This window comes from Panthera tigris, chromosome F2, assembly GCF_018350195.1.
Source record: "Panthera tigris isolate Pti1 chromosome F2, P.tigris_Pti1_mat1.1, whole genome shotgun sequence".
Taxonomy (NCBI): domain Eukaryota; kingdom Metazoa; phylum Chordata; class Mammalia; order Carnivora; family Felidae; genus Panthera; species Panthera tigris.
The window spans coordinates 69,000,346-69,072,434 of NC_056676.1; the positions used below are offsets into that span (position 1 = coordinate 69,000,346).

General features: G+C 41.5%; 2 long non-coding RNA genes across 3 annotated transcripts in view; both read right to left on the reverse strand.

Annotated features, from left to right (window-relative positions):
• LOC122235116 overlaps positions 1-5,796 on the reverse strand; it is an 8,455-nt gene extending 2,659 nt beyond the window's left edge. Inside the window, exon 1 of the long non-coding RNA XR_006213246.1 lies at positions 5,529-5,796. This is a non-coding gene — a long non-coding RNA (uncharacterized LOC122235116). The remainder of the gene's footprint in view (positions 1-5,528) is intronic.
• A 9,267-nt stretch (positions 5,797-15,063) lies between these two features.
• LOC122235115 lies at positions 15,064-35,969 on the reverse strand. 2 transcript variants are annotated; one of them, XR_006213245.1, is made up of 7 exons: positions 35,851-35,969; positions 35,554-35,768; positions 31,662-31,753; positions 29,370-29,500; positions 27,676-27,752; positions 25,964-26,073; positions 15,064-15,344 (listed from the first exon to the last, which is right to left on the reverse strand). It is a non-coding gene; the product is annotated as an uncharacterized LOC122235115 (long non-coding RNA). The 2 variants fall into 2 exon arrangements; XR_006213244.1 differs by having other exon boundaries at positions 27,465-27,752.
• Positions 35,970-72,089: the final 36,120 nt, after the last annotated feature.

Genomic DNA, 72,089 nt, shown 5'->3' on the forward strand with positions numbered 1-72,089 from the left:
GTCATTGGGATTCAAAGAATGTATGGCAGCACTTCTCCCTGACTGCAGAAAATCCATCCCGGGGGGGAAACAAGTTAGGAAAAGGTTTTGCATTCATGGGAGGAGAAGTATTTTGTATCTAGCTACAGCAGGGCAAAAAGAGTCAATGGTTAGCCTCATGGAAGCCAGAAGTCTGAGAAGGAACCAGGGGTCAAGAAACAAGATGTCTAAGAAACAAGTTGGTATTTTAGAGACCAAGACTTGGATGGTTTTCTTCAATACAACACCTGCTCCTTGAAAAGTTATCTAGCTGGACACTGCTTGTACTTTCTGCCTTCAATTCTTTTATGCTCTTCCTTTGTAAATGTTTTTCTTAACTTCATTGGGCCTCGTGTTTGCCCTGGGAACACAGAGAAATTTTGCACGAGCTTAGCCAGGCTTTTAAAGGGAGCATGGCATGACTCCAAGAAACAGACGTGCTGATATGTACTAGGGAATTTTGTAAATGTTTAGTAGGATGAGACTTCCAAGACACCAGGGACTGTGTCTTTATTGTTTCCTGAACCCTTGGCACTAAGCAAAGTGCTGGAACATAGTAGGTATCCAACAGTTGTTTGATGAATGAATTAACGACTCAAGAGTAAAGTGATACTCGAGAGGGTGTAGTGAGATCAGCTGCCTTTCCCTGTACAAGGCTACTTGGCGTAATTCTTGAAGGATTTTGCCTTGGTGGAATTCTTAGAGAAATCAAAGCACATTGTGAAGTGAAAACTGGATCTTCCACAAGTAATGCTACAAGCAAGTCTAATAAAACAACAATCATAGCTACCATCAGTGGAGGAGTTCTCATGAGCCAGGGCTAAGAGCTTTACACGTATTATCCCATTATGTCTACATCAAAGAATTAACTATGGTCTCTGTAACATTAAATCTCATTTTATAGATGAGGCAACTGGGATGTAAAAAAGTCAGAGAATCAGCCAAAAATTTACAGAGTTAGCAAGGGTGGGGCTGGAATTGGAATTCAGACAGTCTGACTCCATTCTCCTAATCATTATGCCATAATTGTATTTCAATTAAGTATCATCCATAAATGGAAATATGAGGCACCATGTCTCTTTTCGTTGAAGGCGTTGCTCTTTGTGTGGGTGACTGTGTGTACAGGTAACTGTGAACATGAATGCTATTTCTAGGAGACAGGACGTGTCTTTCTTTTAGTCCATCATAGTAAGGTCTGAGTATTTGATTGGGTTCGGCGGTTGGAATATATTTTTTCACAAATGTATCTATTTGTTTTAATCACATTAAATATTAGATACTTTATTATGTTTGTATACATAATTGTTTGGTACGCTGAGACCTTTTAGATTATCAAATTCTGTAACCAGAGCTAACATTCCTGGCTCCAAATTATTGATTTACTCTCACTACCACCAGATGCACGGACACACACACGTGAATGCACACATCCTTAAGTTCAAAGAGCTTTCTCAGGACGACATACCTTACACCTACAACCAGTCATCCAGAAATGTGTCAAACCTATTCAAATATCAACAAAATAGAGACACTAGACTGCCTTTATCTTTCACTGTTTTGTTGTTGTTGTTGATGTTATATGCAAAACCCTTTCAGTGCTACATGTTTATTTTAAAAAGGTGTGAAAACAACTTTAAGGTCAAGAAAGGAGTATAGGTAAGTAAATTACGGTACATCCATAAGATAGCACATTGCACACTTTAAAAATTTTAAGTACAAAGAGGTTGTTGATGAGTACAAAGAAGTCATGATCAAAAGTTAAGTGAAAAAAGGCGTAGTAATATTTGAATGAGAATGTCCATTCTGGGCGCCCCTGGGTAGCTCAGTCAGTTAAGTGCTCAACTCTTAATCTCAGCTCAGGTCTTGATCTCAGGGTCCTGAGTTCAAGCCCTATGTTGGGCTCTGTGCTTGGTGTGAAGCCGACTTAAAAAAAAGAAAAACAAAGAGTACTCATTCTGTATAGCAGTATGTAGAAGAAAGGACATATACCAAAGTACTAATATTATATTTATCTCGATGGTGGAATTAGAAGTCTCTTCTCTCTGTATGCATTTATACTTCACAAATTTTCTACTCTACGCTCACATACATGTTTATATACATATGCATGTATATATATATACATACAGTCACGTATATAATTTTTATGATTACAAAACAATGTGGACAAGGCTCTCTGTCTGCTTTAGATGGTGTGATCTGACAAGGCCATTCTGAAAAAGTGACATTTGCATTGAAATTACATGGAGGAAAATGTCCCAGTCATCAAAAGAACATTCCAGATAGAAAAAGAGCAAACCCAAAGGTCTTGTTCAGCAAAGACCAATATGTTGATGAGGTGACTGGACCACAGGGGCTGAGTGGGAAAGTGGCGTGAGAGGAGCATGCAGAGGCTGGAAGGCCGGACCATGCAGGCATCAGGAGAGCCTCATGGCTGACGGGACGTTTGAGAGCAGGCATGTTGCTGATATTAGTGTTTTAAAGACTTCTCCAAAATGAAGTGAATGGAATTTCCAGCAGTAATTCCACCCTTTCCAAGAGAAGTGTAACGATCATGCTTACGGAGGGTATGCTGTCTAATGTGGAGCCAAAGATAAACTCTAGCATGTTCTAGCACTAATCCTATGTTTAGCCATTGTCTCAGAAGCAAAAGTAAAACGTATGAAGGACACATACAATCAAGCTAAAGGGTAGTTACACATACACACACACACACACACACACACACACACAAGGAGTTGATAATAGCACAAACATTTATCCGTGACTTTTGGCTAGCAGGTTTCTCATTATGCATTTGGGTTACTCTGTAAAGGCAGAGCCATTGATCCAAGTTTGTGCTGGGTTCAGAAGCACAGTACTGAGATCAAAACCCCCCAAAAGAGGGAAACACATCTTTGGGTCTCACCTACCCTACAAGACTTCTAAAAGTAAATGTTGTAAGTGTAAACATTATGGTAATCAGATAAATTATTTAGACAAAGATAGAGTCCTGGGGGACAGACTGAACATGGGATTGTCTGTGTTGATCTTTGGGCAACATGGAAAGGAGAACTCTGCCTAAGTCCTGAGAGAAGGAGATGAGGAAGCAAAGACTACAAAGTCCAAGGGAGAGATTCGAGAAGACATGAAGAAGGGGGTCCAAGGGCAGGACCAAGGTCAGAGAGCAGGGAAGACAGATCTAGGCTGTCTGGGGAGTGGAGTGAGGAGAGATGCCCGGGGATGGGATTCACACCACACACATGGACAAAAAGGGGTCTGTGGTGGGGGCCCATGATGGAGCTGATTTGGAGAGGAGGACGATTAATAATATAGTAGAATTAAGTTCATAGTTCATTCATGGAGCAAAGGAGGGACTTAAGAGCTCGGTCAGGCTGTATCTTATGTCCACATGCCCTTAAGACCTTCATTCACTGTGTTTTAGGTAAACAGTGTGCAATAAATATTCTTTAATTTGAATTGGTGAAAAGGCCATAGACTGAGAGCCAGCACTTCTCCAAGGCTTTAAACTAGATCTCAAGAAGCCCAAAGGCACCTCAGAGGTCCCCCCCAGAGAGGGCAGTGTAAGTAATAAGACAGAGCCCTGAACTTCTCCCCGACCTAAGTCAGGCAGCCCTGCTCTTCTCAGAGTTACATGCAGAAATATCACAGAAGATATGGAAATGGGGTTCTAATTGGAAACAGCATTTGAAAGCCACTGTATTGATGAACATAAGGGAAGGGAAGCAAAAATAATATAAAAACAGGGAGGGGGACAAAACATAAGAGACTCTTAAATATGGAGAACAAACAGAGGGTTACTGGAAGGGTTGTGGGAGGGGAGATGGGCTAAATGGGTAAGGGGCGTTAAGGAATCTACTCCTAAAATCAGTGTTGCACTATATGCTAACTAACTTGGATGTAAATTGAAAAATTAAATTCAATAAAAATTTTTTAAAAAAAGAAAGAAAGAAAGCCGCTGTATTAAGGAAGGGAGGAATACCTCCTGTTATCCCCTTCCTTAGCCAAGACATTTGGGAGCTAGCAAAAAGCAAGACATGATTCCTAGGGAGGTGCTTCAGATGCAGCCTAAATATAGAAGATCGATGTCCTGGGGAAGAGCAGTGTCCTCCCAGTAATCACCTTGGTCACCAACCAGTCAGTGTGGGTCTCCTGGGGAGCTGGGGTGACCACAGGAAGTGATGTCTCCTATGGTGTAGCCAAAGGAATCCTCATGCCATTTTCTCCATTCTCTTCTGTTCCAACATTGGCTATCATAGACATATCCAAAATTCGTGAAGTGAAATTCCCATCTGGCAGCTGCTCACAACAAAGATCGACCAGAAGCTTCTGTGTCTCAGGAAGTTCTCTGGGCAAGCCCTATATTTGGTTGAGTTTCTTTACCTTGTGCTTTGTGATGTTTCTTATAAAGATTTAGGGAGCAATGGAGAGGAACCATCTGACTTGATTGTTTTTAGGTGCTTAAAGATGGGGAATGAGGGTGTCAAGCTTTTCATGTAGCAGAAAAGATCCCTTGACTCTAGAATTACTTTAATTAAAACATCATGATCAGTGATGCTCTCTCAATGCATAACATTCTCAAGAATGGTAGAAAAATGAAACAAATCCACAGTTAATATCCTGGCAAATTGTCGTCACTTTTGTGTACCTTTTTTCCAAACTCCAATATAATAACAGTTCTGGACTTTTAATTTTTATTTTATGTTTAAGTGACAAAGAAATTGTCAAGTGGTACTTCATCACAGTTTTCTCACGTCTTGTTAGAAATATAAATTGCTGGAGGGGGGAGTGCTATAATTTTAGACCAGAAAATACATGCCAGATGTCTTATATGAAGCTGACCTGCCCTAGGATATATGCCTTAGCCATTAGGAGGTGTCCTAAATATTACCGCAAAGCCCTTAGAATGATGTGTCTGAACCCTCACTTATACTTAACTGTTGTCATGTTGCTTTGTCTCTCTGTCTCATGCTCTTACACCCATTGATGTAAAGGAAGCACCAATTAGATAACACTCCATTATTAGACAACCAAGCACAAGCCAGCTGAGGCAGGAGACCCGCCTTCTCGCCCAGAAACAATGTAAAAGCCTGCCTGGCTGAGGGTCCCTGGGCCTCACTCCTGCTTTGCTTTTGATATTCTCCAGCATGCACTATAAACATGTCTCAGGCAGTCCTGTTCAGTTTGTTTATTCAAAGTATATTGTCCAGTGTAAAGAGAAGGGAAATCTAGCAGGACTCTGGAGATGACAGCAGGGAGAGAGAGAGAAAGAGGCAAAAAGGAAAGGAAAAAAAAAAAGGCAAAATGGGGAAAACAGGAAACAGACCAGTGAGAAAGAGTCAAAAATGCCGAGAGTCAGGAAGTAGGGTCTCTAAATGCTCTAATCTCCACTGTGCACCTGGTGTGTGGAGTGGTTTGTGCAAATCCAGGGGGTTTCTGTGCACCCAGGTACCACCTGTTAAATAAGGGCTCATCCTCATTTACAAGAGATATGGATACTGTTTACTTACTCTTCTCCTGCATGACTGACTCCTTTTCCTCCTTAGGGTTTCAGTCTTCAAGCCTCCTCCTAATCCTGACCTCCCCAGCTAAAACGAAGCACATGCCAGGCCCATTACTCTCTGTTTACATCCTGTGTAGATCTGATCTGTAATGGTTTTGTAACAGTTTGTTGTGTTGTGGCTGTTTTTCTGGCCTCTCTCCCCAGAGGCTGTAAACCCCAAGAAAATGGGAATACTCTTCTCTTATCACTACCCGATCGCTGGGTATTTAGCACATGCCTGCCTGTAAGAGATATCCAAAAAAAGTTATTAATTGAGTAAGTAGCTAAATCAATGAATGAGTCTACCAGACAGTGTAGATAGCATGTGAAAGGAATGGGAATTCAATAAAGTGTCCTGGTCACTGAAGAGATATCTATTTGGGGAGACTTTCAAAAGTATATAACCAAGCATGAAGCTGAAGTCATAGCAACTGGTAAATACTTAAGTAAAATAAAATCTGTGCAAAGTCAGGAATCCCAGGGATTATATTTCAAAGAACTTCTAGTATATTGATTCCATAGAAAGTTTTTTTTAATGTTTATTTACTTTTGAGAGAGAGAGAGAGAGAGAGAGAGAGAGACAGAGAGAGAGAGAGAGAGAGAAAGTGGGGGAGGGGCAGAGAGAGATAGAGAAACAGAATCCGAAGCAGGCTTCAGGCTCCAAGCTATCAGCACAGAGTCCAATGTGGGGCTAGAACTTACCAACCGCGAGATCATGACCTGAGCGGAAGTTGGACACCTAACCAACTGAGCCAACTAGGCGCCCCCAGAAATGTTTTTAATATTATATTATATTATTTTGAATTTTAAGAAATTGGGATCTTCTCATTGCTATGACATCATTCCTAACACACCCACTAACCTGATGCCATTTTGTAGGATAAATCCAGCAGAATGTTGCAATTCTGGGGGAGGCTACAAAAAGGCTTCTCTCTATCCCTTTACAAATATACAATTAACAAAGAGTTAATTATTCTCAGGGAGTAGCGCATTTCTTCCACCTTGCCAATTAGGAGACAGCCATTTGTAACAGAAAAAGAGGAAATGGTGTATGGGCGAGGAGGAAATTTGGAAAGGAAATGTGACTGGAGAAATCATTTTGAAAGATGAAATGAAGAACACAAAGGAAAAGAAAAATTAAAACTTGGAGGTGAAGTTATAGACTGGCAAACAGCATGCTTACTAGATCCTTCTGGTGGGTCAAAGGTCATGGGACTCAGCCTTCACCCAGAAGCAGTCACGTCTGGGGTCTTCTCCTTCCCCATCTGGAAAAAGGGAATAGTAAAATCTTAAAAGGGCAATTGTGAGATGCAGTAAGGTCATGCACATGAATGACCACCTCTAGCTCAGTTAATCTCAGTTTCCTCCAGTTTCTCCCCAACTTACCAGACTCACAGCCACAGAAAGTCAGGCAACAACTCCTCCTCTGCACAGAAATAAACACTGTTGACTCCAATGTTTGGGCTTGCACTAGAAATCCCAAACTCTTTTTATTCCATTCCTTGAAATCACAGGCCTTTTTTATGTGAGCGATTATGCTTTCCAACTTCATTAGACCCACTGTTGAAGATCGTTCCCTCTTGATTATTGTGATCCTTAAAAATCGTCAGGTTGTAATTTTCATTATTTAGTTATTCTTTACCTTACGTAATACAATAAAGTAGGCTGAACCTATATTGAGCCATGTAAGTATGTACGTGTATGTGTATGTATGTATGTATGTATGTGTGTATGTATACTTTTATATTCTAAGCCCTACCTGCCAACTTGTTTCCTTGCCAAGAACAGCTAATCCTGGCTACTTGGGGATTGGAGATGTGGAGTCCACATATTTCTGGAGTCCAAAGATTCTAATTACTTGAGATAGTGTAGTGCAGCATGCATCAGGGGTGCAGAGTATTTGGTCTGATTTCCCAGACTGACATACCAGAGCGTTTCCTGATGACACAATCAAGCACTCAAGGATTAGGTACGTAAGGCAAGACTCTTCTGAGCCTTGATGGATGGTGTACGTGTGACCATAGCATGTTGATATTGCCAAACGTTCAGTTCTTAGGCCGCATTAATAAAGATCTTCGGTTCAAAACAAGACAGGTGTTAATCCCCAAGGCATTTGGCAGGGGTCAGGCCACTCTCTTCAGATGCCACCTCTTAAAAGACAGTGGGGAAAGAGTGGTTTTACCACGGTGGTCAGGATCTTCACAACTAGCCCCTGAGGAATGATAAAGGAAGCTGGGGGTGCTTCTCGTGAGCGAAAGAGAACTGAATGAAGGAAATGTTGGCATGCACTTCAAATATTTGACAGACAGTTTGAAGGAAGAGGGACTAGCTTCATCCTGCCTGTTTAACAAAAGCAACACCAGCCCCAACGTGCAGGAGCTACGATAAGCTAAAGTAAGATTTGCATTTTTGTAAGGGGAAGGGATTTTCTAGCAGCTAGACCTGTCTGAGAATTAAGTGATAGTGAGTTTTCTGCCGCTGAAAGCATCCAAGGTGGAATGGGGCTCAACGAACAGGTGCCTGGGATATCAGATTTTGTCATGGATGTTCCTGCGGAGCACAAAAGGAGAGTCAGGGAAGCCTTTCCCTACTAATTCCTGTCTGGAGCAGAGGTCCCAGAGGTCCCAGAGAGAGGTCCCAGAGAGAGAGAGAGAGAGAGAGAAGAAAGGACAGAATCTTAGAGCCCCTAATACCTGTGGTTGAACCCCGAGTGTTGCCTGTGTAACACTCAAGCCACTGAGATCTTTTCATTTCTTGATCATGACAGGCTCATTCCAGCCACAGGGCCTTTGCATTGCCTTGACACTGGCTATGCCTGGTATGCTCTGGCCTGTTATCTCTCTGCCTGGTATGCTCTTCTTTTCATCAAATTATTCGGGTCTCAGCTCAAAGTCATCTCTTTACAGAGGTTGTCCTCTCTAGCTAAAGTATTCATTCACTCATTTCCTAATACTCTTTATCTCAAGATTTAATTTAATGTTTATCACTGTCTTTAATTTTCTTCTTCATTTGCTCACGTATTTTTATCTTCCCCACTTAACGTAAGCTCCACCATAACAGGACTTTGTCTTAGTCACCATAATTTTCAGTGCTTAGAGCTGAGTTGGCTGAAATAAGTTCCCCTGAATGTAACTTTCAAGCAAAATAATGACGCTAGCATTCAGCAAAAATGACGTTTAGTTAGATAATTCACTCCTTAGTTATATATGAAGTATTCCGTTTTTGATATGCTTTTGCTAAGTAACTCCAACTCTCTCTCTCTTACTCAAGAAAGCATCGTGACAAAATGCATGCCTCTATCAATGCATCCATACCCTGTCTCATTCTCCGATCTCAGTGGATTGGGCTGTGAGTCAGTACCTGACCCAAGACTGGCCAGTTAGAGAACTTCCCAGGAATTGTTGCAACTGGAATGCAGAAAGGATATGTAGACTATGTATGATCATAGAAAGTATGGCATATAAAGCTCAGAATTTGGTGCCCTTATCCCCACCCTGTTGGAATCTAATCTGGCGTAGAGGGGAATGAGTTGGCCCTCAGAGAAACAGAGACAAGAGATGTACAGCTCAAATCACAAGTCCATTGGACCCTGAGGCCATGTCCAGACTGTGGTTATGTGAGATTTCCCCAGTATTCTTCTCATAAATATCCTGTTTTGCCTAAATCAATTCAAGTAGCTTGTAACATGAGTCATAAAGAGAGTGCAGTTCAATATAGAAGTCAACTGAGTGAGTGATATACAAATAACCTGATGTGTGGACACACAGTAGGCACTCAGTAGTATCCACTGACTTCTTTAATAAATGAAAAATAGTGCTTATGGTATATAAATAACACATGACAATGCAGTTGAAAGTAGCTGTGTCTGCCCCTTGAAATTTTTTTCTCATAAGTTATGTTCTCTCCCAATGGCAAGTAAACCATATGGCCCCTGAAATGGAGATGGGGGCCCAGCTTGAAACAAGACCCAACGTAACACGGGCCTTGGACAAGACCGAATGCTCGTAGAATGTATTTGGAGGAGATATTTGGCAGCTGAAGAGGCAAATTGGCATTTTCCAAAATGCAAACAACAGTAGAGAGGCCTCAGGCTAAAGTTTCAGAGTTTCCTTAGGGTCTCAGCAGTGCTGGATCTGAGAGTATGTTGTATATCCAAGGAGTTCTTGAGGAAACCACAGGCAGACCCTGACGTGGGGGAGCATGTCCTGAATGAGTATGAGCCAGAGCATTTGAAACAGAATGTACAGCAACATCCCACCCAATCGCAAGGGATGCCACCCCACACACAGAGGTTAAGAAAGCTGCCCAGATTGAGACACTGCATCCAACCGGGCCCCTCCCGGTAGGAGTCAGTGGAGACAGAACTGCATTTTGGGGAGCAACTTCATGCAATCACTTGGTAAGAGAACAAACTGAGCCGAGAAGCCAGATTTCCCCTCATGGGTGACATCATTAGGAGGCACATAACTCAACCTTGCAACACTTATTCAAGAGAGAACAGCTACATATGGTGGAGACCTTCATAGGAAAGTGAAAGGACCCAAGGGTTTAGTAAAGCCAGCTGTTTCCACTTCTGAAAATAAAATAACAAAATATAAAATGATACAAAGTTCAAAGTTTAACAAATACATCTAAAGCCACTTGAAGGCTCTGTATAGTGTGGGGTCTTTGTGGTGGGAATGGTGTTCTTGGTGTAGCGTTGCCTATATCGAGCCAATGGTATTTTGAGATAGCATGATGTGGTTAGAAGTGAACTAGGCTTGGGCGTTTGAAGATCTGTATTTAAGCGCTGGTTCTGCCCCTCACCACTTGGGTGAACTTGTAGAAGTTCTGACATCTCTCTGAACACCATGGAAAAAATAGGTTAGGAATTATATGTACCCTACCACCCAACAATAGAGAGATTGCTGATACAAGAAAATGCTTCTAGTAACTGCAAAATTCCGAAATATGAGTGTCAGTATAGGATCCTGAGCTTATGGGGGACGACGTGAACCCTAGAAGAGAGGAAGGACAGTGATAGAGAGTAGAAGACTATTGAAGATTCAGGAAAACCAGAAGTGGTAGAAATATGTTAGCCGCCAAGGTGTAGTCCTTTGTTTTGGCATGGAGGGAAAGGAAGTGATTGTAGTTTGAGCTAAATAACTTAGACGTTTTCTGGGAGGAGGAAGGCAAAGATAGAAGCTAATGGAGACAGGGCGGGATGAGGACTTGAACATGGGAGAAAGGAAGGGAGAGGAAGAGGAAAGAAGGAAAGGAATGTTAGCTTCCTACTGTGTGTTCCCTCTGTGTCCAAAGTTTCATGCTTTCCCTTGACTTAGATGCTCTTCCGTAACTTTCTCTGGCTCAGTCCTGTTCATCCTGAAAGACTTACTTCAAGTGTCTGTCTCCACATCTTGGAAGGCTGTTGCTGGTTCCTCTAGACTTTCAGATGGCCTGGTATTATTTATGTTGAAATGGAACTAACTCTGCCTCTTCCTTTCCTCAACTGATGCTGAAGGAGAAGCAGGTATGGTCGGAGATGCCTGTGGGGTCACGAGGCATCTTACCATCCTTTTAAAGTAATGCCCCTTTCTCCCCATCCTGCCACTCAAATGCAAGCTCCTGGTTTACGTGTCTATTGGCCTTGACCCCTTTTGCCTGTTCCTTGATTAGCCCTTAATCCTTAAGCCCAGCACTGCAGTATCTGACTGGCATATTTCATAGGCAACTCACCTAATGTCCCTGTGGGAGCCCATCTTGCTGATATTGTCACTGACAGATTTACTTCCAGTGTGATTGTTGTAAGAATTTGTTTAACAGAATGAATGATCAACCCTGAGTAAAGGGATTATGAAAACCTTAATAGCATTGTACCAATGTGGTTGTTAATGAAATACAGTTGGCTGCTCCCGCCATTTGGCACCAGCCGACCCAACACTGTCAACATCACAATACGATATTTGTTCCCAATTATTTTACAGCAACAACTGAAATACAATATGGTATTAATCATATTTATTATAAGTATCAATTTGAGAAATTTCTGACATGCCAGAAGATGAATAGGTTTATTATGAAAAGCAATTCTGTTTGGTGCATGCTGACTGCTGCAGTGTAATAAATAGCCTCTGTAGGAAATTTTTTTTTAAAGAAGTAAAGTGAAAAACCATAGTGAAAGCAAAAGCAAAGCCTCGAGTCCCTTCACATGCTTGGTGTTTCTAAGGGCCAAGCACAACCTTGTGCCTTTAGGATTCCAGCAAGTTAAAAATAAGTCAGTAGAATATTCCAGACCCTCAGGAAAGAGAACAAGGATGGTTTCCTGACTAGACCCAAAGGAAAAGGTACTACAGAAGGGAAGCAAATGACCTCTTCTGAAAATGCATTACCCTCCAACATATGGCTCCTCTGACAACACTACCTTAAATTAAGCATGCACTTCTTCAGCGAACGCAATTATGCTATCACCTCTGTCCAGAAAACTCGCCCGACCTACATACAGGGCTCATTTATTTACTTCCTTCGGGTGCCTTTTCAACTATCTCTTCAGAAAGATCTTCCTGACAATCCCACTTTAGCAACACACCCCCAAATTATGTAGTCTTCTTTGTAATAACTCTTTAACTCTACCTGTGTTTGCTTCTTATAATCTTCCCCACTCTCACTAGGCTGTAAACCAGGTGAGACTGGCACATCCATTTTGTTCACTGCCCTGAACAGGCATGCCTGGAGTATGGCAGCCACAAATATTCGTGGAATAAATGAATGAGCAAACAAATGGATGAATGAATGGATGGACGGGAACAGATGAGTGCACCAGTTCAGTCCCCCATGTCTTTATGAACTAAATTTGGACAATTTCTTCTCTTTAAAATGTTTCTTCATTTCCTGCTTGTTCTTGGCCTCTTATATGCCAGCTCCTATTTCGTTCCTCCTTGGTAAGCCTTTTTCAACAGCTTCCAAACCTTTTGTTGTTTCTTTTTGAGCCCCTTCAACCCATTCTCACCATTGCCACCCAAGTGACTTTAAGAAAAAATTTGTTAGCCCCTTGCTCTCCTGATGTGGTTCAAATCTAATCTTCAGCATGGTGTAAAAACACTTCATAATCTGGCTCTTACCTGGGTTCTCAGTTTCATCTCCTGCACATCTCCTCCCTATGCACATTTTTCATCCAGTAGGTGTGCCTTCTAACTAAGTGTCCTCCCATGCCACTTTTTTAAGTTTATTTAGTCATTTAGAGAGGGGGTGGGCAGAGAGGGAGAAAGAGGGAGAATCCCAAGTAGCCTTTGTTCTGTCAGCACAGTGTCCCACGCGGGGCTCGATCTCATGAACCATGAGATCATGACCTGAGCCGAAATCAAGAGTTGGGTGCTTAACCAACTGAGCCATCCAGGTGCCCCCCACCCCCGCAAATGTACCAATTTTTGCCTCCATTTATGTCAGAAAAATTCTTCCTTCCTCTTTTGTGTTTCTTTCTTTCACACCTTTTTTGCTGTTCAGCTGCATTTAATTCCTTAATTCTGTCATGTGACTGGAGAGGAAAGAGAAAAAAACGTTGAGCTCATAGAAGGATGTTGAGGAATCCAGAGTTGTATAGAACTACTGTACCGGGATGGCATCTGTCAAGGCAGGCAAACAACAAGGAGATCTATTTCCAAAGAGACCCAGTGGCACTCACTGGAGAAGTAATAAAGACATATATTGTGGGACTTTCAAATAAATCATGATACAAATTCACCTACAATCTCTAGGATGGTGTCACAAGCAGGCATAAATATTTCCTGGAAGGTAAGGAGTTTTGTCCTTAGTCTAGTTTTAGAACACTAGTAAGTTGTCATTGAGTAAGAACTTTGGGGTGGAAGAAGATGTATTTGAATGTCTTTCAAGTCTGAGGCAGGAGGTGGAGGTCAGAATTTATATTCTTGAAAGAAAGAGCTATCAGAAATAGTGGAACTGATCTCACAAAAGGGGTAATAACATTCCTGTTTTCTTACAAGATTCAAATCAAGTTCACTTCTGGGAAGATTGTCATCCACAATGAAGCCGTTAAATTCTTCCCGACTCCCCGGTGACTCTTGCCTATTATTGAAGTATTTGTTACAATATACGACATTTCTCTGCTCATATGTGTGTTTCTCCAGCTAGAGCAAAAGATTTTGTGTTTCACTCATCCTGTATTCCTAGTGCCTACATGTCATCAAGCCTAGGGTGGGTGCTGCATAGATACAGACTAAGGTTTGAAGAAAAGAAAGTAAGCTTACCGAGCATAACACAAAAGCAACTTTTGTGGAAATAAGGTATTCATATACTTTATTGTTGGCAGAATGAATGGAAATGAATGTAAAACCATATAAATGAATAACATACGGAGAAGTGAGGAGGCCCTTGGGATGTTGACAAGATAGCTTCATGTGAATAATGACAGAAAAGTTAAATGCTAGCACAGCCATATTGACCCAGAAACCGGAAACTACCATTATAGCACCTCACACAATACCTGGCACAGAGCAGGCAATCAACTGGTCAGTCAGTCCACCAGTTTGCCAAAATTTAGGATAGAAAAGGCCACAAACATTGAAATCAATATGCCTTAAGTTCTCTAAGGAGAACTTTTCAGCCATTCACCTTTTCTTTGTTAGGGTAAGTTCTTATGGAGACCATCAATAGAAATATACAACCAAAAGATATTTTTATTTCACCTTAGTTATCTTACTCATGGCCCCAGCTGGTTCTCTCATAGATGGGAGTGGCTAGGGAAGGACAGTTTCTAGTAGCACAATTCATCCCTGATGCCTTTGCAATAGTTATTCCAATTCTCACTCCAATTTTCAAAAGGTTTGTAGAAAGTCTCAGGTCGACATTATTTCTTCTGTTGAACTATTTTGTTGGGTAGAATTTATTTTGTATAGAATTATTTAAGATGACTTCTTGACTCTGGCTTTTGTCCTATGGGATTTTTACAACCTGATTTTCTGCTGATACAAATGGCTTTTGATCCTTAAAAGGGCAGGGCTGTATTTCCCTTCAAACACTTTTAAATCAGTAAAGAGAATTAGTTTTTTGTAACAGTGAGGAAGGACATTTTACTCCTAGAACTTAAGAAATACGAACCCTGAGGGCCACCTGGGTAGCTCAGCAGTTAAGCATCTGACTCTTGATTTCAGCTCAGGTCATGATCTCATGGTTTGTGGGTTAGAGGCCTGCATCGGGCTGTGTGCTGGCAGCATGGAGCCTGCTTGGGATTCTCTCTCTGTTCCTATCTCTCTACCCCTACCCCGCTCATGCCTTCCCTCTCTCTCTCAAAATAAATAAATAAACATTTTATTTTAAAGTTAAAAAAAAAAAAAGAAATAAGAGGCTTGATAACCAGATACTGGAAACCTACTGAAGTTTTTTATTCCAGTATCCAGACAGCTGGCATAAAATAAAACAGCCTGGGGGTGGGGGGATCTGAAAATCAAACAATAAAAGTGGCAACAAGACGTAATATTTTGTACAAGATATTCTACAAATGTCCACAAGTGTCATCTTTTTCAATTTAATCCTGAAATGAGTAGGAAATAAACCACTGTGGGATTTGAGGTTTAGCTTAAGATATGGGTGTGGTCATTGTAATTGGGGCAAAGGAGCATGAAGTAACCCTGGAATCATTGTAGACGAGTTAATAGCATAGGGTAGAGAAAGTTGCAATTAGCAGGAAGGACTAATGTCCTTCAACCTTCATTAATAAACAGGAAGTGGGCATTTCACAGCAAATTCCAGAACTCTTCACTCTGATCAAAAGTCAGCTCAGTATGGGGGATTCCTATAGGAAAGAGTAAAATAAGGAATAAGTGTAAGTTTTGTTCTTTTGTTACTTTGCTATTGCAAGAAAAAGGAAAAGAGGAAGATAAAACATTGTAAGAAAACAAAATACACCCAACATTTTGGAGCAAGGTTTCAGGATCCATAGGAAATTGGAGTTTGGAACTTAGAGTTTGGAAAGTGGAGTTTGTTCAATAAAGATAAGCAATCTACTTTCTTTTATCTTACTTCTCAAAAAAAAAAAATGGAATTTTAGGCCCCAGAGAGGGAAATTTCAGCTGGAGCTGATGGTACTGAGTACAAATTATCCTCAAAGGAAAGTAAGTAGGAAGTTTTCTTAGAGGACAGGTTATTTCCAAAAAAGAAAAAAAAAAAAGGAAAAAGGAAAAGAAAGAAAAGAAAATGGATTGATTGCATTTGTTGATGTGTTTGATGCCAACACTGATATTATCTTCACTCCTGGCCACAAAAACTTTCCTATCAATTCCTTTAGTGTCTTGGTTCTTACCTGCTGTGGTTGCAGAAAGTATAAATGTACGTTTAAAAGAGATTAGGGTGAGAAGTCCCTTCCACAGCTCCATGACCAGAAAGAAAAGACCGGATAGACAACAGCTACAAGGTTACTCATGGTGGACTCATGCCCAAATCTAACCAGCCTGCGCTCAATTCATTCCTGGTTCTGCATTTGAAGATGGAGCATGTGGCCTGAATATCAACATGAACACCCAGGAAAGGGTAGCCTACGAGAGTCTAAGGAGTATTGATCAAGAGACCTCAGTTTCCTTCTCAACTGTACCACAAGTTGAAGTTAATATTGTCTCTGGGCTTCTATGTCATAATCTACAATGAAAAAAACAAAACAAAACAAGGAAATTAGTCAGGATTTGGCAAACTACAACTTGCCAGCCAAATCTGGCCCACCAGCTATTTCTGTAAATAAAGTTTTATTAAAACACAGCCATGCCTCTTTATTTACATATCAGCTATGGTTACTCCTCTGCTGCAGTGGCAGAATTGAGGATGTGCAACAGAGACTATATGGTTCAAAAATGAAAATATTTGCTTCTGGTCCTTTATAGACAAGGTTTGCTGAGCTAGTGCCAGAGAAAGCTAGGGTCTAAACTGATCCTCTAAAAGAGTGGGCATCAAAGTTTCCACCTTTGATTGCATATTGTGTAATGCATTCTTCCTAATCTAGAACACAACACATGAATCTACAGACAAAGCTATCTGTGTCAATTCTCAAATTCAAAATTCATTCACCTGAAAATACAGCAGTTGTTCATGCTTTTTATCATGTCAGGGTTTGTTATAAAGGGGGTGTAGTGGGGAAGAAAATTCCCTGAGTCTATTTTAAGTCTATTTCACTTTCATTATGAGACCACTGAGGCTTTTCCTGAGCAAGAGAGAGTGTGAAATAGAATAAGGCATCCACATCAATAGATTAAATTTATTGAAAGGATGAGTAATTGGAGTAATGTTACAGAATATCAAGCAGATTATTTAGATAGCACATGAGTTTCCAGTTTGATCGGGTCAATTTGCAGGCCATCAGAATGTACACAGAGAAATAGTGGGTTTGATCCAAAAGCCTTCTGCATTAAAATGTAGTAATTTGCTCTCTTTAGTTATTTAATCTCTTCCTCATGTTCAGAGGAAGAAAGGAAGCAGTGATGAGAGAGGGAAGTAATGAGATCATTCTGTAATTGCTTACTCAGATAGCAATAACAGAAACCTTTTCACACCTGCTTATATTCCAGATTGTATTTACAGCTTTTTCCTCCATACAAACTTCAAATCATGAATAGAGGGGTAAATCAGGAAAATCTTAGAGTGTGTGTAGGGAAGTGGTTGCCAAGTTAATCTGCGTATCAGAACCTCCAATGGAGCCGTGGCCCCAGATCTACTGAATCATGGTCTCTGGGGGGTAGGGACCAGGCAGTTATATCTTTAGCTGGGTGTTTAGGGGACTTGCTGTGCAGCCAGGTTTGGGAAGCTACTGTGAAGTCCCAGCCCTTCACTTTTCTGTACTGAGACTGAAATGACTTGTTGAAGATCACATCCCCCATCCATCCACCCCTTATCCCTGGTCCATCTCTCTCAGGAATTCCTAACTCTGGGTACCCACACGGCCCTACAGGGATCATCTGTGATGTGACCTCTGACCAGCCACATGGACCTCCATGCTCTTCTTCAATCATGCCACACACACCCCTGCCTCGGGGACGTGGAACTTTTTGTCTCCACTTTCTGGAATGTTCCTCCCCAATAGCCACATAAATCACTTCCCCCACATTATCCAAGTCTCTGTTCCAAAGTCACCTTAACAGCGAAGACTTCTTCAGCTTTACTTTTATTTTCTTCCTGGCACTTAACATTTATCTGGCACTTTGTATATTTATGTGTTTGTTTATTGTCCGTTTCCCACTTGATTCAATTAAAAGCTCTGTGTCAAAACAGAAAAGTCGCATTTTTTTTCCACTGCTGTATGCCCACCGTCTCTATCTGGCACATCATAGATTCTCAATAAACATTTGTAAATGAATGAATGAATATATAGTCACCTGGACTTCCAGTCAGGTATAATAATGGAAAGTGGAGGAGGGAAAGGGCTTTGAAATCAAACAGATTTGGTTTGAATCCTTCATGCATGCCTTTGAGTGACTGAGTCTTGCTGAGTCCTAGTTTCCTGTGTGTAAAGTTGGGGGCTGACATCGGGGACCACTGTGAGAATTCATGAAGCAGGCCTAATAACAACTCCCTGGAGAGTAAGGCTACAGAGGGCTCCAGTTTAGATTTTCCCACCGGGAATTCCAAGGGGCTGAGTATTTGATTGGATTCCCCAACTGGGCTGCAGAGGAGCCAAAGGATGCTTTCCTTTCTTAATCCTGAAGGAGTGGGGGGTTGTGTAACTCTCAGTTGGTGCCCTTTTGAACCACATTTCATCCAGATGTTGTGAAACAGGGAGCAAGAGGGAGCTTCCTCTGGCCAACACGCATCGGGCTGTGGGCTAAGCAGGACGTGCTGAGAGGACAAAGAGTGACTTGGAAGTTTGCATGGTCTCTTCCAAGCTTTTGCTCTCATGGGGCTGTCTGGGAATGGGCAAGTCAGCCCTGCGGAACTCCTAGGCCAAATCACCAACCAGTCCTCAGTGGCCATGGAGAAGGGCAATGTCTTGTGTCCAGTGTCTCTCGAGGTGAGATTTCAGGTTTATAGTGTCCAGAAGAGAGAAGGAGTAGAGAGAAGAGCACTGACAATCATGTTGAAAACCTATGTTCTGGATAACTGGCTAGTTACATTCACAGTCCAGCACAATTGTTTATAATTCTATTAATTTGTAAGTAGGAGTTTTGGCCTCATTTTCTAGATGAGGAAACAAGGCTTGGCAGAGTGTAGTTATTTACAGTATTATGTAGTTGTTCAGCACATGAGTTGCAAGCCTTGCCCTAAGACTTGATTCTTTTCTTTACAGAGTCTGTAACCTTAGGAGCCATACCTTAACTTGTGTAATATGTGTTCTAGTTTGTAAAATAATAATGATAATAATAATCGTAATATCTACTCATGGAACTGTTATTGAGATAAAATATATTGTTAAGAGTAAAACACTCACCACAGTGCCTTGCCCATAGTATGTGCTCAGCAAATGCCTGCCAATATTATTAATATTAGCCTAAGTAACCCCATCAGGGGCAGAGCTAAGATTCTGACATCAGTTGATCTAAGATGCTTCTCTACTATAGCATCATATTGGTTCCAGTGATTTGGACCAAAGTCTGAACATTATAGCCCAAATTCACACTGTTGAAGAGCTTGAGCTGCATGGCTTCTATAGCTCCTTTCCAAACATAAGATTCAGTAATTCCAGTGGAAGAGTTGAGCATTGCATTCTGAGAGTTCTCAAGAAAAGGAAGTCTGGAATCTTCCCTGGAATCCAATCCTCTTACGGCACCTCCCTTCTCTTCAGGATGCCGAGGACCTCTGGCCTCCATGGACTTCATCCTTCTGTACAATTGGTTCCCCTCACAATTAGTTCCTGGCACGGTTATCAAAGTGAGCTCTCTCCAAGGACATGGAACAGGATGAAAAACAAATCTTATATTGTAAACTCAAAGTGCAATCAGGACAGGCCCAGCAAAGGAGGAAGCTTACGCTGTGGGAATTGGGGGTCAACAATGAAAGACAGCCTGCTCCCTGCCTCCCCCAGGTGATCTGTGGGACGGGACATATGCCTGCTCATGCCCAAAATATGTCCATGGCAGAGCAATGCTTAAGGAACAGAATCTCTGAAGATTTCATCTAACCTTAGAATCCTTTTTCTGTCTTGTTCCAAATCATAGCAGGGAAGAAGACTGGCTCCTCATATCCAGAAAGTATCAGGTTTATCCCTTAAAATCCTTAGGGCAAGTGTGGTTTGCCTTCATCTCCTGACAGCATGGACAAGGAGAGGGAGCCAAAAGACACAACATTTCTCTTCCAATGAAAACTCAGCTTCAAAGAAGAAAGTGACCGCTGTTGAGGAGGTGAAGTCACAGCCTTGGCAAACCTTTGAAGCTGGAGGAGAAGATGTAAATTAAGTGCAGACAAGCAGGGTATAAAAATAAAATCCTTGAAGGATAAGCAAAACTCATCTGCAATTGGTGTGAATGTAAAGGAAGTTGGCCAAGGCAATGAGGAGATAAACAGGATTGCATGATGTAATCACACTAGGAAAAGGCAAATTAGATGAGAAATACAAGGGAAATACATGGAAGCTGCAAACTGTCTTTTATCGGAGAACTTGTAAGAATCAAACTGGAAGCAATGTCAATTTTCTCGATATTCAATTCATTATAAACCTGCCTGGGGGACAGGGAACATGATTTTGTTTTCTGTTTCTGCAATAGTGTTACTCTAGTATATGACAGGGCCATGGGGCTCTGTAATCTTTGTGTAAGGCTACATGCCAAGTGTCATTACGGAGTTCCTGGTTGTTGTTTTTTCTCATGTCTCCTATTAGCTATGTATTCATTTATATATTCATTCAATAAGCTGATTCTGTGCCTGCAATGTACAAGCACTCATCTACATAAGGAGTAAACAAATATGAGCATGACATTGTCCATACTCTTAAAGGCTCATAGATCCATAGAAAGACACATTTAAGTCAACAATTAGAAGTCAGTGTAAGGGGAATACTTTCGCACTGCTGGTGGGAATGCAAACTGGTGCAGCCACTCTGGAAAACAGTATGAAGGTTTCTCAAAAGGTTAAAAATAGAACTATCCAAGCCCCAGCAATCACACTACTAGGTATTTATCCAAAAGATACAAAAATGCTGATTTGAAGGGATACATGCACCCCAATGTTTATAGAAGTGCTATCAATAATAGACGAATTATGGAAAGACCCAAATGTCCACTGACTGATGAATGGATTAAAAAGATGTGATACACACACACACACACACACACACGCACTGGAATATTACTCGATGATTAAAAAGAATGAAATCTTGCCATTTAGAACAACATGGTTGGAACTAGAGTGTATTACACTAAGCGACAAGTCAGTCAGAGAATGGCAAATATCATATGATTTCACTCATATGTGGAATTTAAGAAACAAAACCGATAAATATAGTGGAAGGGAAGGAAAAATCAAATAAAAATAGGGAGGAAAATCATAAGAGACTCTTAGATACAGAGGATAAACAGGGGGATTGCTGGAGGGGAGGTGGGTGGGGGGAGGGGCGAGATGGGGGATGGGCATTAAGGAGGGCATGTGTTGGAATGAGCCCTGGGTGTTATATGTAAGTGATGAAGCACTGGGTCCTACTCCTGAAACCGTTACTACACTGTATGTTAATTAACCTGAATCTAATTAAATACAAATGTTTAAAAAGTCAGTGTAGCTGGTTTCTGATAGAAAGAAGCAAATGGGAGGCACCTGGGTGGCTCAGTCACGTAAGTGTCCGGCTCTTGGTTTCGGCTAGGGTCATGATCTCACGGTTCGTAGGGTCGAGCCCCACATCAGTCTCCACATTGGCAGCACTGAGCCTGCTTGGGATTCTCTCTCCCTGCCCCATCCCCACTCCCACTTTCTCCCTCTCTCTCCAAGTAAATAGGTAAATGTTAAAAAAAGAAAAAAGAAAGATGCAAATGGTTTCAGAGAGACAGGGTGTAGTAGGTCAGGGCACCCCCGAATTCACAGAAACCTAGAACCTCACTGTGTAATCTTATTTGGAACTAAGTTCTTGGCAGATGTAATTTGTTAAGTTTTGATGAGGTCATACTGGGTTAGGGTTGGCACTAAGCTCAATAACTAGCACCTTTATAAGAAGAGTAGAGCCCACAAAGACACACAGAAAAAAGGCTATGTGACTATGGAGTTGGAGGTTGGAGTGATACGCTGACAAGAATTGGTTAAGCCACCAGAAATGAGGAAGAGTCATGTTCTTCAGGGCCATTAGAGGGAGAATGGTCCTAAGGACACCTTAATTTCAGATATCTAGTCTCCAAAATTTTGATAGAAAAAAATCTATTGTTTTAAAGTCATTGGTTTGCGGCATTTTGTTATGGCATCCCTAAGAAACTAATATATAGGGGAAAGGCATCAAAGCCATAGTGGTGATAATTAAAGGCAATTGGTGTTTTTGGTGACATCATATAGATTTTAAAGTAGCTTTTGCTCTGGGAAACTACCTTCTTTGCTCTTGGATATATGAACCCATATCCAGGCTGGACCTTTCAGATACTCCCTTCTTGCAGTTTGGGTCTTTATGCTGACAGAAGCTTCCAGAAGAAACCGTCAGCGTTTGCTTCCTTCATTCCAGGACCTGCCTGGATTCTTGTGCTTCCTGAAGCCTAATTCTTTGGCATTTCCTTCCTCATTTGCTTTAGTTAACCAAAAGTAGTTATTGTTGCTTGCAACCAAGAACTCCAATAGAGGGCCCACGATTTTCCGTCTATTCTTTTACAGAGAACATGATAATCTTCTCTGTTTAACTTCATAATTTTTTTTCCCTTTTCTTTCTTTGTTCTTCTACTAAAAAGTTTGGGTTGTTTTTTGGTTACCTTTGGTCATGATGGGAGATTCTGTGGTGCTCTATCCCTGGCTAAAAGAATACCTTAATTCACGTCAGTCTCTCCATTTGGAATCTCCTCTCCTTTAAACAACCTCACATATCAAAAAAGAGCTATTTTATCAGACCTAGGATATGTGTTGAAGAATAGAAGAAATAAGAGTCATGGGAGTTTAGCTACACTGGGCTTTCAATGAGGCCCCACCAATGTATGTGGCCTACCTGCGGACCAACCACTGAAGCTTCCTAAACCACAGGTTTCCATAGTCAAATCTATCCCTGGATCATTATTGAAGCAAGGAGACATTATATGTAAAGCCCTCAGCCCAGTGCCTGGCATGTAGAAGTGCTAATGTCTTTCTCCTTTGCTTCTTTCTTCCAATCCTCACCCTTCAAAAGCTTCTCAGAGCCTATCCTTCTTCCTTTTCACCGGACCTATAGCTACAGAGTTGAGAATAACAAATAGATAAATGACAGATGTCTCTTCAGCCCCCCCCCCACCTTTGGCTTGCTAAGGTCTCCTGACTGGATGACACTGAACTCGGAGAACCCTTCCCCCAACCTCATGCATACAAGAAAAGAGATCATTTTTACTCAGTGAATTGTTTGACTGAATTGTCCATTCTCAAAGCATGTTTTGCATTTTGAGTTTAAGTGCATGTGTTTCTTCCTCTAAGGTGTATGAATTTATTTACAGGGGAAAAAAATACCTCAATGATTAAATGTGCATCCTTATCTTTCGAAATATGCCTAAACATTTTACTTGAACCTGCAAGAAATTCTTGGATATATTTTCATTTGGGAGACTGGAGGATTCATTTCAATAGCCTTCCAACTGCTTAATCTTGTGAAGCAATTGATATTGTTACCCCTCCAAACATCTCTCTTAATTGCACAGGAGAGAAACTGACTCGTCATGCACACAATTTGATGTTTCATTGACATCTTTCTTTCCAAACAAGCAGAACAGAGTTATCAACACTTGGTTGGACCAAGCTATTAAAACATCTACCTGGATACTTTTTTCCAGTGTTTCTTACCGGATAAAGAGTTTACCTCATCACTATCTTTGGCAAATTTCTAGAATTTTGCTAGAAACTGACTAGGTTAGGAGCTTGTTTTTGGTGTTCTTCTCTCAAAGCTCCAATCACGCCCTATACTATCTCTAGGGGAGCTATTATCATGTTGTCCCATGACAAGGATTACCATATAAAATTTCATTATTCAATCCAGGACACTCTTTAAAAAATTTTTTTTAATGTTTTTATTTATTTTTGAGAGAGAGAGAGAGAGAGAGAGAGAGACAGAGCGTGAGTGAGGGAGGGGCAGAGAGAGAGAGAGGAAGACACAGAATCCTAAGCAGGCTCCAGGCTCCCAGCCATCAGTACAGAGCCTGACGCAGGGCTCGAACCCATGAACTGTGAGATCATGACCTGAGCTGAAGTCGGACGCTTAACCGAGTGAGCCACCCAGGCGCCCCCAAACCAGGACACTGTTGATAGTGTGAGGGAGCATAGTTAATAATTAAGCAAGGATAAATGAAATTAACAAGACTATTCTAAGGAGAGCTAGGCCACTTTAATTCTAACAACTTACTTGTCTGTTTCCTCCTCTAGACATCCAGCTCCCTGCCATGTGTAATTTGTTCTCTGCTCTAACCTTAGCACCTACCATAGCCCCTGACACAGGAAAGGCTCTCCACTTCCGTCGTGGTCTTGTGTCATAGCAAGGGCATAAATAAAGTGATCTCCTTCAATCCTATAACCCTTTAGTTATAACTAATTTTTAGTATATATTAGTATTACCTAGTATAGCGATTGTCCAACCCTCCTCTCTTTTGCCTGGTTACTGCTTGTCTATCGAGACACCTGAACTCAATTGCATTAGAGGACATTTGTGTTCCTATAGCTTGCTGTATTGATACCTTTGCATTGGCTATGCTCTATTATGGTTGCTGGTTATAAGATGTTGGCCCTTGAAGCTATGAGTTGTCTGGATTCTCTTTTATCACTACACTAGCATTTAGCACAGAGCCTGTCACAGAGTAAAGAAATAACACATGCTGGTTGAATGAATTGATGGATAGATTCACGAGTGGAAAAATGAAATATCCAGATTGAGAATGAGAAAATCCCATATGCCAACTTGCCTTTTGGTTTCCTTGATATTAATTATCTAGGTACTTGGCAAAATAGAAATAGCTAGCATCAGGGACCCACAGATTAATATCAACTTAGAGGTAATTCTAGACATTAGTAAGATAGAAAAGTATTCTAGTATATTATAAAAGACAAAATCTGACACTAGGGTCACCAATGGCATGATGTATTTAAAAGTGAGCATAAGGCTAGTGTTCATGTAAAAATCATTCTATGATATTTGTTGCTGGTTAACACTTTTATTCAGTCTCATGGGAGAACAAAGAGAGTGATTAAGAGCCAAGAAAATACAATTCATGAGAAAAGGTTAGAGGAATTGGAATTATTTAGCCCAGAGAAAAAAGTACATGTAGTCATTCAGTGAAACCTCATTATCCAATATCAATTTATTCAAACGAGGGCATAACTTAAACTGACAGCTATATTTCCAATGAACAAATGACCTGCTTTTCTTTAAAAAAGGGAAAAATGATAATCAGAAACCATTTAACTCAAATATCATTTTTTTTTCTTTCTGACCTCTTCTATTTTAGATTATCAAGGATTTATTTCATATGAAAACTTCGGGTCACATTCTGCATGGCACTAGAGATAGCATTTTAGCATATATGACTAAAGGGGATTATGTCCCACTCATTGCCGGTCCTTAATTTCCTAGTCTTTAAAATGAGGGTGTTTGTTCATTCAATATATGTTTATAGGGGACCTATTGCATACTAGGCTCTGTGCTAAGTACTAGGACTACAGAAGTTATAACAGGCAGACTGTTTGCATTATTGCAAGAGATTTCCATTTAAATCCCTCCCCTACCATGCTTAAAGATGTCTGCCAATCCATTAGAAAGTCATATCCCTAGGTTAAGACACCTCCAGAGTGCACACATTCAGGTGTTGGGAAAAGGGAGGCAGAAATTTAAGCTATTATCTATTATCTATCTAAATATTATCTATTTCTTTTCCTCTAGTTACTTTTCAGATGGGCACCTGTCCAAAAAGAATGGACTCCTGAATAAATGAGTTTTGAAAGATTAAAAAAGGAAGGATATTTTAAAAATTGAGGACAAGAAAATCTTAGAACTTGGAAGAACCTAATGGGTAGCTGAGAAATATGAAGTTCATAAAGATCAAGTGGCATGCTTACGTTAACGTGGCAAATTAGTAGTAAAATGAAGATTACAATTAAAGTCTCCCAGTTATCTTGGAGCTCTGCTATCTAGTGCTCTCTCCCTCATCCCTACTAGTAATCGCATTCAGTTACTAATAACAACTACGGTTGCTAATAACAGAGTCCAGTATAATGGCACAAACACATAAAGGCTTATCCACTCACATAACATCCAGAGATAGACAGACCATGGCTGCTCTCAGGGACCCAGACTCCTTCTGTTATGGCACTTACCCTTTCTGGTATGTAGCTACATCCTTCATGGTCACAATATCGCTGCTAGGGCTCCGGCTATCACATAGTCTTTAATTAGGTACGTTGCTGCCTGGCAGATACCCAATTTTCTATAACAAGGTGGAAGAAAATGAATATTGGGTAGGAAATGCGTAATATATACTACATGATTGTTAGGAGACAATTTCCCATGGGTCTCTTGTGTTTTTACGCATGTTGCAAGCAGAGACACTCCCTCCCTTGTTCAAGGATGTTTGTTTAGCCAACAACTTAGGAAACTATAGATAGTGTCTTCCTCCAGAGCAGAATGTAGGTTTGTTTACTGTCCACTATGATAGAGTTAAAGTCTCTCTGTAGAGCACAGGTTAGGTGTGCTTACTGCCCATTATAAATGATTCTAATTCCCTAAACTCAGTATTCCTCCCCTGTCACACTGCCTACTGTATGTGCGGGCATCACATGGCTCTGATGGTGGCACCCTTTGGGAATTAAGACTCAGGGAAGTGGCTTAAGAAAATATTACTCGAATTACTCTAGTTACTATTATTGCTATAAGTAGTTAACTGTCCTCTGTCTCTGACCCAGGAGTCGCCTGTCTTCTGCCCGCATCCATGAAACTGTGGCAGGCTAACTTGTTAGTTTGCAAGTACAGTAAAATCTCAGGCCCTTCACTCTTCTTGATAATCACCCATAACTTGCTTTGTATGATGTATTATCTAAGGGGCCTAACTCCCAGATGTCTCAAAGAGAGCAGGTGATCAATACATACTTAAATAAAGGAATGAATAAGTGAGAGAAAGCCCCCAAAGGACATTTTAATATATCAGGTCATTTGATCTAAAGGTCCTGGTATTACCACTTAGAAGCCTTATGACCTTCAGCAAAGTCACTTACCCTCCCTTTCCTCAGCTTCATAAACCCGTGGTCTGCATTTACTCCCAACACTTGCTCAACCTTCATTTACTCCCTAACCCACTACTGCTTTTTGGCTCTGGGCCTCATCGCTTCACAAAACTTCTCTTCCAGGGGCTCTATGACCTACTAACTGCTCTAGCCAGCTGACCCTTTTCACTCCTTATCTTATTCCCTGCTGCTCCGATGACATTTAACTCCTTCAAATTCTTTCTTCCCTTGTCTTTAGTGAAAGCTTTCTCTCCAGGTTTCCCTCAAACCTCCGGGAAGCTATTTCTCTGTCTCCTCATCCTTTCTTCACCCTGAAATATCTGCATGCCGTAAGTTTCTATCCTATAGCTAGCTTTCTTTCACTCTGTAGAATGAAGTCTCTCCCCGCCTGCCACCTGTTTTTGTTTTTGTTTTTGTTTTTTATAAAAACCATCTCTAATCACCACTTGGGTGCTGAAAACTTTCCAATCTCTATGTCTAGATTGCTCTCCTAAGCACTAGTTTGCTTAAGCACTGTATTTTTAACTCCCCATTCACTCTTTCTCCCTGGATGTCCTATGAGAACTTCAAATGAAAACACATTCAAAGACAAACTTACTTATTTTCCCCCTTTGTCAAACCTGGTGGACCTGAAATCCCTCTCTTGCTTAAAGGTATCAACATCCGTGATATTTTTTCATGTCAGAATCCTTAGCAACTCTTTGGTCAACATTCCTATCCTTCTCATGATTTTCTCATGAATGACTCTCAGAACCCTTGTCTTCCTTTTCCACGGCATCGACATTAATTTGGGCCTTCATTATCGCTACCTTTGGCTCAACCTTCAAGCTGCGTCTCCAGAATCTTCCCCGTGGATCTTAATTCCCAACTACCCATTGGAACGAACCTACAGAACAAAAAAATCTCATTATGCTGCCGCCCTGATTAAAATTCTTTGTTGGCTTTACTTGGTCGGAACAAGAAAAGTGCAGACGGTTTAGATGAAGTACAAGTCCTCTGCACTGTGTCTGTGGCTTGCCTCTCCAGCTTCGTGTCCCATTCCTTTTCATTCCACAGAGTTTGCCTCAGACATAAGGAAATTGTGGACCACTCACAATTTCCAGCATGTGCCCTGCTAACTCAGATCTGCATCTCCAGAGACTGATTCTTCTTCCTATTATTCAACCGTCCTCCAAACCCACAGAATCTTGTGTTCTCCAAAACCTAACTCAACTTGCTCTAGCTCTGGGAGGTTTACCCGGAACTGTCAGACCCTTACTTTGGAAGTGGTTAGTCACTCCATGCCTTGTGCTTCTTTGTTACCTTGAAGAATCTTCTAGCATTTATCATGTCACACTGTTCCTACCTGTTTACAGTCCTGAGTCTACCAATAAAACATTTCTTATTTATCTTTATATGTGCAACATAGAGCACAGATCCAGGCACACAAAAGAGATTCAATGAAGGTATTTTAGGTGGTAATAAAGCTGGAGAGTTTGAGTCAGATCAACAAAAATCAGTTACTCAAGTAGAATAAAGGAAGACAGGACAAAATTTACCTTCTTCAGAGTTTGCCTCAAAAAAACCCTGGAATGTTCTTGGGCAATATTCACCCTCCTGGGCCCCAAAATAAGAAATCAAGTTCACCAAGGAGGAATGAGTTGGGAATTGTACACAAGCAGAGGGTCCACCTCCCAGTCAGTCCCAAGATAAGTCAATAGGGGAAAGGGCAGCCACGAGGCAATGGTTTGTCTTGAACAGCACACATAAAGAACAGTTTGTGCACATTGGGAAACTTCCCAGCTCGGAAGCACAATCTGGCTTAGACGAGGCTGCATGTGAAGAGTAGGAGAGAGAGGATGAGGGCCCAGAAGGCTAGGACGGAGGTTCCATTCCAAAACCTGCTCCTTGGGTCCTCGGACAGCTCCCACACCCCTCTGAGCCTCAGCTTCCCCATATGTAAAATGGGAATGACAATTATACCGAGTGCATGCGTTTGTTAAGAGGATTGAAAAAGAAAGTAAGACATGGAATGCTTTCAAAGTGCCCAGAACAGGGTGAGTGTTAACTACCGTTGATGGTGAAGGCAGAATTAATAACCAGCCTTCTCTAAGCATCACGTCCTTCACTTATAAAATGGAGTTTCTCTCCCTGCGTTGTGTGAAGATTAAATAAGCAGCACATGTAAAAGCACTTCCTAAATTTAAAGCATCATTCAATTGAGAAAGTATTATTGATGCTATTATCATGAGAAATTAAGGGTCGAAAGCTAGCCAAGAGAGGCCAAAGTACTCGTGTGGGTTTAGCTCAGAAGAAAAGAGTGGTACCTTTGTGTAGGAGCAGCCTGAAAACAAAATACACACTGGAGAAGTAAGTACTATTGTTATTTATTTAGTATATTCTAAGGGGCCTTTGTACTTTTTATTAATGTGTTTAGTGATTTCTCCCAACAATACATTTTTCAGTTGGTATTACGGTCCTTGTTTTAGACTAACTGGTAGACAGAATATTACCTGTGACTTACCAAATGTTCAAGGGGGACTCGACCTTGTTCCAATTATTCTGTAAGAGTTGTTCTCCAGAACTAACTGTGACTACAATTGCTGTTTACGTGGTTCGAGTACCTCTCTCCTCTTACAAAATGCAGGAGGATTCCTTTAATTGCAAGAGTTAATTTTAAGTGGCCACAATTTTAAATGACCATTATACACCATGTGTAATGAAAATCCTAAGCAGTCACAGTAATATTAAATAATTACTGTAGTATTAATTGCCAAAAAAAAAAATTACATAGAGAACGACTCACGTGTGTGATGTGCTATAGCTCTGCTGATAGTTTCAGGCCCTCTCTTATTGGGATCAGTGGCCCCCCTAGCTAAATATGACTAAGGGAAGTGTCCCCATCTTTACTCCATTTCAACCCCTCTGCTCCTTCCTTACGCACATCCTGTAACGTCCACTCCTATCTTTCAGGCTGCACAAAATTTGTATTTTGGATTGCCTACACACACATGGCTGCATCCTGTATTAGCATTTTGACACTAACTACAACGAGCCCAGTCTTTCTGTGGCCACTTTCTCGAGAGTTTACACTGTAGGTGCGGTCTTCACCAAGTTGACTGCAAATACCCACCTGCCTCCTGATATTTCTGCTTGCATGTTCCGCAGGCAACTTAAATTTCACAAGTCTGAATGTCAGCTCATTTTCTTCTTCCCAATGCAGATTCTCTGACTATGTCTTATAACAGCAGATAAAAACCTCATACCCTGGGTAGCACAGACTCCAAATATAGACTGTTTAACTTCTGGCTCCAGTAGTAACTTGCTCTGTCACTTGTGATAAACTATTAACCCTTCTGTGCCTCACTTTCCTCATCTCACATTTATGAGTTAACTCATAGAGTTTTTACAAAGATCAAATAACTTAACATGTAAAACACTTATAACAGTCCTTGGTTCATGGCAATTGCTCTATATACAAGTAGCAACTTAACATGTGAAATTACCGTGGAAGTCCTCCCTACTTGGCCATACCCAGTCCATCACTTGCTAACTCAGTCTCACAACTATATCCATGTCAGCTACCTTTCATTAGCTTTGCTTAAGTCCCATCATCTTTCATCTGAGCCAGTATAACAGGCTCTTAATGGTCCAACCCATTTGTTCATCCATCAGGCAATGAATATATATGTAGTCCTTGTTTTGGAGCTGGCATTGTGCTAGAGAGTGGGAAGAATAATGGATCAGAAAGGCATAACCTCCTCCTTCTGGTTTTGCCTTCTATAAACCAGAGCAATCCGACAATTTGTTATTGTGCTTTGGTCCCCCACCACCCGTCTTCCTGTCAAAGTCAAAACTTCCAACATGCCATCATCTGTCCCTATTTACCATCCTATTCTGCCTACTCCTCATTCCTTGCTTGAACTTCAGCTGTAAGCACTGAACTCTATTTCTTACAGAAGATGTCATGTTCCTTCTTTCCTCTGGACCCTTGCACCTGCCATTCCCTCTGACCCCTCCGACTTCACACTGTTCATAGCCTTTCCCATAGCTAATTCCTATGGGCTGTTCCATGTCCAGGAGGAAGTTTTCCCTGATCCCCAGATCTGTATTCCCATAGCACATAAAACTGACTCCTATCATGACACAAATTAAGTGGCTTATAAATTCTGGTTTGCTCATCTTCTGTGACTATTTTGGGTATATCTGTTAAGGAAACCTAACTGATTTGACAAATAAACTGAGACTTCAGTGGCTTATAGTCTTACTTATAATGAAAGTGTATTTTCTGCTGATGTTAGGAGGTAGATGCAGGCGTTAGTTGTCAGCAGTTAGCTTTCCACATGTGATTCAGGGAATCATGGTCCCCAAGTCCTCCAGGGGAGTGTGTTCAACCAGCAAATGAGAGAGAGTGGAGAAGACACTATGCTCCGTAGGCAGTTGGCCCTAGAAGTCATACTCATCCCTTCCATTCATTCTATTGGCAAGAATTCATTCTGAGACTGAGGAAAGGCTCTGCCAGGACAGCCCCTATCCACCAACAACCCCCATCTCCAGAAGGGAAGCGTATATTTCTGATGGACAGCCAGGCATCTCTGCTAAAGTTGGTAAGTTCCACAAATCCAGAATTATGCCTTGTTTATGTTATTGTTTACTTTCTCTGCCTAAAATAGTGCATAACACAGAGGGGGTCTCAATAAATGTGTGTGAAATGGAGCAATATTTTACTTCTTTGGCTCTGTCTTGCCCTATTCCTAATTAGATGGGTATGTGGAGATTGCCTAGACCCCAAAGAAATTTTATAATGAGATGTTACCTTTTTAAACCATATAACAGCATCTTCCAAGTCCCGTGACATGTCAGTTTCCCTCTGCCTCCCTGCCATAAGCATTTGTGGATCACTCCAGGCTATAACAAAAGAGGGGCCATCATGTTCCCTCTCGTTGGTGGTTTAGAGGATGCTTCTTCCCTGGGAAAAATACTGGATTTTCTATTTCCTGAGAGTCACCACCAAAGATCTTTCCCACAGACTGCAGGTTTCTGGAGTGGAGGGAAGGGGTACCTCACCAATTAGTATTTCATTGCAATTCTAGGAGGACTTCATTAGAACTTGAAGGGAGCTCAAAGGGATACTCAAAGACCCTCTGGTCTATGGATGGCAAATCCTTTTCATATTATAATACCAACCTCTTAATACACCTACAATAACTATCACTGATCATCCACACTCCCCTACCAAGCCTGTCTGTGGCTTCAGAATGTTTGGTTCCACTCCACCTTCTTTTCTTGAAGGTTAAAGAAATTGAAGGGAAAAGAGGTGAAGGGACTTTATAAAGATCACATAGAGGAAGTTGGTAGGAGAGCTAAAACCAAAATTTAAGGATTTAAAAAAGCACAAGGTCAGTGCTTTTTTAAAAATTCTTACCACTTAGAAACAGAACATCTAAAGCAAAAGGAGCCACTCCGGAAGCCTTGAAGTGGGTTGGGTGAATGGATGTGGCCAAGTGCCTGAAGACAAATTTTGTGTCTCATAATTTGACCAAGGGCATGCTCTGGGATTTAAGAAGGTCTTGAATTTTGGATTTACAACATGCTCATTCATTTCCCCATGGCACCAGATTGCCATGGAATGTGGTTAAGATCCTGAGCCCCAGAAACAGGCAGGTAGGTATTTCAGAGTCTAATCAGACATTGAGTGGCTGGGTGACCTTGGCAGGTTGGCACCCTATCCCAAGCCTCAGTTGTTTTCTCTGCATGATAGAGAATAGAGCCTTTGAGGTAAGATTAGACAACTCATGTAAAGTGTCAAACTCAGTACATGGTGGGTGGGGTGTTATAGCTATTGCCTTTATGCCCCACCTGGGGTATCTACACATTGTCAGAAAAAAAAAAAAGTTGTATTATCAGCTTAAGATGATGAGAAGAGTACCTCTAGGGTCTCCAGCAACTTAACTCTAATCCTGCCTATTCTGCTGTCAATTGTTTTGATCTTGCCGAGTCACTTTGCTCTCTGGTCCTGAGTTTTCTCACCTATCAAGTGGAAAGATTGGAGAAAATTCTCAAAGTTCTCTTTCATCTCTGAACTCCTATGATTCTATGTCCTCTTGCTATCAGAGTCCCCCAGAATTACGTTCCTTGAGCAGTTCTCCTCCGTTGAGAAAACATTATGAGGGCTACTGCCCAGGTTTATTTTGGGTGCATGGCCAGTCACCCTTGCACTTGGCATTTGAGATGAATCTCCATGAGCAAAGTGTGCTCCAAGTATGACTTCAGCTTGCTGGCCCAACAAAGCCGCTGGATACTGCCAACAGGAATGGAGAACTGTTCCAGCCATGAGACAACTGTTTTGTTATAATTCATGGACTTAGGGATGAGGGGCGTGTCCCTGAGACGTATCCTTGTGCCCACCCCAGGGAGGTCATCCTAGGTAAAGGCACTCTAAAGAGAAACATTGTGAGAAATACGTGGCAGAACCGTAGTCTCCAACTCCAGGCAAATCACCACCACAAACAGGGTGAAGAAGTAGCAAAGTACCGTTAGATGTGTAATGGAAGGTAAATACTTTTGTCATTCCTTTCTGTATCACAAATCACTCTGTGCCAAGAATGGTTCCTGGGTGCTGAACATACAGGCATGACAAAGATACAAAAATGGAGTCCCTGTTTTTAAGATCACAGTTCACTAGGGCAGGTATACCAGTAACTAAGAGGATCTTATCACTACAATACACAGTCACCTGCAGATCAAAATTATAATTTTAGCAAAAAGAATTGGTGCCTACTTCAGATTATAGATGGGAACAATAAATTGTCCAGAATCGGTAAGCAGGGCCTCTCTTAGAGGGACAAAATTCAGGGGTACCTGGGCGGATCAGTGGGTTAAGCATCTGACTTCAGCTCAGGTCATGATCTCACGGTCCATGAGTTTGAGCATCGGGCTCTATGCTGACAGCTCAGAGCCTGGAGCCTGCTTCGGATTCTGTGTCTCCCTCTATCTCTGCCCCTCCCCGGCTCGCACTCTGTGTGTCTCTCTCTCAAAAATAAATGTAAAAAAAATTTCTTTTTAATTTTTTAAACATAAAAAAAAGAAGAACAAAATTCAAATCACATTCACCTTGCCAGTGGCAACTTCCCCTCAAAGACAGATACAGGAGCCTAAGGTCTGGCTGTATTGAAAGCAAAGAGAGATAAGACCTAGAAGAGGGAGAATCACCAAGGGATAAGGAATTGTGTTGTTTCTGATTTGGTGGTGTGGAAGTTGCTAGAAACACTCCTTACTCAGGTGCCGAGATTAGTCTATGCTCCTAGCTGTGTGTGAAAACTGACAGACCTAACTGCTAGAGCTGTATTACTTTTAGCTCTAACCTAGTGGGTATTTCCCTCCTAGACTGTAGTTCCTTGGGGCTTTCTGGATCTACTTTTTTTTTTTTATTTCTGGACCTACCTATGCACTGTGCATAGCTGTAAAAGCCAGGGAAGCTTCTTATCTCATCTTAAGTCACCTAAGCCATGCTGGAGTAATAATAAACACTAATATCTCAGGGACTTAACACAAGTTTCTCACCCACATCACAGCCCAATGGGAGTTGGGTTCCTCTCCATCATCCTGAAATTCTGCTCCTGGAACTCATGTCCTTCTACATTGCCTTGGAAAGGAAGAGAGAGCTGGAGGGTCAAGGTTTTAGAGGCCCTACCTGGAGTGGCTTACGTCACTTCCATGTACATTTATTGCCCAAAACTCAATCATATGACCCCATATACAGTGGAGGTTGGAACTTGTCTTCTGACATTCCCAAGAGGAGAAAACGGTGTGGGGGAACACATGGCATCTGTTCTCGCTATACTCCTCTGTCATATATGCTTCCCCCAAACGTTTCTCTAATCGTTTGTTACAATGTCCCAAGCCCTCTATGTTTTCTGCAGATGAGACTTGAATATGTGTGCTTCTGTTCTGATTTGAAACAGTCCATCATTACTACAGTCTCCTTGGGTATTGTTCTGCCACTTCTCCAGCCTCCACTGCCTTATGTCGCTGTTCAGCCAGAGCTTCTCTATAGGACACCAAGTTGTTATAATGTCTGTGGTGGCCATTGGAGCTGTGGTCTTCCCTGCAACTAGATTTTTGACATAAGCTTCCAAGGCCAACTCCTGTTTATCCACCAGCATCTCTATGCCATAGAGAGCACATTGAAGTAAGACCAAACCAGTAAGACCCACCTTCTACCTCAAGGCACTTAGGGTCACCTGGAGACCCCAAAGTTCACAGCAAGGAAAGCAAGGGAAACTTGGGCAGGTCTGTACTGTTGATTATCCAGCTATTATACAGGTGAAGGGTATAGGAGGCCTCCAATTTTATACATTATTGATATAGAAAGGTGTGCATTCATTGTACCACAGTCTTTACAGGGAAAAACGCCAGCTATAGTAATAGGAGCCCATTAGATGATACTGTAATGTAGGAAGGAGATGTTTTCATGAAGGCAACAATATATGAAGTTGAAATTTTAATAAAGAGTAAGATTTTGCCAAGTTGCTTCAGGAAAAGGGGAAGGGAGAAAGTATAGTCCAGGCAAAGGAATAGCTTTTATCATGGAATTATGAAAACAGATTCCTTACCCCTCAGGAATAATCTGAGGGTCAAAAGCTAAACTGTTTACCCCAACAGAATTTGATGACCTTCACAGTGGCTTATTGGAACTTCAGACTCACCAGTTCTTGAGGCACCCTTGCAAAGTGGCCATCAGTGGTCTGAAGGAAAAGGCAGAGCAGAGGAGGTGGGGATACTGACCATAAGCTGATTTGACCTCCAAAAGGTCTGACGGTGGTCTTGTGTTGAGTCACTAGAACAAGCTTGTTCTAGAGCATCCATGAAGAGCCATAAGGAGAGCTGTTCCTCTCTCGGTGGGACAAGGTGGACACAGAGTCTTCTCCAATCATAGAAGAAAGAAAAGACTTTTGGGCAGTGATTCAGAACAATCATAAAGAGGAAGAAGAAGAAAATGATACCTGTTCTTCACATGCCTTTCAGAATGGGATTTTTGTTGACTCTTCTTTCAAGTAACATGAAGCAAGGGCACCATCTTTCACTGAACACAGCACTTCATGGGTTGACCCTCGCAACAACTCTCAAAGTAGGCACCAAGCTCTCTATCCTATTGATAAGGTAACTGGGACTCTGAACGCATAAAGTACTTGTCTATGATCTCACAGTTTTTCTGAGGTAAGCCAGGATCACACCCGTGATGCCTTGAGTCCAAAGCCCAGACTGTGTTCACTAAGTGGCCAGAATGAGCTACTGTACATTCTGAGAGGCTGACAACGACCGAGAATGAAAATGGGTCTCCTTGGCAGGTTTTCTGTTGCCTTAAAAGGAAGATATGGGAGAAGGATAGTTAAGGTATCAGAGAGTTAATCTAAAGTCAGGATTTCCTTCCCTGTCAGGAAGGGACCAGGGAGCATCCTCCAGCTTTTTCTCTAGAACATATTCTAATGAACTTTCTTTCTACTTGGCTTCTAGTCTTATTTTAATTTCTGGGTGCAGTGGCTTTTCATTCTGAGCACATGGCATCATTCCAGCCTTCAGGTCACCCATTTGCCCCAGCAGAGTATCTTGAGAGCTTAAACATTCAATGTGGCAGAGGAAAGGTTAGCACCAATTTCCTTTGATACCAGAAGAATTTGCTTCCCAGATACTGAACAGGAAAGTTCATCGCATTCATATGGCAGCTTACTTGTTCCTCTTGCAAAATGGAACAAGACATAGTATTTAGTTACCAGCTGATTTCTTCTGTAAATGCATGAACACTTTGTGAATTTGACTAAACTAACATTTATTGTGAGTCCACTGTGCAATAACCATTGTGCAATATGAGGAAATACAAAAATTAATAAAACAAAGTCTTTGCACTCAAAGCTGCACAGTTTGGTTGGGTAAAGTCTGTAAGTAAGTGAATAGCAGTGAGTTCGCTTTACAGGTCATTGGGGGACTATCAGTAAGTCCTAAATTGGCTGATTGCTAAAGTAATGGAGTCTTTTTTAGGTATAGCTATTTCGTACCCATCGAGTGTGACTTTGGTGGCTACAGAGAGACGTGCCTTGTGTTAGTTTTGCTACTGCCATTGCTCTTTTCTGAGAACAGAATGGCACATAACCATCGATAATGCCAGAATTTGTTGGGTACTTGTTACAAACCAGGTGTTAGAACTGTGTCTAATAGCGAGTAAACACTCATTTGATGCCATTATTATTATAGAACTTTAGTTATTACCCCAATTTTCTGGTAAAGAAACTGAGCCCAGAGTGTTAATTGATTTGCCCGAATCACACAAGGAGATCTGCGAATCCATCTGATTATTCCTAAGCTTGTTTTTAAGCTTTATTAAGGCTGATCCAGGGATAGTTTAGCACCCGCTTAAGTATGATATTTCTGAGCTCTGTAGCAAAATCCCTGTGTTTTCAACAAAGTCTCTATACTCCGGCTGACACGAACTCCACCAATTCCTCAGCTCTACGTGAGCTCTGGCAGTTTTTCAACTTAGGGTTGCCTGATAATTCTTCTTTCCACAAGTTGCTCTTTGCTCAACCTCATGGAGTTTCATCCCCTGCATAGAGAAATTCCTATTCACGGTGTCAAAGAGGACTCTGTGCAGATTTCTGAAGCACTTAGTCTTCTCCAGTACTTTCCCCCAGCAAATCCCAGCTACCTTTACTTCTTCCCCAAATGATCTCTTCCTTGTAACTCAGGAGACTTCCAGGCTGTTTCAGAGCCTGCCTCTTGCCCACAGTTCATACATCATCTTTAAAAGGGGAAAAGCCAGGAAGATTTTAGAGCTAACCTCATTTGTGTCCCCTATTTGGGGGATCACAGTCCTACACTGCCTATTGTCCAGCATTTGAAAACTGTTTTTCAAATATTTCATACATTTTTTTAGTGGTTTGTGATAGAAAGGTAAGCCTGAAGAGTTACTTCCTCATGGCTGACAGCAGATGGTCTCCTGTCACACAAAAATATTCCTGGTGTACTGAATGGGGAAAAAAAAAGTACATTTTAATGAAACATGCACAACTAGTCCCATTTTGGAAAAATATAAATATATATTAAGAAAAGATCTGAAAATATATACATGAAATGTTAATAGCAGTTTCTAGACGGGTAAGAGTGTAGACATTTTACTTTTCCTTCTTTTGGTCTCTGATCATAAACATACATCTCTGAAGTAACATAAAAAGCAGAGCTTTAGGGAAAATTAAATGATAAAATATACAGCGCTCAAAAGAAAAATTATAACTAATATATGCCATCTATATTCATCATTAGAGTTGAGTGGTGGCAATCAGAGTCAAGGATATCCTACTAGAAAACTTAATGGCACTATTTATTCATCCAAGAATTAGTTACTACTCTTTAATTTCATTCAAATTTGTCTTTTTCTCAGCCTTAAAAATTTTGACCAAAGTCATCCTTAATTATTCAACAACAGCTTCCTAAAATTTCTATGATGGCTTCTCCTTACCGAGTTTCTGTGGAAAGTTGCTCTTGACACGTTAGTCCCTTCAAGCTAAAAAATGTTTTCAGTTGTGTCAGTCATTTGTTTAAAATTTGCTCTTACTTTTTCTCTCCCACTCTGTCCTGTTCTACCCTGAGAAGAAAGGAAGTTGAAATTTGCCAATATCCATCAGGTCCTTTTGTCTTCCATATACTTTGTCTTATTTGATCCTCAGAATACCCTACAAAGCATTTCTAAGTTCTTTCTTTCTTTCTTTCTTTCTTTCTTTCTTTCATGTTTCTTTTTGAGAGACAGAGAAAGACAGCACACGAGTGGGGGAGGGGCAAAGAGAGAGAGATACACACACAGAATCTGAAGCAAACTGTCAACACAGAGCCTGATGCAGAACTCAAACTCACCGACCGTGAGATCATAACCTGAGCCGAAGTCAAATGCTTTAACCGACTGAGCCCCCCAGGCACCCCTCTAATTTCTATGTGATAGATATGGAAACTAAAGATCTCAAGAGGCTAAAGGACCCTCCCCAAACTGTACAACTAGTAAGCAATGGAGCCAGGACTAATCTCTGGACTCCAGATGTACTTTTCAATTTACTGAGAGACTACTATATAAGAATTACATAGAATTTTACCTTCCCCAGTCCCTACACCTGTTTCTGCCAGGGTTTTATAATATGCTAGCCAGTTCATTCACACACAAAAAGATGTGGCTGCATCCTCTTCAAATCAAGTGTCTGGGTACAACACTGTGTAGCATACATACCAAGATAGAGTGATTATCTTGGTCCCTGAACAAGTCTTATATTCAGATTTGTGATGTCATGTTTATTTGGGCCATTATCTCCCCTCTGCTTCTATACAATTTGGCTCATTAATGTGTATCATCTTTTCTTGGAAAACATTTACTTAGTAAATGATATGCTTGGGATCCTGGTTATACAGTGGTAATACTCAATTTCTACCCTCAAGGTGCTCAGAATCTGATGTGAAGACACGCATAGCATGGAATAAATGATGTTAGAAGTAGGCACGGAGTGTCACGGGTGCACAGAGAAAGGACCCCTTATTTAATCTGGAAAGGAGATCAGAAATGCTTTTCGAAGAAGATCATGACAGAGTCAAATCTTGAGAGATAAGTAAGGCTGGGTCAGTGGCTAGATAGGGACGAGGATTATTGGGAATATCATGCAAAAATGCTTGTAAGCATGAATAACATGATGTATTTGAAAACTCATAAGCATGTAAATCTGGTTGAAGAAAAAGTTATGGTAGAATGGTGAGGAGGGTGGAAAATTTGGCACAATTTAGACTTTAGACAAGATAGTGTGCCTTAGTGGAAAGTTTAGACCTTAAAGACTGAGTCCTTGAAGACTTTTAGGAAACAAATGATGTGATCAGATTTCCTCTTAGCAAAATTCTTTCAGATCTTGAATGGAAAAACGATTCACAGATACCAGGGGTTAGGACTTCAACATTTCGTTTGGGGGAGGGGGGCACAATTCAACCCACAATAGAAGAAAAAAACTTGTGAACAATGTAGGATTTGGTTGAAAGGGCTAGAATATAAGCACTGAGAAATATCTTTTGGATTCAACAACAAGGAAGTCATTAGTCCTTAAGAAAATCAACTTCAGTGGCACATGTTACCAGAGTGGCACCAAGAACACTATGGCACCATGCCTCATTCACGGAGCTCTGTCTAATGAAGAAGTCAAGCAAAGATTCAGAGGAAGGCAACCCTTGGAAGGTCACAGAAAGCCTTCTGGAATTAATGACAATTGAACTAGGCTTTAAAAGATGAGCAAGTGAGCTCCTGGGTGGCTCAGTCTGTTGAACGTCTGACTCTTGATTTTGGCTCAGGTCATCATCCCAGGGTTGTGGGATCAAGCCCCACATCAGTCTCTGTACTAAGCTTGGAGCTTTGCTTAAGATTCTTTCTCTCTCTTCCTCTGCCCCTCCCCTGACTTTCTCTCTCTCTCTTTCTCTCTCTCTCTCTCTCTTTCTCTCTCTCTCTCTCTGTCTCTCTGTCTCTCTCTCTCAGATAAAGTGGGAGGGAAAAAGATGAGCAAGAAAAGCTATTCAAATTGGAGAAAAAAAATTCACTCTAGAGGATTAGGTTGGGCCAAGACACAAAAGACAGAGAAAAATAGTATATGAAGAGCTATGAAGTACACTTGATTCTTGAACAACATGGGTTTGAACTGCCTGGGCCCGCTTTTATGTGTTTTTTTCCAGTACATATAGTACAGTACTGTAAATATGTTTTCATAAATTATATGAAATATGTATTAACTGTTTATGTTATCAGTAAGACTTCTGGCCAACAGTAGGCTATCCATAGGTAAGTTTTAGGGGAGTCAAAAGTCACATGTAAACTTTTAACTGTGCGAGGATTGGAGCCCCTAACCCCTGCATTGTTAAGGGTCAACAATAATTCAGTATGAATGAAAAGCAGAGAGTGAAGTGAATAGAGAGCAGAAGGCAGAATAGAGAAAGATTTATCTTGAGAAGGTGTGAGCTATCAGAATTCAAAGGCAGGACTCTTTGCCATATGCCTCTTTCCCACCTTTTTTGTCCTCACCCCATTTAAGAACCTGTTTGGTGGGGGTTTTATCAGGTCCAGCTTTCACTTGCTGTAAAAGCACGGACTGACACGTGCCCCAGAGCAGGTCAGCCGATGGATGTGCAAGGCCAGAAAATGACTTTCTGTTAACATCCATCCCCATTCTGTGTCCCCCACCCCCTTAGCAGTACCAAGAATCAGGATGCCTGCCCAGCTGTCCTGCTTGATGTCACTGGGTAAATTATCTTTTATTAAGGATCTGTAATTGTTCTTCACTGAGCTGTGACCTAAATTTAGTGGTGCTGAGGAGTGAGTCCCAGCCAACAGGATTTCCCTGAGAACGTGATGAAGTTCCTGTATCAATTCAATTCATTAACTAGAAAGAGAACAAGGAGCCAGGTTTTTTTTTCCCCCTCATTCTTCAGTGAATCATTTGTTTAGCTTGACCAGAAATTTTCTAGGATCCAGTCTGAGACTCTGTCAGGAAAAAGAGACAACAAAGCTTATTCAAATTCTTCCTGAGGCATTAACTCTGAGGCAGAAACCAGATTACATTAAATGGATCTGACTTTCCTACTATTAAGGACTGTGGGTTTACTCACTGGATAGTTTCACCCTAAGGGGAAGAAACACCAGGGCAGGGTGATTTGGGATAAAATGAAGGGGAATCAACCTGGCTTACCAGGAGAAGGAAAAAGAAGGGGAGAAAAGGAACAAATAAAAAAAGAAAATACATATCTGGAAAAAGCCCTCAGTCAAAATGCATGTGCTGTAATAAAGGTCATGAGAAGAGAACTAATATAAATGCTTAATACTTATAAAAACATCCTTTAATTGTGGCAACTGAGCTGAGGCCCAGAGAGGTGAAATAGTTTATCTTAGGGCACACAGCTCATAAAGAACTGAGCTGACATTAAAGCTATGTCTTCTTACTCCAGGTCTAGTGTTCCTTCCCCCAACACCAAGTCCTGGCTTCTGCCAGGGTGGACCGCTGACCAGTGATGGTCAGGAAGGCACTGGCACCTCCTAGACTGATGCTCACACACAGATGGAAAGCAAACAACCCTCACCTTGAACGTCTTCCCTCATTGTTTATGATAACCCCCCAGAAGAATCACTTCATGGCTGCTTTTCCTATTGCTCTGGTGGAAGCCACCAGATGACTGATATTTTGCTGTCTAATCATCCCACGCACCCTTCCGTGAGGACTACAGAAACAAGTGGAATAGAGAGGACAGTCCATAATACACACTCAAGAAGTTTAGTCTTTAGTCAGGAGGCTATGAGATACACATATCCTGTTATTACTTTACACTGACGTCGTGTTGTCACTGATATTACCTCAGGTGGGTTTCAGAACAAATTTGTAAGGCAGATTGAGCAGATAATATTATCTCCATTTATAGATGAATAAACTCAGGCTTAGAGGATTGAGACACTGGCCTGTGGTCACTAAGATGGCAAGTGGCTGGGTCTAGTGTAAGGACCAGTGAACTTGGCTCCTAGTCCGGTGTTTTCCCCAGTCCACTGCAGTGACCATTAAGGTTGCTTTAAGATTATGAAAGTCCTGGGTCAAATTATAGCTCAGGTTGGGACTTTGGAGTCTGAAGATGGACCTATTTGGGAAGAAGCATCACAGGATCTTTGAGGAAGAGCCCTCCTCCATGAGTCAGATTTGGGGTCTCATCCTATCCTAGTCAGTTTGCTCTGCTGTAACAAAAATACCATCAACTGGGTGGCTTCAACAACAGAAATGTATTTATCACAGTTCTGGAGGCTGGGAAGTCCAAGATCGGGGTGCTGGCTGATTTGCCTGGTGAGGACTCTCTTCCTGCTTTGTAGTTGGCTTGCTGTGTGCTCACATGGCAGAGAGAGACCATCTCTCTCTCACCTCTTATAAGGGCACACTAACCCCGTTCATGAGAGCTCCACCCACATGACCTAATCACTCTCAAAGACTCCACCTCCAAACATCATCCCATCAGAGACAGGGCTTCAACATATGAATCTGGGTGGGAAGGGCACAAACATTCAGTCCACAGCACATTCCATCTCTGCGCTTACATGGCTGAACAATATTCGACAATTGCTTTAACTCATTTTGGCCTCAGTTTCTAAAGCTATAGAATGGAAGTTTCAGTTGGAGAGAGTATAAGTCTACATTGCCTACTTTAAGTACTTTCGGAACTTCCAGTTTTCTTCAACTTGAAAGTACAGGCAATGAACTCACATGCGACACATTCTTGGCTCAGCACTCTACAGTCCAAAAACATGCGTCTCTGGTCCACCTGCTCTGGAGATAGTTTGCTTCTTGCGCTCACACACTGAGTTGTGATCACTTGGGGACTCATTGAAAAAGCAAGACAGTGCAGTGACTATGAGCATATGTGAGAACCAAATGGTCGGGGTTCAGATCTGATGTTAACTAAGTGAATGACCTTGTGTAAGTCCCTTTATTTCCTCTATATCTCTGTTTCCCTATCTTTAAAATAGGGGGTTATAACAGAACTTACCCCCTCTTAGTGGCTGTAAATATCAGATGACTTGACATATGTAAAACATTAAAAATAATTCCTGACACATTGGAAGAGCTATGAAACATTGGTTGCTTATTAGAGCTCTCATCCTAGGATGAACATCTCCTACAAAATATCTTTCCCCATAGAACACCTTAATCACACTTACACTGTAGTTACTTTTTGTATCTCATTATTACCTGTTCCTTCTGGTTAGAAGTAGCCTGAGGCTATTCTGATTATCCTGACCTTGGAAAAGACAAAGCAGCTTAAAACTTGTCCCCAGGGAGCTAACAGTTCAGCTGGGAATGATCACCCTGTCTCCCCAAACCCAGCCAGGCTTCTCTATTTACAGCTGTGCTGAAGAGCTTCCTTCCTGGCTTGTGTCTCCTAAAAGGAGAAAACTATTGCAAGGTCTCTAAGAGGAAGGAAAGGGGACCTTTTTAATTAGCTTTCTCTTTTGAATGACGCCATCACAGACCTGATTCATTTCCATGAATTGAAGGGGAAAAAAAGTGGGGTGAGTGGTGAGCTCTCTGTGAAGGAGTGAGTGAAAACTGTCAAGATAGGACAGATTAGAGGAAAACTGGACTTGGAGAAAACAGCCACATGAACTTGGCCATCCACCATGACCCATGTTCAGGCCAGGACATGAAGTCAAAATCTAAGTTTAAAATGGCAGCAGCAAAATGTCTGTTTCATGGTTGGCAACTGGAGGCCAAAAGAGTGATAGAAATGTTGATCTGATACTTAGTGTTCTAGAATGTACCAAATGGTGGGGTGTCTGGATGGCTCAGTCAGTTGGGCATCTGACACTTGATTTGGGCTCATGTGGAGATCTCACGGTCGTGGGATCGAGCCCCAAGTCAGGCTCTACACTGAGGGTGGAGCCTGCTTAAGTTTGTCTCTCTCTGCCCACCCCCCCGGCTCGTGCTCTCTCTCTCTAAAATAAAAAATAATAATAATACATTAAAAACAAAATTAAAAAATTATTAAAAAAATTTTTTTAAAGAGATTCTTGAATGTACCAAATGGTATGTCTGAAATTTTTCATGCAAGGGCCTCCTGCTTGCAGACCTATTTCTGTTTGTGATATTCCACAGGAAGATCTTCTCCTTTCAGGCCATTTCGTGTAGTGTGGTGTGTGTGTGTGTGTGTGTGTGTGTGTGTGTGTGTGAGCGCTCATGCACATGTGTGGATTCATTATGCAATCCTGAGGCAGCCTACTGAATGCGTACCATGGCCTCCTGAAAAACGTTTGCACCGAGACAAGCCAGTGTGTCTCTGATGAAACTGAAGAACAAGGACCTGGGTCCAGAGAGTCGGGAGGGATCACCATTTCCCTAGTACTTTCCATGTGCCAGGCCCAGTATTGATGCATTTAATACTTTGCCTGTCAATCCTCACACCATTCCTACGAAGCAGATGTCATTCGAAGTAGAGACAGACAAGTCTACTCATTTGCCATGGCCATATAGCTACTGAATGCGATTTAAGTTAGGTCCCACTTGCTAAAAAGCTATGCCCTTTTCACTGCCCAGTGTTACAACAACAACAAAACACGATCAAGATGGTTTGTCCTGTAGACTACAAGAAAGTACTTCAACTTTTCAGCTGGTTTCTCACCTACAGTCAGGTGCGGGTGCTCTCTCTCAGTCGCATGTGGTCTCTCCCCCTCTCTCTCTCTTCCACTCTGTCCTCCACAATGTAGCCAGAATATTCTCCCCTTAAGTATATCTGCCTCAAATCTTCACTTAAAAGACCTTTCAAAAGCTTCCCATAGCCCACAAGATAAGTAGAAAATTCCTTAGCAAGACTCTTCTCAACCTGTTGCCAACTTACCTCTCTAAGCTCATCTTTACCTAAAATTCAGTCAGTATAAAAGACACACAAGGGGCACCTGGGTGGCTCAGTCGGTTAAGCGTCCGACTTCAGCTCAGGTCACGATCTCGCGGTCCGTGAGTTGGAGCCCCACGTCGGGCTCTGGGCTGATGGCTCAGAGCCTGGAGCCTGCTTCCGATTCTGTGTCTCCCTCTCTCTCTGCCCCTCCCCCGTTCATGCTCTGTCTCTCTCTGTCTCAAAAATAAATAAAAAAAAACGTTAAAAATTTTTTTAAAAAAAATAAAAAAAAATAAAAGACACACAAGACATTGATTAGTCTCCAAAACACCATTCACCTTTATGTCATTGAGTTTCTTTACTTCTATAAAACTTCTACTTCTTTCTCAAGACCTAGGAGTGCAAATAGTCTGTTTCTGGTGAAGGTTTCACTGACCTACCCTTGTCCACCTCATTCTCCTAACCAGATACCATCCTTTCCACTTCTGTGAGGCAGTTGATGGGAATATAAATTGGTGCAGCCACCGTGGAAAACAGTGTAGAGTTTCCTCAAAAAATTAAAAATAGAAATGCCATACAACCCAGTAATTCCATTATTGGACATTTACCCGAAGAGAATGAAAACACTAATTTGAAAAAAAAAAATATGCACTTCTATGTTTATTGTAGCATTACTTATAAAGATTTGGAAATTTGGAAGTAACCTAAATGTCCATTTATAGATGAATGGATAAAGAAGATGTAGTATATATGCTACATATAATGGGATATTACTCAGCCATAAAAAATAATGAGCCCTAGGGGCACCTGGGTGGCTCAGTCGGTTGAGCATCTGACTTCAGCTCAGCTCATGATCTCACAACTTGTGAGTTCAAGCCCCGTGTCCAGCTCTGTGCTGACACTTCGGAGCCTGGAGCCTGCTTCGGATTCTGCATCTCCCTCTCTCTCTGCTCCTCCCCCACTCGCATTCTGTCTCTGTCTCTCTCAAAGATAAATAAACATTTAAAAAATTTTTTTTTTAAAAATAATGAGCCCTTGCCATTTGCATCACATAGATGGACCTAGAGGGTATAATGTTAAGTGAAGTAAGTTAGAGAAAGACAAATACCATATGATTTCTCTCATATGTGGAATTTAAGAAACAGAACAAATGAACAAACAAAGGAAATAATAGACAAATGAAAAAACCGACTCTTATTATAGAAAACAAACTGGTGGTTGCCAGAGGGTGGGTAGATGGGGGGATAGGTGAAATTGGTGAATGAGATTAAGAATACACTTATCTTGATGAGCACTGAGAAATGTACAGGATTGTTGAATCATTATATTGCACGCTTGAAATTTATATATCACTGTATGTTAACTATGGCTCTCTGATAGTTGATGAATTCCATTACTTGCCAGCCACTTTGTACTCATCACTGATGTCCAGCCCAGGGTCTGACTCATGGCGTCAATAAACCTATTTCATATGTATTTGTAAAGGGAAGGAAGGAAGGAAGGAAGGAAGGAAGGAAGGAAGGACAATTCATAGATTTGACTGTGTTTTCGTAAATAGACAAAATTTAAATGGAAATCACTGCTCTGAAGTGAAGTCTTCTAGATTTTGAGTCAGCAAATTGACTCCTGATTCAGTCTCCACCAGTGTGTGATATATCATACAGTATATGTTTGTATATATGGGCCTCAGTTTCTCTAAACTGACCAGAGTTATTGTCCTTAAGTGTTGACTAAATATTCTATAGAGGCTTTCACTTGTTAATTCTGAAAACATGTGGTTTTATCTTGTGAATGGTAACTTAGTTCTTGCAGCAAGGGAACCAACTCAAATAGGAGCAGATGACTTCCCTATATGTTATTTGCTTTGTTGTCCATTTGTGTTCTTGTTTGTTGTTTAGTCCCAAAGCCTGCCCCAACTGCACTTAGAATATGTATGTTTCCATCAGAGTCAACAGGTGTCACTGTTGAGTAGGACAAGTATGCCCCCACACCCCATCTTTTGGGTGTTAAATACCTTAGTTGGTTACAGGAGCTACTCTTAGTTCAGTCTTGATATGACCAAACAATTTAACTCCGTGGCCACTATACAAGTTTCCTGAACAGACCTCTGGGAGCCCCAGTATTTTTTTTTTTTTACTTAAAGGCCTACTTACTGAATATAATCGTAGACCCATTGTACCCATAAAAGGGGACAAATAGGAGGAAGAAACTACAACCATTTCCATTTGTAAGAGGTAAATGGCTTTTCAGTAAATGTTTTTGACATATAGATAAGCAATTTTTTTAATTGGTATGGAAATAATTAGCAGACTCAGGAAATTGCCATCATAATTCTGGTCCGGATGATTAGAAACTTGGGGCCCTAAGAGCTTTGTGCCTTCCTTGAATTATTCCTCAAGTGGACACCTACTTTATGATTATGGCATACAACTGGTGTTCTATAGTAACAGCAGCCAACAAGCCTGGCACTCTGCTAAACCCCTTGTCTGTGTTATTTCTTTCAATTCTCACATCAAACGGGGTAAGTCCTATTTTGACCTGCATTTCACAGATAGGGAAATGGAGGTACCAGAAGGTTAACCTTGCCTGAGATCACACAGCTATAAAGTAGTAGAATCAGAATTCAAACACGAGGTAGTCAGAGCTCCTGTGTGCTGACCCGCTGTGCAAACTGCTTCTCACCATGTCAGGGACTCATAACCTATGACACTGCATGTAGAAGTATTAGGATTGGTATAAACTGGGCTTTAGCCACTAAACATCACCTATAAAAAGACTGAAGAACTTGGCAGAGGCACTGCCCTGATACAAACATGATGAAACAGGGCATATGGTCCCAAAGCCACTTCGTTCTTGCTGCCATATTCAACACATCCAGAAATACACTATCCCTTCCCCCTTTAGACCAGGTCTCACTGGGGGTTTCTCTCACCTATTAACCATTCCTAACTCCAGTACGCATTTGCTCAACAAACATTTCCTGAGGCCCCACTACAAATAACTCGATCATTCATTTATCCATTTACTATTTGAGTACCTATTCCGTGTTTTTGAAACCTAAGGGTTGTGGTTTTTGTTTTGTTTTTTTAAAGTAGATTCACTTCTTGTAGAAAAATTCTCAGCAAGAAAGGTGCAACTAGAAATTCAGGTAAGTAGACCTTCCTTGCTACTGAGATGCTAGAGTGCTCATTCCTGAGAATGTCTAGGACAAATACAAATAGCTGCTTTTGTTTGGTTATTTACTACTTGAGAGAGGCTGTATAATATACTGGTTGAGAGGGCTGCCTGAATTCAAATCCCGGCTCTTTCACTACATAGTTTAGTGCCCTTGTGTGAGCTGTTAAACCTCCCTTGCCTCAATTTCCTCATCTGTTAATTTAAGAGGATAGTTTGAAAGATGAAATGAGTTAATACACATGGAGCACTCAGAACACTGCTTATCACCAATGAAAAACTTCATAAAGTCAGCTATTATTATTGGATAGGTGTTACCTCATGTGCTTCATAGGCATTATCTTTCTAAGTCCTTTTAACCATCCTCTGAAATGGGTGTTATAATTTTTGCCATTTCACAGGTGTGAAAACGGAGGTTCCAGGAAATTAGGTAATTTACCCAAAGCTACATAGTAACTAATACAACCGAGTTTCAAATCCAAGTTAGTCCAACTCCAAGGCCGGTGTTCTTAACCATTATTCAATGCAATATTGCCTCCTTTTCAAGCTGTTGGGAGGTCACCAGAGCATAGACAAGGACACCGGCACTTGGGCAGAAATGAAGGGTTTCAAGCAGTCCTGGAAGGGGGAGGGGTGTGGAGAAGAGTACATAGGTAGAAAGTGGTGAACTTCATGCAGAAAAATTTAAAAACCACTGGGACATCAAAGAAATGTGTTATCTCTTCCTGGAAATAGCTCAGGGCTTCCTGAAGACTCCACCCAAAAGACCACATTTAACCTTCTCTTGTACTTAATCTATACCATCCGGTCACCCCCTACCTTTTCCTACCACACTCTAATTTAGTCCTTTCTGACCTACCATTATAGCCATGCCAACAGGGCAACTGGGTTACTTAAGAAGGCCCAAGACCTTGGTGTCTCCAGTATGGCCCTGTATCAGGTTTTATCTAATGTGCTACCACTCTAGTCCAAGCCATGGTCTTCTCACCTATCTCTGCAATCATCTCCTAACTAGTCTTCTTGTGTTTCCATGGGTTGTCCCCATCTATTCTCAACCTGCAGCCAAAAGGAGGTTTCCAAAGCTTTAATATGATCATCTCACTGAATTGTGTAATACCTGCTCGCCATACTCTTAGATAACATCCAAAGTTCTTAACAGGAAGTGTCTTGTGCAAAGTCTGTAAGATGAGTTAGTGGGAGAGCACTAACTAGAATGAAAGGGAGAAGGATGGAACTGAGATTGATAGGTGATGCGGTTCAGAGTCCTTCAACTATACCACTAACCTCAGCTTATAATGTTACCCTTCATTGGGAGACTGATTCATGACATCCACATTCATCCTGTGGTTCACATTAAAGTCCTGGAGTCATCTTTGACTTCTCTCTTCTTCTCATGCTCCATGTCTAACCATTCAGCAACGCTTGGTAGCTCTACCTTCAAAATACCTTCACCATCACCACTGCCAGCACCTTGGTCCATGCAACCTTCTTCTTTCTTGAAGAGTCATTACAAGGGTCAGACCAGATGACTCCTTCACTCAGAAACTTCTGGTGCATTCTCATCTCACTCAGTAAAACCCAAGTTCTCACCAGGGCATGATGGGGCTCTACACAAAACTGCCCCCCACTCCCTGCTTCTACATTCTGCCTGACCTCATCTCCACCACTTGCCTTTTCTCTTCCAGACCACTGCCCTCATTCCTGATCCTCAAGAGGTTCAAATATAGCCCTGCCTTTGGGACGCTATCCTTTCCATCCCTTCTCAGAACATGCTTCCTCCAAATATTCAGACGGTTTGCTTCCTAGCTTCATTCGGGTCTTGGTTCCAGTGTCACTTTCTCAGAAAGCATTTCTGATCACCTTGTGTAAAGTAGAACTACTTCTTGTTTGTTTTCCCAATATCCTACTTTAATTTTCTCCTTATCACTTTCTTCCACCTGGCATGTTATTATTTTGTGTCTGTTGCTCTCCTCCCCACCTCACCCCAGTACAATGTAAGCTATATGAGGGCAGATGTTGTACCTGCTCATTCTCTACCATATCCCTCATGCTAAGAACAATCCCTTCCAAATAATGAGTGCTTAATAAATATCTCATGTTGATAAATGAATGTCTGCCTTTGCCAAGAAGCCGTGGCTCCACAAGACTAGCGTTACTCACCACTACTAGTGTGTCCCCCACGTATAGCAGAGTCTGGCTCATAAAAGATGCTCGATAAACATTGTTGAGTTAAAGAGTGAATGGAATAAGGAATGAATGAATGGATAAATGATTAAGGTAGTTCACTGACAGTGAGATGAGATCACAGAAAGTATAGTGAAAGTGTTTGGAAATATAAAGCAGGGAGATCTGCCTGGTTAATTGTCACCTAAGAAAGTCATGTAGGAAGAGCAAGTCAAGATCCCAACTTCCAAGGGCCTAAATTAGATTCTAGGCAAGAGAATGGGACAGGGCTGAGGGATCAATCTGGACTTTAGAAGTGAGGTACGCCAATGGGGGACTTGATACTTGATCTCAGGGTGGTGAAGCCTGTGAACTTTCTCCAGCCTCTAATGAAGATTGACTCTAGAAACAGGCAGGAAGGAGTGCCCAGCGGAGTGTCAAATGGCCCCATGCAGCTGGAAAAGCTAAGCTGCAGAGGTGGGGGTGTGGGGGGCTGGGGGCAGTTCCAAGTTGGCGTTTGGTTTGCCCAAGAAGGCATCACTTGGGCAGTCAGGGGGATTGTGAGTCCATGTGGGGCCGCATGGCCTGGCCCGAGTGTGAGCCCAAGCCTGCTGTAGAGAGAGTGTGAATTCCAAGATGTTTTATGACTATGCAAGCACGACTGCAGTGCCACGTTTTGCTGACCCACCTGAGATGCAAATAGGGAGAGCCCGCTTCGCTTCAGCTGTTGTCTTACCTCCAGCTCTGCAAGAAGCTGATCAATAATGATTTTAGTTAAGACACTAGGTTCCAAGGGGCTGAATCTGAGACGATGTCTCGACATAAAGAGGGAAAGTAATGGAAGGTGGAGGATATGTCATTCAGATTTCAGAGAACATAAATGGTGAGATGTCTCTGCTACAGGTCCTGAGGCAGGGTGATGGGGAGGCAGGGAGTGGAGTGGAACACTCAGGTCCAAGCCTCAGCCCCAGTACTTACCAACTACGGGCCTTTGAGATGATACTTAATGTCTCTGAGCCTCTTTTGTTGGAAAAATATTGTTTCCTGCAACCCTCTTAAACTTCATTACGAGGTCCCTAACAGGAATATCTGCACGGTAGTTTATGAAGTACCTATCACCTGCATTTGTTGACTTAATCTTTTCAGTAATCCTATAGAGTGAGAATTATTATGGTTTTCGTTTTATAGATGAGAAAAGTGAAGAGTTGAAAGTACAAGTGCCTGCCTCAGGTCCCACACACCTGTTGGAGGTGTCTGTGGTATTGCGGTGAACCAATCACTCAAACTTCCTCCCTTCAGTGTTCTTTACTGTGGGAGCCATGCTCCTGGGATTATCATCTAAACAGAAAATAAACCAACACCGTATAAATAACACACAGACTCCCAATATCTCTCAACGTGGAACTCTCTGGTAAGGAATCGGGAATGCAGGAATGCCCCTACCCTACCACATTTTCCAGGCACCCCTCTGCGCGGTTGTCAAGGAGAATGAATGCACAAGGACCCATGACGAGACTCATAAGGGCCTAGGTCATCCTGAGCTGGTGTGGTGCTCTGAACTCTTAGTGAGGTGAATGGAGGGCTTCTGCAACCCTTTACATGCCATTGCATTTTAATCCCAGATGTTACCATCAAACCACAGAAGGTAGACGCAAAAGAGCAGAGGGGGAGCACAAGAAAGCGCATCTAGAAGGGCTTTTCCTAAGGAATGGAAAAGAGGGAGGAGAAAGGCTCACACTCAGGTGGGTAACCTTCCATCAGATGGTGCGCCCTTCAGTGACCAGCCTGGACACCGAGTGGGGCCAGGCCTAAGACGAGGCAAGCAGGGCCCCATCCGCCCAGAATTGAAGGAGGCACAAACCCTCAGATTCCCACAGGTGCAGGGTCAGCACCTGACAGTGAGCACCTCTGGAAATGTTGCACTGGCTAAGCCTTCCGTGCCTCACCCTAGTCCTGATACTCAGGGTCCTGAAGCCAAACCCATGAGACCAGTAAGTTCTCTTCTTATGGAGGATCTAGGTAAGAGAAGATGGGTGGGAACCTTTATCTCCCCACAGGGCTAAAGATGGATCTTCTCGTTGCCTCTCGTTCACCATCCCTCTAGACTTTCAGCCCTTCACAAAATTTAATGCATGTGTGGATTACCTGGGGATCTTATTTAACCATATTTTGATTCAGCAGTTTGGGGATAGGGCCTAAGATTCTGAATTTCTGACAAGTTCCCAGGTGATGTTTATTTGTGTCAGTCAGGCTTACCACTCTCTGAACAGCAAGGCTTAGAAATGATGGTTCTCAAGCCCAAGCGATAACTCAGGCTAATAAATTCAGTTGCACAACCAAATCGGCCTAAAGCCAGAACAGAACAACTGCGGGAAGTGGGGCATCTGTGCAAGGCACCTGGAAACAGGAACTCGGGAGCCTGAAGCAATAATAAGAACATATGCCCATGGATATTTGCAGAAATGTGATGAGCCATAACGTGCTTGAGGCCAGGTCTGATTCAAGTGAGGAAGGCAGGTTTGTTCAGACTGTTTCCTTTCTCACCTGCTCTCTTCCAGGTCCAACCACCCTATCCTCAAGAAGGATCTAGTTGTCTCACACTAAGACTCAAATGGCCAGTTGAACCCATTAGGCACCTTTGCACACACAGCTCTGTATACCCCTGACAATTTATGTGTGCAGATAAGGATATATCTATATAGGATAGTATGTCTACATATAGATATACACACTGGAATTTATACAGCCAGTGAAAGTCTTTGGGCCTTGAGTAAGAAATTTAAAGTTTTAAAAACAGTCTCATATTGACAAAAAATGATTGAGTGCCTACTATGGAAAAAAGATCATGTGAAATGTGATAAACTGTGCCTGATAGTATATTTTCCCACTCCAGACCCATTCATCTTTGTATCCCCAGTTTCCAATAAACTGTTTCACATATAGCAGATAGTTTAACATATGAATACATTATTAACATACAGTTAATATATAGTTTATGCAGATAAACATGGTGTTTAACATGAGAATACATTATTGAAAAAACAACAGAGAAATAAATGGAAATACCGTAGTACCAGGTACCAGGTGCTCTACTTTGGAGCAGTATTTTAGCCAGGATTGGAGGGAGGAAAGATGAGGTAAAATCCCTAAGAGTGAGATTTGGGAAGAACTGACCAAGGAATAATTTTCTAATACAAGTGCTTGGACATGTAAGGTAAAACTCTAGTCCTCCCGGTGAAGTAAAATTCAGACAGGAAGTGGGAAAGAAGCCCAGTTATTCTGGCTGGGGTTAAAGGAAGGCTTCAGTGCACCCAACATTCCACTATTTAAGGTTGACACAGGGCACACCAGGAACTGGCCATAGGCAGGAAAACCATTCCTGACCTCATGTGTAACCAGGCTGAGGTTCCATGGAGACGGCCTGACCTAGTCAAGATGGCCTCTGGAACTGTTTATTTTCTTCCTTATCACTATCTAGCTTCCTATATATTTCACTTCCCCCATCTACTAGAACATGAACTCCATGAGGACAGGGACTTTTGTCTGTGTCACCCACTCTTAGATACTGAGCATCAAGAACGGTGCCTGTAACAGAAAAGGTACTTGATAAATATTTTCTGCGTGAATGCATAATGGATGAGAGAATTAAAGTAATAACAAATTAATGCAAAAGTGAAGTAGATGGACAGGGGCTTCAGTAGAGGATTTCAGTACCTAACTTGGAATCAGGAAATGACTGATGTAGAATGCCATGATACGGTCATGGCCTTGGAAGAGAACACAAACTAATTGAGGAAACACGGTGGAAATATAGGAAGGGTTAAAGTAATGATACAAAGATTAAATAGCAGAAAATGATAAACATTTACAGCATCTCAAATCTGGTGGTTTACTTGGCGAATGAAGGTAGAAAATGAAAGGACGGAGTTGTGTGGAGTGGCCCACAACAGAATTTTGAGAGGTGAGATTTGATGTGGTTTTGAACATTTTTCGTGGGTCTTTGGCATCTTTTCCAAAGAGTCAAACTCATGAAGATCAAAGCCACAAAAGTCCACTCTCTGACAACTCTATCTATTTCAGCTTACAGCTTGCACGTAAATGCCATGTAAAAAAAGGCTGTCTTCAAAGTCATATGACTGGACCAGTTTAGCTGAATCCCGAGGTTCACGGACTATTTACATAGAAAACTGTTTCAAGGAACAAGGGAGATCAACATAGAAATAGTGTCATCAGCACTCCCTGAGCCCAGTTCTCCTTACTTTGGGCCATGGAGACTTCCAAAATAACCTGGAGAGTTTCTCAGCTTTACTCCATGGGGATAACTTGGAGTAAGTGGGCCTCCAATGTCTTTGTGCCAAATTTGTGAAGGAGAGGAGATGATTAGTTTTTGTAGGCAGCAGTTGTTTGGTTGGTCGAAATCCTAGTCCATCACCTAAGAGGTAGTGAAAATAGCCCATGCTCAGCGCAGAGATGGGGCCACCTGGTCCATCCAAATTCACTGTTGCAATTTGCCGTTGACTCTTACAATGTCTGCCAGCATGGGAGATGCCGAGTAGGGGGAGGGAGTATCATTAATATTCCTTTCCTCAGAAGACATCGGCATACAGATAGATACACAGGCATTGTCAGTTCCTCTTTAAGAACAACAAGATGCTCTTAAAATAACTTCTAAATTGCTTCTTAGTAAAGCCATTATGTCCAAGATAATCTGTCAAATGCTCAAAAGGATATTAAAGTCAAGCTTATCTATAGAAGAGAACCACTGTGCATAGCTTTCAAGTCATGCATAACTAATGGCTACATCATCAAGATAGTGCCCTCTTCCAGGGACCAGAGAGAGAAAGGTTCCTTTTTGTAGTCAAAGGAATTGGTCATGAAGACTCAGTATACCCAGAAATAATACAGAGCTATGTTACTGTCCTTGCTACTTCTCCTATAGGGAAGGAGTGAAAGATAACTTACCAGGCGGTAATGCTGATAGAAATAATTTCGTTAGCGGGCTACAGAAAAGCAGCCATATTAATTCCTTAATTGGAAATACTCATTGCTGGAAAGTTTGAGTGAATTTTCATATTACGTTCATTTGAAATTCCATTGTAGTGTTCAATCTCGTAGAGGTAAAAGAGCCAAAGTTGGCTATAGAATGCAGAAATGAGCAGTGTGAGTTAGGCTGTGACTGGTCATTAATAAGGGATAGTGAGGAAGGTACCAGCTTTTACCTTCAATTTTAATTTCTCTAAAAACATTTATACATGTAGACCTGTGGGGTTTCCTGTACATATGCAGCAATTTGTGCCCACTCATATATACCAACTTTATAATTATTAAAACTAAAATTAACTATACACATTCAGTTATGCCACTAAAGTTTGCACTGTGAATTGTAAACGATAGTAAGTGAAAGGTATATTAACTTTTCCAAATAACTTGGAATGAATAAATGCATGAATCAACTATTATTAGATGGTGATCACGAGTGAGGCCGTTATTGCCACCTGGTGGCAGCATACCCTAATTGAAGCATTGGTTTTTGAGTGAAATCGAGAAATCTAAATATCTAAAGTGACCGAAATCATATCACATGAGTTGATATCACACCAATGAAGTACCAAACCGTCAGAAGCCCCTGTAATTTAAGTACAATGTTTGTGTTTTTATTTTCTATCTCAAGTGAAGAGGACAGACTAACTCCTTGGTCTTTGGTACAAGGCTGGTTTCCCTTAGGCCCTAAGAGTGTTCATTTAATGAGCCACAAATCCATTTTACCCAGAAGGTGTCCCCAGGCCTATGTTGTCACCATATTGACTAAAAAGGTTTAATTATGTCATTTTTATGGTGTGGTAGAAATAACATTGGCTATAGATCTAATCCAACAGTGGATTCTAGAAATAAGTAGCACTCTTTACCCCTCAAAAAATCTGCAGTTCAGTGGATACATGCACATACTTATTTACAACAGATTATTTTATTAAGTGAATCCCAATGGCCTGGCCACAGTTCAGACAAATGACATCCTTCACTCTGGAGATGGAAATAAACATCGATATTTTTGTTAGAGCTTCCCAGGGGTTTCAATGTGCAGCCAATGTTGAGAACCACCGAACTGGAGTAAAGAGAAGGTTGAAAAATGGGCCAAGGAAAGATGATGTTCATGCTTGAAATTAGAAAAATCTGTGGCAAAGCCAAATATAAAATTCAAGTGTGAATGAAAACCACGCGGCCACAAAACAAATGCCTCTACCTCCAAAATTCTTCAGAAACTCTGAAGAATAATAGAAAGGAAGCCTGTCTTAATTGACAACTCTCTGCGCAGGCACTTTTTGCATGTGTTTCATTTAATCTTCACCCACAAGGTAGACTTTTTAAAAATTTTTTTTTCAACGTTTTTTATTTATTTTTGGGACAGAGAGAGACAGAACATGAACGGGGGAGGGGCAGAGAGAGAGGGAGACACAGAATCGGAAACAGGCTCCAGGCTCCGAGCCATCAGCCCAGAGCCTGACGCGGGGCTCGAACTCGTGACCTGGCTGAAGTCGGACGCTTAACCGACTGCGCCACCCAGGCGCCCCAACCCACAAGGTAGACTTTATTATCCCTGTGTCCCTTACAGTTTCGGAAACTGAGGCAAATGTAGATTAGCACAAGGTCATAGAATTTGTAAATAGCATGGCATGGATTTAAACTTCAGTCTGACTCCAGATCTCATGGGTATTTCCATGACATCTTGCCGAGTTCAAATTGTTTGAGAAGGAGACTAGCCATCAGACTTCCAAGGTTCTCCTTTGATACGTTGACAATTTCTTCTTGAGCCTGACAAACCACTAGGACTGAGGCTTTAACAAGTTTGGAGAGAGACTCAGCTCCGTGATTCATATGACTTTCCTTTGTCTCATCTCCCTGTTTATCAGCCAACCTAGCCAAAGGAACACTATAGTTCAAATGCAAAGAAAGCAGTGGCTTCCAGCTGATCAGAAGATGAATCAAAGGCAGATTTTCAATGGGAATTTGGTAGAAAGAATGCCTTTTTTCAACCATAAATAGAGTGCCCCAGTGGTTTCAATCTGGTAAGGTGTGGTGTCTGATCAACTGTCTCCTCTATTTTTGGACTGTATAGAACCCTCTGGACTTGCCCAGACTCCTGGGCTATTTCACTTTATCCTACTGTGCATCCTGATGATCCAGTCAGTCAAACAGTAAAACAAGACATCCTGAGCGTCTACTGGGGACGCTCTCTATAGACCCCTGGCACGATGGGTTTGTGGTCTGGTAGAAGAAAAACGCTATGCACGTGTGCAAATCTAACCATGTCACTTCCCTGCTTAAAATCCATCTAATGGCCTTCCTTTGTGTTCAAGAAACCTGTCTTTGACAGGTCCTGAAAGAGTCTGCTTGATTTGAACCTTGTCCATTTCTCCGAAATCTTCTGTTACCCTCTTCCTCTCAGTCTCCTAAGAATGCATTCTTCCCTCAGCCAAACTTTGCCTAAACCTGTCACTCTCTGCTAATTCAGTCCCAGTCCCTAAACCAAACGTGGGTTATTAGTAATTTATTGCCATATAACAAACCACCCCCAAACTCAGTGTGTTAACGTCCCCGCCCTTTAACAGGCTAGTGATTCTGTGATAGGCAATTTGTGCTGGGATCCTCTGGTATCTGCTATAGCTGCTTTTGCAGCGGCAGGTATCTGGCCTCTGGACCAGGCTGAATGATCTAAGGCAGTGTTGTTCACGGCTGGAGCAAGGGGTTAGCTGGTTGGGGTCAGAGAACTCAGCAAGGGCAGCTCTTTCCAGGGGCCTCTCATCACCCGGTAGGCTAGATGGGACTTCAGTTGGTGTTCGGAAGGTTGTGCTTCAAGGGAGCAAGAGGAGAAGTGTCCACTTCAGCGTGCAACTGGTTACTTAAGTCAGAGGCTAGCCCAGATCCTGTGGGTAGGGAAACCAATTCCACCTCTTGATGGGGGCAGCTGATGGTTTTTTATCTACACCACCTGACTGACTGATGCTCCCGCTTCCTTAGATGGCAGTTCTCATTCTCCTACAGGAAAGCATTACTCTGAAGCACTGGATGGTATTAGATCCCCTGTTACAGGCTGTCAAATCACCTGCCCCTTGTTCTTGCAGTATTTATTAGTTTACGAGCAAATACTTATTTGTGTGACCGTTCCATTAAATCTGGCTTCCCTCCTCAACTATGACCTCGATGAAGTCAGGGACAGGGTCTGTGCCTTCAGTATGTACCACAAAGCCAGGCCCAGAGTCTCCATCCAGTAAGCAAGCACTTGCTGACCGAACACAGCACAGGAAAGTCAATTGGCAGTAAAACAGCTTAGGAGGTAAATGGCCACTTGGGAGTCGTCGAGGGGATTCATCAGGTTGTGTGACCGCTTCGCCTTGGGTTTTCACATCAGCGAGCGTTCACATCATGGGTGCCAATGAATGCCCTCAAAAGCAATAGGAGATCACCGATTGAATTTTTACTGAAACAGGCATTTCATCTTCACGTATTTTTAGTGCATGAAAAGTCACGGGTAAACAGGGAATTATTAGCTCCTATATTGATTCATTAACATTAGCATATTTTAAAATACTGCCCTAACTCATCATGTGCCATTTATATATAAATAAGGAAGGGTAGATGGTAGAGAAAGACAGAAGTCTTAGGCCAACCACAGAGTCTTTGTAACCCTCAGGTGTCTTTTTTTTTTTTCAGCAGGTGGGGAGAATTTCCCAGGGCTAATCTATCATGTCAAAAATACCCATGATTTGTCAGTTAAGCCCCTGATATTTTTAGTGCTGGAAAATCTGTCAGAATGACCAAAAAGGCTCACATTTACAGAGTGTAAGAAACAAAACCACGTGGGTAGACTGAAATGAAACAGTCATTAGTAGTAAGTTTGAGGTTGGTTGCTCTTTAAAAAAAGAAACAAACCTGTTTCTTCTGTTTTTCCAGTGCTGTCAGTCTTCAGGGCCCCTTTGTACTCTCTGAGAATCAGAAATGTGCCAACCCATTTCTGGTTTCTTGCCATTGTGTTTAAAATACGGATTTTACATATTTAGGGTATTCACCTGGGTAACCTCTTCAGTGAAATTGAGCTAAGTTAAAAATAGTGTACTTTCAGAAACTCGGTGCTCTGTGGGTTACGAATGATTGCCCATCACGCTGTTCCCACCAGGGCAGATGACATCTTTGGTAAATCCCGAAACATGAGACACTATTTTTTCTCATCTCGTATTATTCTCTTTTTAATTTCCTCTATCTCAAAATATATCCAAAAGGACTTCCCCATAAACACTGTGACAGAAAGAAGTTTCAAAAAGCATGAGAGAGTTGCTTTTTTTTTTTTTTAGTTTTTTATTTAAATTCCGGTTAGTTAACATACAGTGTAAAAGAGCATGAGAGAGCTATATCAAAGAGAACTAGTTTGCACTAAAGATTTAATAGATCTCTGGGCAATAGGCTTTCAAAATTTTAGCATTATGTGGATGGGATATGTAGTAGTTTAAGCTCGACTGTGGTAGCAAACAGATCCAGATTTGCAAGGGCTTGGCACAATAACATTTTTTTTGTCATATCAGTATGTAACACTCCAGCTAGGTGGCAAATGAAGAGCATGTTGAAGGTTTGCGGGTGGAGTGGCTCTGCTCCACACTCTCTCAGGAATCCAGGCTGATAGCGATTCCGCCATCTTGAATATGTGGTTTCAGTAGTCATCTGGGGCTGCCACCACAGGCCGCCAGAAGAGGACAGGGAATAAAAAAGGATGCATGGTGATGGCTCGTATCATATTCATTCACATTCTGTTGGCCAGAGCTCAGTCTCATAGCCACAGTAAACTGCAGGAGAAGCTGGGTGAGGCCACGTCTGTAAATGAAGAAGAAAACAGGAAGATGGTAAACAGTACCTGAAACAAAATATTGGCACACGAAAAATTCAAAGCTCTTACTAAGAGAACGCTGTTCTTCAATATTATCTCCCGTTGCTTCTCAAAGTGTCCTTGATCTCACCTACTAGACCAGCTCTCACACTGTCCTCTAAAATACAGTATTTTTCCAGTCTTCTTGTCTCTAGCTTTACCATCTCTTCGGTCTGTGCTGTATATCGTGGTCAGGGCCCCTCTTCTAACCCATAAATACAATTGTCTTTGTATTTTTCTTCTTCAATAGCTCCTAGTTATTCCATGGATGAGGCGATACGGCCATGCTCTACAGGCTCCTTCACAATCCAGCCCTTAGACTGTATGGTGTAGAGGTTGGGAACACAGACCCTGCAACCAGATTGCCTGGGGGTAGCTTCTGAGCCACTCACTGGCTGTGAAACTTTGAGCCAGGCTTAACATCTCTGAGTTTCTTTCCTTATCTCTAAAATGGGGATAATACTCACATCTAACTCACTGCGTCTTTGTGAAGTTCATCGATTTCCTATATGCAAAGTACTTGGCATACCCCATGCTTGCCTGAATGGTCATTGTTCTGTGACCTCACCTTCCATGATTTTATCCCACGAACGTTCCAGTTCAGGTGTACACAGCACCGGGGAAAGCAGTGTCCTCACAGAGATAGCAATCACTAATACAGTGCTTCCTATGTTCCAAGAGATGTGAGATAATAAACTTCCATTGTTTTAAGCTAACGTCTGAGGTTATTTGTCCCAAAGCAATAGACAAGGTTGTGAAAGGTCAGGTCTAATTTATTTACCCTCTTGGTATCTAAGTTTCTTACAGCCCCTGAGTCTTCATTTATAGAGGTAATACCCATTTTGCCAAACTGTTGTGAGAATCGTATTAAATTATCACCTTAGACTCAACCGCATATTAGAAAGGATATGAAAGTGTTTAACTCAATGCCCGGTACTTAGAAAGTATTTAGTTAACATTTCCATCTTCCTTCTGGAATAAATCACTGCAGGCTTCTCATTACTACCAGCTTGGGTTTCTAGCACTCAAGATGGATTCTTTAATAGATTCTACGCATAAGTATCAGCCCCTATATAGGTCTCTATCTGAAGACTTAGGAGAAAAAAATATTTTCTAGACTGATGCTAAACATTCTTGAACAGCTCTGAGAGGAAGCTGTCTCCAGTCCTCAGTGTCTCACCCCAGGATTTTTCAATGTCCCATTTCAAACCACTACAGTAAATGTAGTGCAAATGTAGAAGGACTTGGTAGTTGTTGGTGACAAAAGAAATGCAACAAAATTTGCAAACTCAGGAAATATGCAAATTTGAAACAAAGAGGGACTTCACCCTGTCGTGAAATGCCTCAGGGCAGCGATTTACTAAAGAGCATGTGCCGAAGGCCCAGCCCCACATGCCACTGGGACTTCTGTGGACCAGGCTCTTACAGTTGTGAGAAACTGGATGCTGGTCGACCTTTAATTTTCTGTACTTACAGCCTAAATAATCAACATTGCAAAGGCTCAGCGGGTTCACAATTATCAGTGAAACAGTGAATCTCTTGGGGTTTTGCTGATGTGTCCTTACTCAGAGCACGTGAATAGAGTGGGCAAGAGGAAAATGAAACATGCAAAGGGGGCAGTGCCTCTCCTTCCCGGAAGGCAGTCCATTTAGGGAAAGAAGCTTTAATGCTGGCAAGGAATCTAGAGGGTTCTCCTGTTCTTTGTGTTCTTTGCCAGTGTCTTCTCTCAAGCTCATATCAGAAGTATGCTTCCAAGGGAAAGCCACAACAATGGTAATAATAATAATAGGTAAAATTTATGAAGTACGTATGTGTCAGAAGTCAACACAACTCTCAGAGAACAGTATGCATATGTGCGCGCACACACACATAGCCATTATCTATATTTTACAGAAGAGCATACAAAGGCACAGGGATGTTGGTAACTTGAACACAGTTACACAGCAAACACATGGTATGGTATCTTCAAGAGTCTAACCCAGGCATTCAGGTTCTCAGGCCTGCCTTGCTGACGTTAGCCAAAATTATTATTAATGATGAATTATCAAAAAGGAAAAACACCCTAAACACTTCATACCCTTTACGGTTCACTGTGTTTTTCCACATGTCATGTCTCATTCTCTGGTGGATCCTAATCATTCCCATTTCACAGCTGAAGAAGCCCAGTCAACAAGAGCCAAAGTGTCCTCATCACTCAGTGAGTGTTGGAACCAGGAACCCCATATTTGCCATGCAAGCTTTACCACAAACATCTTCTGATAGTGAGAGAGTTGCTTTACTTCTCGAAACTTCTTTGAACCAATTTCCTATAAAATGGGAATAATAAGAGTTTCAACCTCATGCGCATACTGGAACACCAAATGGGATTAGACGTATAAAATGGCGAGCAGAATTCATGGCACGCGGAGGGTGTGTGATAAATGTGTGTTACTGTCGTCAGTAAAACCCATCTCCATTATTAGCAGACTTGATTTTTTTTATACATTGTTGGGAAAAAAAAAATAGTGGATAATCCCTCAACAGAGTTTCATCCTTTCAAATATATACCCCCTACTCTTAAAACTACTTAGAAGAAGTTCTTCTAAGTTAGACTTTGAACAAAGAAAAGTTCTGCTCTGGCAGGAAGCTGGTGAAGTAAAAAGAGGAAATTTTACTTTATAAGCACTTTTTCTTTCTCCGGGAGGTGGACACTAAATGATTTGTGTGTGCATTTGTCTATGCAGCTCTCAAAATTAAAATTCCTTTGAGGGAACCATTGAAAACCAATCATTCAAAAAGCTTAAAAAAATGACATCTTGAAGAGCTCCTTGGTGCTAATCCATCAAGGTTAGCAATGATTCAACTGTGATTCTTTATTCAGATTCATCTCTCCCACAATATTCAATGCCATCAAGCTTTGCAGCATCGTATCCCAATGAATGGAGATACTAAGAAGAAAGTAAGGTGGGCAAGTCGGAGGAGAACACTCAGATGAGCCCACCCTAGCTCCTCTTGAAGGAGAAAAAGAAAAAGAAAAAAAAAGAAAACTCTCTGGAAAGAGTGATCACTTAACCTTGACAATTTCTTCACTTAATAGTGTACTGATAGGATCACTTATCTCAAACAGCTGAAAACTGGATGAAGTTTACAATCAGCCTTTCTAAATTACTTGGAAACCATTTTCAGCAATATTCCTCATGTAGCCCTTGGACTAACCCTGCAGTTGGAGGAGTATCACGTTCCCATTTCAAAGAGGAGAGGACTGAGTCACAGAGAGGTTATTTACTCCAGATCAAGTCAGTAAGACCAAGAATCAGGAATGATAGTGTCTTCTCCAAATCTCCTGTTCTTCACATTATTGTTCATATCTAGAGAATGCTCAAGATTAATAACAGCTCAATAATAATAGATAAATGTCCTTCTATAAAGTCTAAGGCTTAAAAGTTATTTATTACTTATAGAATACATTAAATGCCAATCATTTCACAATATTTATTGAGCACATTAGGCCAGGGGTATATATGAAATATAAGGCCCTGTGTCTGTTCATTGGGATGAAAATAGAGTCTAGTTGGAGAGATAAATATAAGCCAGATAACAAACAAAATAATAGTGTGTGGAAATCAGTCATTACTTTAGACCATCTTTTACTAAGCTGTAAGGCATCTTATTAGTTCTTCCAGGTGTTCATAATAGGTCTGCCTTTAAACCTGAAACAAAATTGAGTGTGGTTCGTGGTGGGGGGACATGCTATGGAAACACAGCATACATCTCTCATTAGAGATTCACTGAGTACCGTAGCCCATCCCAAGTTCCTGAAGTCATACAAAAAACTAAAAACGTGGTTACCTTTATCAAGCCAGCATCTCTTAAACTTTTCATCATGAAACAGGTTTACTCAAAAAAAAAATCTCATTAAGGAAATAGTGTTGTAGAGCACAGTCAGTGATTCTCAAACTTGAGAACACATGAAAGTCATGTGGAAAAGTTGTGAAAATACAAGTTCCTTGGCTCTACCCCCAGGAATTCTGATTCAGGAGCTCTGGAGTGCAGCCTCAGAACTGGAATTTTGTACAAGCTCCCAGCTGATCCGATACTACAGGTTTGAGCACTAAATTTGACAAGCATCTCTACATAACAGTTTCGAAATGTTTTTGTAGAATGCTAGACCCTTACTGTTGACTGAATTGTGCCCCCATCACCAAAATTCATATGTTGAAGCCCTAACCCTCAATGTGATTACATTTGGAGGTAGAGGTTTGGGGAGGTAATTAAGGTTACATGAAGTCAGTTATAAGATGGAGTCCTTATCCAATAGGATTAGCAGCCTTATTTTTTTTTAGAGAGAGAGGGAGAACACAAGCATGGGAGAAGGAGAGAGAGAGAGAGAGAGAGAGAGAGAGAGAGAGAGAGAGAAAGAGAGAGAGAGAGGAATCCCAAGCAGGCTCCTCGATAAGTGTGGAGCTTAATGCAGGGCTCGATCCAATGACCCTGGGATCATGACCTGAGCCAAAATCAGGAGTCAGATGCTCGACTGACCCACCCAGGTGCCCTTCATTGGTGGCCTTAATAGAAGAGAAAGAGACTTCCCCTGACCCCTGCGTCTGTGCTCATGTACCAAGGAAAGGCTTTGTGAGCATAGAGTGAGAAGGTATCCAACTTCAAGCTAGGAAGGAAGCCTTCACCAGAACCAGACAATGCTGACACTTTAGAGTGTCAGACTCCCAGCCTCGAACAAACTGTGAGAAACATGTATAAGCCACCCAGTCAATGGGATTTTGTTACGACAGCCCATGCCAACTAAGACAACTCTGAGGCCCCTGATTTTTTTTTATAGTATTCACAAATACATATAAATAGTCTCACACACAGAGTTGCATCCCTTTAACTAATATGCCAGAAAAAATACCTGATCTAAGCAGGAAAGAAAGAATGAAGAGCGTATTTTTAGAAGTCCATAATTCAAACTCTATGTCTACAGCAATTAAGATATGTAACTTTGAGCATGGATAGGAGGGCATTTCAAATTGAGGGGAAATTGTGTACAAAGTTGAATGAGAAATGTCATAGGGTATGCAGGGAAGAGCTATTTTGCTTGGCCGGAGATGAGAAGATAGAAGTTGTATGTAAGGAAGGACGTTCTTAGTTGAAAACAACAGGACACTAGGAACAAACTAGTTGAAGTAGTAAAGGGAATGTATTGGCTCACATCACTGATCTAGAGACATAGCAGATTTCCAGTTAGACTTGGTCCAGTAGTTCTAGCCCTTCTGGAATGGAAGCCACGGGTAGCCAGAGTTTTCTATTTCAACTGCTATCCTCCTGATACCTGGTAAACTGCCTGTGTTAGGGTAGGCATTCAATAAATTCACGTTGGGCGAAACAAATGTTCTCAAAGGCCTGATTTCTTTCAGTGTCACTCCTGGCTCACAGTTTCTACTTCTTTCTTAATCTGACTTGCCTCAAAGGCAAATGGCTGCTGTTAGCTTTCATATCCTAAATACTTCCTTTTTTCATACCTGTGAGAGACAATCTGGTTCTTCTCCAAACCGATTGTCTTCTTCTTCCCAGGTACACAAGTAGTCTACATTTCCCAGCCTGTGTAAAACCAGGTATGGCTATGCAACAGTTCTAGACGATGGGATGTGAGCCACAGTGATATTCACCGCTTGCAGACTTTGCCCGTACAGGCTCCCAGACACAAGCCCTGCACTCTTTCCCAGACTCCTGCTTGATGTCAGTGCAGGCTATCTATTGAAGTTGGCAGGGCCATCATGTTGAAGCCCTTATATATTTTTGTTTTTGGTGTTGCATTTATTGTACTTGCTATTACAGCAGCCTACCTTACCTAACAAAAAAGCAAATAGAAGTAGAGAAGAATAGGGGTGCCTGGGTGGCTCAGTCGGTTAAGTGTCCAGCTTCGGCTCAGGTCATGATCTCACCGTCCATGAGTTCGAGCCCCGCGTCGGGCTCTGTGCTGACAGCTCAGAGCCTGGAGCCTGCTTCAGATTCTGTGTCTCCCTCTCTCTCTGCCCCTCCCCCATTCGCACACTGTCTCTCTCTCTCTCTCTCTCAAAAATAAATAAACATTTAAAAACAAGAATTTTAAAAAGAAATAGAGAAGAGTAAAGCATTTTGCTTGATGTTTCTCATCAGAAACACTGATATTCACTCTTTCTAAACCGACTTAGTTTACGTGACCATCCCTGAAATAGGCACTAAGTGAAGGGAAGGGAATATGCTGATTGACTAAGCCAAGATCACATGGTCCAAACTTGGAACTGAGTTTTGGTGTCAGTTTCCATAGAACCACGTGGACACCCAACTGGAAGTCAGGCTCTGTTGACAAGGAGGAAATATCTTTCAGAAAAGCAATGACAAATACCCATCATAAGTCAACAAGCTCCAGGTTAGGAAAGACTTTCCATTAAGGAATTTGGATGTTGTTTGGTAGCCAGTTGGAGGCCACTGAAATATTTTAAGCAAAGGAGAGACATTGTCAGATTTTTTTTCAATTATAAAAATGCTTTAGTATAGAGAAAATTATAGAGAATAATATAAGAGTCATACACTCACTACCCTATTTAATCAAATGTCATACTTTGCCAAGATTGATTATTTAAATTAAGAAAACATTATAGATATGGTTTAAACATACTATGTGCTCTGCTTCTAACACATCACCCTCTTAACAGTAACCACTTTATGACTTTGATAGTTGTCATTCTCATGCATGATTTAATACTAGTGCTGATTTCTATATATACATAAATGATTATAGAATTGTTTTTGTGTTTCTCAATTTCATATAAATGGTATCAAATGATTAAAATTTTTTTACAACTTGATTTTTTAAACTCAATCTTTTTCCGAGATTGGCAATGAAGATGTTTCTTCAGATCATTCATTTTGACTGTAATATTATTTTTCATTGTATGAATATGCCATGGTTTATTTATACGCTTTCCTACAGATGAACCTTTATGTTTCTTCCATATTTTTGCCCCTAAACAACACTGTTCTAAACATTCTTATGTGCTTCTCATTGTGTATATATGTGGAGTATCTCTAACATATTCTGGGGTATATTGCTGGGTGAAAGGTTATGCAAGGCTTTAATTTCCCTAGATGTTATACCAGCTTGGTTGGTGTAAGAGTTCCTGTGGCCCTTCCTTCACCAGATTCACATTTACACAGGGGTGTATGACCTATGGGTCAGACTGACTGATTAGAAGAAAATCATTGCCAAAGCCGATGTGAGAGATACTGAGGGTCTGAGGTACATAGACATCATAGAGATAAGACGAAAGAGGAAAAAAGTTAACATGTTTAGGAATACAACTCATGGGAGTTGGCAATGGATTATGGATACATGTGAAAGGAGATGGAACCAAGAATGACTCTTCAGTTTCTAGATTGAATACAAGGAGGAAACTTATGTATAGTTAGGCTGATGATGAATTCCCTTAGAACATGTAGCCTTTGGAGGCATGGGAGGAAACCAGAAAGCATCATCCATCAGACACTTGGACATTTAGGTTTGGGGACTGAGAACAGATCAACTCAGAAAACAAGACGTGGAATTGCCAAACTAAGTGAAATTCAAAGAGTTGGGCTGGAGAAAGTATGTAGACTCAGGAGATAAGTGTAGTGAGAAGATACCCTTGGGAAACATTAATATTTAAAGGGGAATGAAGGAAGAAAGGACTGTGGAGGGGAAAGACTAAAGGAAGAGCCAATGTGTGTGATATCATGACAGCTAGAGGAATAGAGTTTTAAGGAATAAGTGGTCAACCACATTAAATGCAGCAAAGAAACCAAGAAGGTAAAACTGGAAATTAAACAGTATTGCAGTGAGGCCATTGAACCCATATGAAGGACAGTTGCAGCAGAGTAGCACAGGTGAAAGGAAAGAATGAACCCAGAAAATTGGACTTCAGAGTCCATGTATTTAACCACTATGTTATAGTCTTTCTATCCTTAGGGGAAAAAAAGTTCATCTCACACCACCAAAGTTAGACTCATCAAGGGGTGCCTGGGTGGCTCAGTTGGTTAAGTGTCTGATTTTGGCTCGGGTCGTGATCTCGCAGTGTGTGAGCTCAAGCCCTGCACTGGGATCTGCTCTCAGTGTGGAGCCTGCTTCAGATCCTCTGTCTCCCACTCTCTCTCTGCCCCCTACTCCCCCCACCACTCATGCTCTCTCTCACTCTGTCTCTCTCTCAAAAATAAATAAACAGTAAAAAAAAGTTAGATTAATCAAATCCTTCTGTGCCATGTGGTCACTGTTTTCATCCTTATAGCCTTACTTGGGAAACTGAAGAAAAAGGGTTAGGAGAGCCTACAACATAACAGAAAATGTTCTATTTCTCCTTCACCTTTGCTCTCTTTTTTGATTTTCTCCATTGTTGGTAGAATGAACGCTTAGAAAATCATGGGTTAAACATGTGCCTGGAAATGAAGCCCCATGATTATGAATTGCAAATCCTTGTAATAGAAAGACAATTGGTGCTGACATGTGAGTACCATGGCTTGGGACTGGGAAGGCAGGTGACCTAAGCTCACTAAACCTGATCACAGACAACATAGGAATGATCATAGCATCCCTTCTCTATCATGGGGTTGCCCTGAAGATCCAGGGAGAGCCCACTGTATTAAAATCTTTACCACTGCTCCTGGCACGTTACAGGGCTCACTATGTGGCAGGTCTAGGTGTCCCTGCCTATCAGTGTTGCTGGAGGAGGACCAACAGCAGCCTTCAGATCCCTGGATGTGGACCGGGAAGAGCTGGGATGAAGCTGGCAAGGATGAAGATCTGGCAAAGACATCCTCCACTTGATACAGACTTAACTTTCAGTCAATTCTCTTAGGAGCTAAGAAGTGAAAGTTGAACTTAACTATCAAGGAACATACCAGTTGTTAACTGGGCCCCCAGGAGGAAGTCAGCAAGCTCTACCACATCTAACAACGCCTACTGCTGACAGCCCTTCCCCCAGGTCAGGCAGCTCTACCCCTAGCTCTTCTGTGCCCCAACTGGGGGAAGATGAATGGGCACCAAGAAGAAACTATTTCACTTCCTTCCCAGAGTTGAGAAGGGAATGAAGGAATCAGCTTGTATTGGGCATCTACTCTGTGCTGGCTGATTTACAGAAGTTGTGCACTATTATCCCCACTATACAGATGAGAACACTGAAGCTCAAAGACTTGTTCAAGACACACATCTGGCTATTAGGGACCCAGGATTCAAAGTCTTGTCAGCCTGATACCCAAGTCCCCATTCTTCTATAACGACATCGATCTCTGAATAGTCTAGGTTGAAAATCATGGGTCCCACGTGAAAGGAGACTGGCTTTTGGAACTTACCTTCTTAGCAAGCCTTCCATCATCACATGCTTTGCCTTTATCTTCTGTGCAACCTCAGCACTTATTGTTGGGCCCTTCTCTAGGAGTTTGCAATCCAGGAGGAGAAATGAACCCAGGAGGAAATAATTTCAAAGTCACATAGTAAATGCAAAGCCAGAGGAATGCAGTGGGGACCGAAGAACTGAGGACTGTGAACACCTAAGCCAACAGGGGAATTTGCAGAAACCTCTCAAGGAAAATCCTCAGAGTCCTAAAGTGTACATGCGAATGGAAGCAAAAGAAGGGGGACAGGGGAGAAAACTCCAGAGAGAAGTTAACAGCACAGATAAAGGTAAAGAGGCATAAAACAGTCTGGACATTTGAGTTTTTGGGAAGCTGAACTAATAGGTCAGTTTACAGGAGGTCCTGTACAGGCTAAATTCCAGGGGTTTCTGTAAGATACAGGCAGGAAAACTTGCATGGGATATTTTAAGAATATTTAAAAACTCTGGTAAACATTTCATTAAGCACTCCTCTCTTAGTGGCAGAACCCATGTCATATCAAGCCTAATAAAATGTACTCACATCACACATTGACACATTTCTTTAACAAGTATTTGTTGAGCACCTATTGTGTGCTAGGCACTCTCTTAGTCCTCTGGCATCCCAACGTTTACAAAAATTACAAACACACTGCTCTACTTGGAATCACCTTCTAGTGTGAGCAGACAATAAAGAAAACAAGTGAATTATATATTCTCAGAAGATGTTTCATGGGAGGAAGTCAGAAGTGCTAAAGGAGGGATTATAATACTAATAGAATGTCCATAGAAATCTCACCGGGAAGGTCATGTTTGAGCAAACACTTGAAGGAGGTGAGGAAGTTGGCCAAGCTAAACTGGGGAGGAACATTCCAGGAAGGGATCCAACCAGTGCAAAGACTCTGAGGCACACATGTGCTTGGCATGTCTGGAGGCCAGTATGGCTGGGGAACACTGACCAAGGGAAAAGGTGAAAGGAAATGAGGCCAGGGGAACAGTAAGAAACAAGAGGTTCTTCTGTAAGTGGGGATTTGGTTTTTCACTAAGAAGGAACAGAAGCCACCAGGTGTGGTGGGGGGAGGGGACTGGATGTTTTGAACAGAGGACGATATAATCTAACTCAGGCTTAAATGGGATTATTTCAGGGCAAAAGTGGGAGCAGGAAGGCCAGTGAAGACACCGTTAAACAATCGTGACAAGAGTGCAGGCTTGGACCCAGGAGCAAGCAGCTTAGGTGAAGTGGCCAGGCTCTAGGTGTGAGAAAAAGTGGGCAGAATAAAATGGTATCAGGGAGGAGCCAAGACTGGCCTGAGAAACTGGAAAGAAGATACTGGAGTTCTGTTTGCAGCTTCATTTTCCTTTAAAAATATTTGAAAGAGTTGTACTTTGAGTTTGATTCATATTTTTTTTTCTATATGTTCTTGTGATCTAAGCTATATTTTAATGTCAACAAAATTGGGTTGCATTGAATTAACCGTGATATTACATATGATAGAAATTCTATTAACATCTATTAATTTTTAATGCTTCATTTTTATTTTCAATTTTTGGAGCAGTATATTTATTTTGGGGGTCTCAGGCCACTAAAAAGCTAGTAGTCCTAATCACTGTTCTTTTATGGGTGATGAGTAAAACATCCCTGCTTGCACTCTTACAGTTAGAAGTCGAGAGCAGAAAGCGTAATAAAAATAAATGTATGCATTTTTAATTAATAGGGTTTGGGTTCTAAATCTCATGTAAATTATTTCACTTAATTCTCATAACAACCCTATGAGATGCATACTATTAGTGCCTCTGTTTTAAAGATGAGGAAATTAGGGGAGCCTGGGTGGCTCAGTCTGTTGAGCATCCAACTTCAGCTCAAGTCATGATCTAGTGGCTCATGAGTTTGAGCCCTGTGTTGGTCTCTGTGCTGATAGCTCTGAGCCTGGAGCCTGCTTCAGATTTTGTGTCTTCCTCTCTCTCTGCCCCTCCCCTGCTCATGCTCTGTCTCTCTCTCCTTCTCAAAATAAATAAACATTAAATTTAAAAAATTTTAAAGATGAGGAAATTGGAGAATAAGAGAGGTTGAGTAACCTTGCCCAAGGTCACAAAGCTATGTGTTCACTAAGCTGGGATTTGAGTCCAGGAAACTGAATTACCAGGGTCATTGGGTTCTCTTAACAAGCCCAGTGGTTTATAGTCAGGAGTGGTACAATCTCAGGAAGCATTT